Below are 71872 nucleotides of genomic sequence, written 5' to 3'. Positions count from 1 at the left end.
GAAAAGCTTTTGATGGTGAGAAACACAGAAGTTTTAGACGTAAAGACAGTGTATTTGGACAGAGGTGTTACAGTGACTCTTCTTCATATCCAGGCCCAAATTCATTCACCCTCTTCAATAGCGCTGCTTTCACGGCACTGATCTTCTCATCCAGCTCCGTCAGACTGCAGGCCTGAAGGACAAATTATAACAGCCTGATCAACATTTCAAATAATGGCCGACCTTTACATAAAGAGTGCAGGGAAAGGAAGCAAAACTACTGACCTGAGCAGGGGACGTCTTTGGTCGCTTGTGTAGGTGACTCTGAAAAAAGTAGACATTAAACTTTTTTTTAATTAGTACAAATTCTAGACTAGCTGAGCTTTTATGAGCATACAGAGGTCGTTATCCGTTTACTTTCTGTACAAAGGACTGTAAAAAGAAAATAAATCATAGGCTGAGAATTTCTCAAATATGCACTTGACAAAATACAAGAGGTGAACCTTTATAAGCAAAGAACAGCAGACACATTAGGCGCTTTCACACCGGAGTACTTTTCCCAGTATTGTTCTGATAATTCTTGACATTTTGCGTTCACACCAAAAAAATCCGGAACTAGAACCTAGTTTGTGAGAACCTTTTCACCCCCTTTTCAGTCCCTGCTAGAGAGCAGGTACTTTCCTGGGGAGAAAAAGGTTCCAATTTCTGATTGGCTGGGCAGATTGCAAACCACGGCCCGTAAAACTCGGAAAAGTTTGGTGAAGCCGCCATTGTATTTGCTGGCATTAGCATTATTAGCATTAGCCCCGCGCACGAACGGAGAGAGACTAACTTATGGCAACACAAAAGAAAACATGGGAGCGGTGGAGATGAGGAGGTGCCGGCGATTTACCCGGAAGGCTTCAGTAGAAGTTGCTGGGAGTCCCAGCAGCTTCTACTGAAGCCAGTCCCCAACTCCGGGGACTTCGGGTGGCAGTATACGCTGTGAAGTTGTTTGCGGCCTGCCAGTAAACCCAAAGCAGAAGAAGAAGAAGTGACGTCAGCGGCTTCATTTGACTAATCCTCCCTCAGGGACTTATTCCGGTGTGAACGCGATCTGCTCTTTAGTTCATCAGAAATAAAGAGTTCTGATTAACTAAGTACTGGGAACTAAGTACGGCAAAGTACTTGGTGTGAAAGCGCCTATTGTGTAAGGTCATCTTACATATACATTTTAGAATATCATGTAAGGTTGCTTTGTTTATCTAGAGACAGTTACCAAGGGAAGCAATGTGTCACGTATCTGTGAAATCCCCCATTTAACACCGCTCAGAAAATGTGTTTTGACTCCATATCTTTGGCTTGAACCTTGCGAGATTGCTCATCTTTAAGTTGCTGCATAATTTGTTAAGGATCCTCCTTTACTGTTCAGTGTTAAGATGTTGTTCCTGTGGGCCAACTGTGTGCAGCTCTTCAGCAAACACCAAACTACAGCATTTTTAGAAATTGCCACCAAAAAAAAGTGGCACTCCGAATATAAAAGACCCCATCAGTTTATTCAAAGACACTCAACATCCTTTGCTCGGCTCACACAAACATGCAGTGAGTCAAAGCAGACGGAGAGCAGCAGCATGCGGAGATCAGAGATACCATCTGAAGAGACGTGCAGCATCTAAAGCACACTCGCTCTATAACTGGAAATGAGAGTCTGTGACTTGAATATTGAACATGGTCCAATTAATTACTTTCGGACATATTGAGATGTGCGCTGTTCTCTGGGTTTACACTAGCCTTGTTTAGCAAGATTTAACCAAACCGGAAGCGTTTATCCCCTTGCTGTGGTTCCTTTGGGTGATAAGGTAAGTGCAGAGGTCAAACTGGGGGAGACGAAACAAAAACTCTGTGGTCAGCATCGAAAACTGGAGCACTTCATTTCAGATGTGAAACCCATTCAAACCAATTACAAGAAACGCACCACTTATGTATCATTTCCTTTGTTGAAGAAATGTTCTTCTGTACTGTTGGATTAGTAGCCTCCATGCACATCGGCTACCATTTAAATTGATGGTTTTAATGTTCATCACACCACAATTAGCTAGCTAGCACAACCCACAGTCCTTAGACTGAGAGGAGCCTCAGAAAACAGCAGCTCAATTTCAGTGAATCATGGAAACATGGTCAAATTAGCTAGCTAGCAAACGACTTAACCGCTATACAAGTAACATTTAACAACAAAATGCTTCATCCACACACTCTTGTCACAAAGTAGGAAAGTGTATGACCAATAATTGAACGGCATCCCCAACACATGACTTACCAAAATCATCACAGTTCAAATGTCTTTAGCAAAGGAAGGGTAAACCTATGACTTTAAGGGACTTAGGCTGCAGCCACACGGAGACAAAACGGGTCGTATCCGCTACAGTTCTCTATCTTATAGACGGTTCGGCCACACGAGGCCGACAGGGAAACGCAGATAACGATAGCGGGTCCCAAGGTGGGTAGATCTGCGGACGCAACGCTCTGGGGGGCAAACGGCTCCGTGTGTACGCCCTATACGATCATTTCCTGATAACGATGACGCCATAGCCCCGCCTCTCCCCACCTCTGCTGCTCACTGCTGTAGCATGGTCAGTAGCTACTGCTACTGACCATGCTACAGATGTTAGTGCAAAATCTACAGCTCCTCTACCACAACCATCAGCAACAAGTGGACATGGAGAATTACATGAACTACATGTTGCTAAATCCACCGCGGAGAATAAACAGAAGGGCAACCATGCTCGGGGGGTCTTCTTCGCTGCTTTTGGTGTATTTTGTGGCGGAAGTACAGCGCCACTTACAGGCCCGGCATATGTACTACAGCGTCTCCAGCGGGTCGAGCTGTCTCGTGTGGACGGAAGACTTTTTTGATATCGAATTCGGTTCGTTTTCGTTATCGTCTCCGTGTGGCTCCAGCCTTAAGCTGTTGGGAAAATACTGAATGTACTCTTCTAATATCAGAGTAGCACATGACAACAAAGGCCCTACGTAGCTGTGTACGTAACAGGATGTATGATTACCTAGAAGAGCGTCAGGACTGTTTTAGGAATATGATAGCTATGTGATTAACATGATGATTCAGCCTCTATGGAGATAGTCATGTGTATTGCTTACGCAGGCCCTAGCTAACCTGAACTAAGGCCAGTAACACTCTCTTGTATATCAGCATGTGAAGGACACTATTCGGGAACTATGTCCCACGCAGCTCTGTATGTGATGACTACTTCCATTCTTGAGAGGATAATAAATACATGTATCCTGATATTGAAGACCAAGCCGGTGACGAGTGATATTTTCTTAACATAAGCATACACAGTAAATGTGCAAATTGAATTAAAATCGCACATTATTACAATAAAAGACATGTGTATAAACACTGACTTAATATGAAGTGCCTTTGATGTATCTATTTTAAAAGCAAAGACTCACCGTGGACTGAAAGTACTCCGGGGAGAGTCCCTCCAGCTCCAGGATCCGATCCTCCAGCTTCTTCAGCCTCTGGTACACACTCAGAGGAACAGGGCCCGCTGAGGAAGGAAAACACTTGTTGTTTAACATGAACACCACAACAGACGTGGGTATGGATTGTGAGTAAGCCCTGTTCAAAAGAGAAGTCCAAATAAAATATGTCTTTGTTAATAATGTGAATATCAGTTTCGAATCAGCTTGCTTAGACTAGAGAATTCATCATTGTTTTTGGTTGTTTACAATTAGTCCTGATGCAATATTTTAAAAAGCACTTCAGGAATGCACTACTACTAATGTTATTGTTCTGTTCATTTATGTTTTAAGTGTGTTGCATAATGGATTAAGCTACAGCTGCATTTCGTTGTAAAATAACAATAAATTAACCTTGAATCCTTATTTTTCAGATTAATTCTACTTTGCATATAGACCATAACATTTACATGTCCTATACACTGTCATTTTAAATTGCTATGATTGAAGATCACCCACGAACACACTATTTTTGTGCAAAATTGTTTCTGTAATTACATGTAAGCCTTTCAGACATGTTAAACGTAACATACAGTGAGAGACTTTGTCACATGTCTGACCTGTGGGGAGTCTCAGGTGAGTCTCGATGTTCTGAAGTCGCTCTTCTATGGCTGCGTTTCCACAGTCTCTCAACATCGGGCCCCTCTGCGGATCCCCTGCCTCTCCCTGGCCCCCCCCACTGCGAGTCTGGGGCCCGTAAGTGTTCACCACCCGGGTAACTAGCCAGGCAAGAAGATCACACAAACAAAAGCCATGATATTAAAACCAGGGACGAGCAAACGGGTCTGAGGACAAAGCATGCAGATCTATAAAGGGGTCATACTAAACCCCTTGACATTTGTTTGTAGTTCAGACTAATTCACAGTAGTTTATTAGTTGGTTTTTCAAATGGTTCAGCACTTCTTATTTAATGCATTCATAATACTTTTTATGTATTCATTAAACCAAAACATATTTAAAAAAACACAATTTCTGTCAAGTCATCTGTCAAGACATTTTTCTTCATTAATTTTAACGATTATGGACCTATGACTTACTTAAAAAGATAAGTGCAATTGAAAAGAATTAAGCTGTTAAGAAATGTCACATTGACATTTGTAGGAAATGTTTATTTCCTTACCTTTCACGTGGCTTTTGAAACCTGGATAAGGAGTGAAAACTGCATCTGTCCTGGCACAGCTGTTTTCTACTGAGGAGACATTTTGATTTAAAAATATATAATTAGAACGTAATGTCAAAATGTAATTAAAGTTCTTAGAAACATTTTATATAGATGGCTTAAATGCCAATTATTGCCATTAGTGTGTCCTGATTTCTATTACTGGTATCTCACTCAGGCTTTGAATTTAAAAAGCCCTCGGCCTCGTGTTTTTCTCGGCTAAGCTGGTTGTGTTTCGAGGCCGAGTGTGTTAGCTACTTCAGCCCCACTCTTTGTGCAGTTCAGCCTGACCTCTCGCCTGTGGAAATCAGCTCTCTCCCAAACATTGGCAATCTGTGTGCAGGCTCCCTCTCCACCCTGCCCCCAACCTCTTCCCCATTCTCACCCTGATTGCAGTCGATCACGTTGCAAAACTCGCGTACATTGTTTTCATTGATCTCCATCTGCTTGCGTTCCATAAATGCAGATATTCTTCGCTCAATCTAGGGTTTCAATGGAGACAGAGAACAAAGCTAATGAGATACAGTGGATTGGTGAGCTATTGATAGGTGTCAAGAAAGCAATGAGTTGGGGGGCAAACAGTCATTTGCATTACATGGAACGAGAAAATGCAGTAGAAAATATTTTCAGGTAGCCAAAAAAGTTGAATTGCTTGCCATCATCCCATGATGGAATATGAATACTGTTTGCTTGGCTACCAAAATAAATGCACAACAGAATGGGGGGCTCTTGTCCTTCATCCACATGCAATCTCAGAGTAATGAGCATCCACTTCATAATCCATCAAGGACCTGGCCCTCTCTCAAAGCCCTCCAGCAATGTGGTCTGTTCTACCCAACCACCGCACTAAAGGACCCCTCATTCTCTGCTTCCCTGCGGCACGTCATGTTCACATCCTTGGGAGCAATTATTTATCATTATTCATTTGGTTAACATAGAGTAAAGCGGTCTCTAAAACTGTCACTTCCAGAACAGCTGACAGATCTGCTGACGGAGACCAACCTCTGACTTCTTGGCTCGGATCTGAACCATGACGTCATCCTCTGCCGTCTTGCTGTCTTCGTCGTCGGCGCTCTGAGGATAAAACTCAGACAGATCCGTCATCTGCTCTCTGAGTGACGACGAGGTGACGGCATCGTCTGTTGTGACGTCTTTTGTAGATGATGTATCGCCCTGAGCATCCACTAGCGTCTTTAAGCTTTCTGAAACAGCCTATTTAAAAATGGGAAAAAATAATATAGCATTCATAGCACAAATGGTAAATGGACTGTACTTATATAGCGCTTTATCCAGTCTTTAAGACCCCTCAAAGCGCTTTACATACTACTCATTCACCCATTCACACCCATTCATACAGAGCAGTGTACCTTACTCTAGGACCTGACATTCACACACCGTTGGCCATGCCATCGGGAGCAACTCAGGGTTAAGTATCTTGCCCAAGGATACATCGACATGTTGACTGCATGGGCTGGGATCGAACCCACAACCTTCTGGTTGAAAGACGACCACACTCTCTCGCAGCCACAGTCGCCACAAATTATTCATTTAAATAATAGTTTTTTAATGAAATAGGCCTTTACTAATAAGCATTAAAGGGTATAATGCAGTTTAAAAATAGCCTATACAAATAATAATGTATAGGCATCAATTTAAAAGCATTTCATCAAACCCTTTTAGTGTTAATGTGATGCCAATGTACCTGTAATTTAGTGATATGCTCCTGCAAACAGCTGTGCACGTGAGCATCTGGAGATGACGGGAGATCCACAGCATCGATGTTGACTTCTATTCTCAGAGCAGCATCACTCAATTTGAGCTTGATTTAAAAATATAGAAAGACACAAAAAGTGAGGCCACACTGCACAACACATTAAAGCAAATTGAGTGCTTCAAATACTTGAAGCCAGTGTGCATTAGTAAGTTTTTTCTGCCTTTCTCTGCTTTTATTTTTTTTATTGAGTATCTAGGTGAAGTACTGTTAGTCAGATAATGCAAGCCATTTTGAATATTATTTTGGACTCTGGGAATTATGATGGACATTTTCTGAGATTTGATAATGACCTATTTATCAAAGATATTCTTATTCTTGCTTTTCCAAGAGAATGGACGGGAATAGGAATCACGTAAGTGCTAAATAATTCAGACCACGTGATCCTGAATTACAGAGTTCACATGTTAAATACAGGTTTCAGGGAGAGCTAGAAACAGAGAGGTGAGCGGGGTTAATGACAACAGAGTGAAGTGACATTAGGAGAGATTTGCTTAAATTGGTGAGGTGGCTGGTATCTCACAAGTAAGATTGAATCCCAATAAACAATGTCATGTTTAATGCTTTATTTTCCTTTCATTCATTGTTTTCTTAACTGTATGTCTTATTTTCATTTGTATATGGATTGCCTCCAATGTTTTTTTTACTATGTTCATATATTCATACATATGTACTGCTTTAAGTTTGCTTTTATTACATTTAAATGCATATCATTTACTTTGAATCAGGCCAATTTTTGAAAGGAGCTACATCCATACATTTGCCTTAAAACTGTAAAAAATAAAATGCAGGGTGTTGCAGGTTGCTTAAATTGGTGAGGCAGAAAAGCTGGTATAACCACGTCTGAAAGTAACAAGCTAGTAAATTGAAATGAAATAAATACCAACAAAAACAAGGGAAGGTTACGTTATTGCTACTTTCTTTAGCACTGCTTGAATGTTGAGTAAAATGAATGAAGTGTGTCCTGCAAACCCGGGATGCTAAAAACATTAGCATGGAGCTAACATACAACTCGGACGGAGAAGAAACGTATCTCGGGGCTAAATGTGGCTAAAACAATGTGAACCAACCTCTCTCCCGAAGTCTGAAAAGAGCTTCAGTATCGCACACATGCAGTCCCTGTAGCTGCTGGACATGTTGCTGGATTCACGAGGAGGAGGGTGATTTCCACTAAGCTTCATTGTGTCCGCCATTGCAGTTAAACAGCTGCAGAATACTGCCCGCTGATTGGCTTGTAATCAGACCACGTGATCAGCCTGCTCTCTTCAGAACCACTGCTGTGTTTGTGCAGAATAAAATAGTTGAATATACAGACAGTACTATATCTATATATATAAGTAAATGCATTATATTTAAATGGACCTCATTTGGCTATATTCGATGTGGGTAGTACGCTTTTAAAAATCTTATATTTATATATGCCAGCTTCATACCGTTTTTTATTTATAAAATGTACATAAAATGTAACTAAATATGCTTGAATTATATGTTTCCTCCAATTCAATTTATGCAATTTAAGTCCCCTCAGCATAAGAATACAAATGTAAAAGAGAGGTTGTGGTTGCAGATCATATGTTTGTTTGTAAAGTCTTGTGAATCAACCAACTAGCACCACAATTTGGAACAAAAAACCGAATCAAGAGTGCCTTATCTCTGACCAGCTTTACAAGTAAGCTTACCCATTATTATTATTATTATTTGTTTATCACTCTTTAAAAATAGTTTTTTCCTTTGTTTTGATGTATTTTCATATTTAAATCTGCATTGCCTCGAAATTTGTTAGTATATTATATAATATATAATATATTCTTTCCGATATATTCCTTGTTCTTTGTTTGCTTTTACTGCATTTAAATACATATAAAACCCTTTGAAACTGTCCCGTGTTTATAATGACTTGCTTTGCCTTTTACTAGAAGATAAATGCAGGGGGTTGCAGGTTATGCCGATATTATAAAGAGAGAATGAAATGAGTTAGAAAGGCTTATGGCCCATACCACAGATAACATTAACCTTTCAGTAATTGTTTAAGTATTAGATTTTTGCTCAAATAGGAAAAAATCTTCTGGGTGCATTTACTCAAAGGAGCATACGTGTATTTACACTAAATGCACATCAAGCCTATAGGATACAACTTAAATAACTAAAGTGCATTAAATGGTACAGGATTTTACTCAAATGGGAAACAATCAGACATGGTTACCTGCAGACTGCACTGATTTGCAGCCACATTTAACCCTGTTCCTCATCATCATCACTTACTTTTCAAACAGGAGGAAGAATGGTCACTCAATTATAAGAACATTGTCCCTGAATCGCAGCGGACTGTGCAGCAGGGCATTGGGATGGGAACCCGGCCACAATGGCGTATTTTTCTGAGTTGAGTGACTGTGGGAAAATCTCCCTCCTCTATTCAGACATTTTTCCCTTCTTTTCATATAATGGGGAGAGAGACTGATGAAGGCAACATAGAAAAAGAACAATTACAGGCAATGAGAAAGCACAACCACTCAGAACTCAATAATGCAGTCTAGAAGGGTTAATCATTTTAGGAAGGGGTCTAAAGACAAGCCTTTTTGGTGAATTCATCTGTGGGGTGATATTTTGTTCCCCCCTGAAACAGGAAGGGAACTGTAACACTTGACATGGTTTGACATGCTGAGCCATTGCTGAATGTTCCCACACAGCAAGGAGCTCTCGATAAGGAAAAACTGCTCACTTAATTTGCAGACCCTGCAGAGCTGTGATGACTTTCCCTTTCTTTAAATTGGCAGGGATTGTGATTTGAGGTGCTAAGAGATATTTCAAATAGGCAAAATTGAACTTAAAGGTTGACATTTGCAGACAATCCTACTCTTTCAATGTCAATTGTTTTGTGGTTCTATTTTCAAATGAACTTCATGTTGCTGAAAATGAAAAAGACGGATGGTGAAATGTATCTATACCGAAGTAAAATTAAAACATTACACACATATTAATCCATAGGTAAAAATAAACATTGTCAAATACAGGTACAAAAGTAAACTGTTGAAGTATCTTAAAGTAACCACAGTCTCAGAAAGCCTTTATAAACACACTATACCGACAGGCCCAATGTATAATAAGTATTTCAGACAAATAAGAAAGCAACATGTAAATACAGTAAACACTTAAAAAGGTCCTTAAATAGCAGTCAACTGTATTTCCAATGCTAAACCATTGTGTATGTGTTTGCATGCTGCTTATAATCCTTTCAAATCCTTTTAAAATATTTTGTTTGTATAGAAAACTTTCAAAAACAAAATCAAAAGGCAAAACACTCAAGTCATGAAATACTAATTTAATCTGTTTGGATGTAAATAAGTGATATATATGTTATTAAGTTGACAAGAGTTTATTTTGAAACATTTAACCCCAAGAAATTCTTTAAAAAAGCACTAAATAAGAGTTAAGGGGCATTCAAAGACCACAAATGTCTGCAAAACTGTGTCACAGTTACACATAAAACTGTAATTGTTAATACACTGCTGACACATTTTAAATAGGAGTGAGAGATGCCTTTGTGGTTTCTTATAGTTTGAAAGTATTTTGGCTCAGGAGAATGCAGTAGCGTGGAGCTGTAGAGGAAACGAGGTGCTGGAGGAGGAGGGATTGGTGCTGCCTCTTGGTCACATTAGCCACCTGCAGGAAAGTAAAAAGGTCGTCCTTTGAGCCTGTCTGCTCCACGGCAGCAGATGATGTTGACAGAGCATGAGACAGAGTAAAGGCCAGACGGGAGGGTCAGGGGAGAGAGGGAGCACAATGCAGAGAGGCAAGTGGATTTCAGTGGGAAGGTTTTTGTCTCTTTTAACTGAGAGAGGAATAATTAAATGTATTCTCTCCTGTGGCCTTGAGACTGGGCTCAAAACAGCCACCGAACATCTAGAAATACTGCTTTTAATAATTATCAACCAATGAATTTAACTTACATATTTTATTATGAGAAACGAATCAAGAGTTTACCTTGAAACAGGAAAACATCACATTGGATCAAATGTGATGAAATGCCTGGTTAATACATTATTCAAACTCAAGTATGCTAGCAGCTCTTTAAGTCTGGACTTTGGCACTGCAATGCTTTAAGCCTAACGCTTATATCGACTTGCTAATATGCTTACAATTAAAATGCAAACATGCACATTTAAAATGAACTTATATTATAAATAACATTAGCAAAAAACACAGTACAACTGAGGGCTATGGGAATGTTATGACCAGCAGCCTATTGTTCGGTAGGTATTTGGTCAGAAGTTTAACTATTTGAGAAAAGTTAAAGTGGACCTATCATGCTATATTTGAATAATTGAGTGTAGGACCATACCTATATAAGGCATATTTATACTTTTTTTTTTTTCAAAATACCAAACAGATCATGCATTTTAGCCATGCCTCATTTTGCTCAATTTGACATTTTTTAGCTCTGTTTTTGCAAGGGCAGATTCAGTGAGAACAGCACCACCTACAGGCCTGGCATATGTACTACAGCGTCTCCAGCGCTTTCGAACGGCAATGGCCGTGGCTGTCTCCTCCTGATTGGTGGAGTTGGCCCAATAGCCGTAGCGCCACCGTCCTGACGTCAGGACAGTGTTCAAATCTGGATCAGTTTTTATCAGATCCGTTGCAGCCCCTTTTTTAGAGATTTGGGTATGGAGGAAAATAGAGAGGGTTGTGTTTTCTGACACTTGGTGAGTTCCCTGGAACACCGGGGACACATATTCATGTATAAAAGATGTACAAAAGTGCATTTTGCATGATAGGTCCCCTTTAAATGATTGCCTATAAAAACAACATTAAGCATTAAATAATCAGTTGCATTCATTTCTTATGGCTCTATCTACAGATTTTCCTCAGTCATTTCTTATGATTACATTCATCCACAGGCCAACAACAGCTTCAAAAAAACAATTTCCCTCAAAGAAAAAAACAAACATGCCCTGTTGTCGCAAGAAAGAAAGTGCAGAAGGAAACATCCATTGAAACTCAGTGTGCTGCTCTGTGATGCTAGTTCAAGCCAGATACTTGGCATCTCATCTTGGGTGCAAGTTCATCAATGTTTGGGGTCAGGCTCTGAGCGGAGGAGATCCTCAGGATTGAGTGAAGGTGTGCGTGCAATATACCGGCGGGCCAGATCTAATAGTAATTAAAAATTATCCTGTGGGCCGAAATTAAATCCACCAAGGGCCTGATTTGGCCCCCGGGCCTTGAGTTTGACACATGTGGCTTAACACAACGCATGCTCCAGTGCAGGCTAGCATGAATGTAAATAGATTGGTTACTAAACTAAAGTAGCCTATTGCAGTAAGGTAAACTCCCCCCTTGATGGTTAAGGGAAATGGTTATTTATTAGAACATTTATCAGAATCTTAACAAAAAATGTCAACCAGCTACATGAAAAACTAGGGAATCACCAAAGTGAGTGGGATTCATCTTCTTGTGACAGTGAATTTCCATGATTATATATTTGATTGTTGTGATTTCTTGAGGCAGAACAACTCGCCAACATTGCCAAAAACGTGTTGCAAGACAGGACTGACTAAATGAAGACAGAAAAAGGCTTTTACTGCTTACACAGGCAAAGCTTCACGTAACTCTCAGTGAGTGAACGTTATGTGGAAAAACACCACACTCCTATTTAACGCAGTCAAAGTTAGCCACAGGGGTAGGCAGGCAGCTTATTGCTTTAAGCCACTTCTGACTGTGAAGAGCATTAATGATATGGACAAAGCGCTAAGGATCCTCATAAAGTTATTAACTGGCTTTTACTGCAGCACACTGCTGTTCGTGACACATTTCCAATCAGCAAGAGGAAGATGCAAAGCCACTATTACTTCATTACTATGTACTTAATCAGCTTAAAACAGGTTCCCTTGCATGTATGGAGAGATTCAAGAGGCGAATTGTTTTCCATTAACTTTAACTCTGTCATGTGACCTTATACTGTTGCTTCACATCACACAAATGGCAAAAACAACATGACACATATGTTAAATTAGTGAGCTAACACAGCATCAGTGATAGTGGTGAAAATATCATAAAAAGGCTAATTGACTAGCTTTTATAAAGTTGACATATTACTTTTCTTTCCAAGCACTTTAAGGCCATCTCATATGTTTCGCTCAACTCAAAGTCCTGCATTTAAAACCTTGCTAAAAAGTACAAATGCAATGTATCAATGAATATGACTAGAGATGCATACACTGTACACACCACATACATATGCATACTCATTATATAGTTGGATTAGTGATAATTGTGCAGTATATTAATGTGGCTTGTAGAGGTGGAGCTAAGTTTGTATGCAGTTTGCTAGTTGCCTCGGATTTTGACCCTCTTGAACCACAATTTGTTTTTTGAGTTTCACATTTGTCATTGAAATGTTCAGTTATGTCCCAAAAAAGTACATGTTATACTTAGTTACTCACTCCTCAGGTCGAAAGACTGTCCCGAGCTTGGACAGGAACCAGCAGAGTCTAAATGGCCGGAGTGAAGTGCGGTGATTCAGAGTGCTTCAGTCACTCAGCCGTCTTTCCCTGAGAGGCTGTATGTTGATAGTTCTCTTGTTATTACATCCTCAGTGAGAGCTGTGGAGACGCGTCTGAAACATGGCCGTCTGCCAGAGCCAGACATACCGATGAAAACATGAGATAACTGAAAGAAAACAAATCAGAAATTGATGTTATGCAGAAGCATGTAATGTACAAATGGCTGTAAATGCACATTTTGCAAAGTAGACACTTTACTTAGCAGGACATTTTAAGTACAAACGTTTTAGCAGGTACTTAAAGCAACAAAAGTAGAATAGTCTTTATGCAGCAGAAAAGGCCCTGTCAGAATATTATATTCAACTTTTTGAGTATCTCTACTTAATAGTATAGGCAGCATTTTAATATTTACATGTTTGAGGTGAAGCTGCTTTTTTTTTAATACGTTTTTGCTACAGTCCGTATAAATACATTACATATTATCCGATCATATGCTTTGGGCTCAAAGTGTATAAGTGATTGTATGTGTACTTTAACGTCTCTACATTGCATTATATCAACATGAAGTAATTTTTTGTAACAACGATTTCATTCCATATTTAATAAGAACAAATATCTGCCAATAAATACATTATTGGAATGCATTATAAAATGTTTTAAATACTTAAAAACCAAATAACTTTTAACATATATGTTTCAAGTATTATATTGTTGTTGGTAAATTAGTAGTACATTTCAGTTTAAACATCAAAATAGTATTTAATACATAAGCAAATGAGCCTATATTCCACCTCTATATTTGGTGTATGTGTTGCTAAATCCTTATGAATATTAACTTGATCGTTTTAATACATATAGCACTTTCAATCAGACAACCTGTCTCACCTCAGTCTGTAAATCTGTCCCCCGGTTGCCCTACAAATATAAAATCTCCCTGTATCACCCCACCCCACCTCCTCCCTCCTTATTTCGTGACAGCGTTCCCCCCACCACCCCCCCTCCAGCCGGCTGCACCTGTCACCTGGGGGCCTCTTCCTACATTCAGGATCAATTTACATAACCTCATTTAGCAGTTCACAAATCAGAGCCATTAAGAGCTACTAACAGGAACCAAGGGTTCTAATTTAGCTTGCCTTTCACAGTGGGAAAATTGTTCCGTTCAGGCCTACAAATAAAGATTCAGGTCTTGGCTTTGATTGTTGATTGTGATGGTAAATGTACAGATGATTAGAACAGCTTTTCCCTCCCTGTATTGATTTCCTGCCAAAACCCAGCAGGCACTGGTCCTGCACGGGGAAACCACTGAGCGCAAATGAGGTTAGCAGATTTTTGATTTGTACATATGTTAAGGTATTTAAAAAAATCATAAAACTGCAGTGGAAAGCTGCCGCAAAATATAAAATAAAGATCTAAGACAATCTATTCATCATTCGTCACTTATAAGTTGTAACATTAATACAATCCAGATAACCAATATAATATTTCATTATTCATTCATTATATAAATCAATTTACAATACTTAACACTGTGTGATCTTTGATCTCTCTATGCACATTAGACAGCATCCTTAACTGACAACCAAGCAATCATTTAAAATATGTTATCAAGTCTTAAATGCCTTTATTTACATTTGTGTGGCAATGTGAGAGTAGAAAAACCAATTCAGAGAGCCGTGAATAGCTGGAGTCAAGAGCTGGAAAATTATTTTCAATCTGCATTCAATTTGGTAACAGATGAGGCTCATAGAATAAAGAGGCTGATTCAAATTTCCACTTGTTCACCACTAAACTTGGTGGTACGGCATTGTGAACGTGTGCTTTTAGGGAGCATTTTTGGGCGAGCAATGTTTAATTAATCCACAAATCAGTGCTCTTCTCGCTGCCGTTGCAGACGCATATGTTTGCACTTCAGGCTGTAGGATAAGGAGGACGCTCTGCATGAGATGCATCCAGCCGCCTACAGATTTTGTCTGTTTCAAAATGATTGCATAACATCAGTGATAAGCAGGTGGATAAGAGCTGCAATAACAGTAGGCCACTAGAGAGGGCAGGCTTTGAGGGTATGCACTGAAAGACCCAGACACATGCATAAAAGCTTTGGGGGTCACACAAAAATAAAAATGTTTTCGAGCTGTGATTCAGTAGAGTGGCCCTGTCCGGATCTGGTCCAGCTCGTTTTTAGTCGTTTCACTTGAGGATAATTTATTACAAGTGTGCAGAGCAGGTCTATGTGGGGGTTGGGATTTAGCAGAATGGTGCTTGAAAATGCTATAGCAACCAACAAGAGGTTGTGGGCCTTTGGTAAAAGCAACTCTGATTGTGTAAAAAGGAGATAAGATAGCATACTGATCATGATGGAGAAACATGACATTTTAACACAACACTCAGTCAAACAACAGAGTGCTGGTTTTTAAAAGCAAGTGGGCAGTCTAAAACAAATGAGCGTGAATATAAGTGTTACATAAATTGTTTTAGAATGATAACCATGGACAACATGGAGTTTTTTTAAGCCGTATTAAATGGACCAAAACATGGCCATTTTGAGATAAATACAAATGCCTTAAACTCATTTAACACTGAGTTAGATTAAACAATTTAAAAAGGGACTTGGATCCCAGCCAGTGTCTTGTCCATCATTCCCTAAAAAAAGGCCAAGGGAGGAGACAACTGTTGTTGCTGTGTAGCCTAGACGAATTACTTTTAATGAACATGTAATTAATGGAAATAGACTCAACGGTTTCAAAGCAAACAACGATTCTAATTGATTTGCATTTCTCTTTTTTTTTGGGCTGCTCCGATTCTCTTTGTCCAGCCTCTCTATTGATTACCTTCTATGTGTATCGCTCCGCATGTGTTTTCCTTCATTAACAGATAACGGGCTCCTGACTACTCCCATCCCCGGGTTTAATGTTGCTTAATGTCTACTTTGTTCCCGTGTCATGTCGGAGGGCAGCGAGAATAATGAGAGAGTGGGTGGGCCGTGATTGGCCTGCAGTAAGGCAATGGTGTTTAGGACGCCGGCTGCAAGGGGATCAGTGGAGAGGTTAGAAAAGCAGAACCTTTTGGGCTGGCTGAGACGCAGCATGTGGTCTCCGAGTCCGATTCACTCCCACTTACTGCTGCTGTTTTCTGTTAAACTGTCATTTTACTATCAACACCTGACACCCCTTTATTGAGCTGCCTGTCAGCCTGCCTGAGATGCCTGTTATGGGCTTTTTAACGCTAAGTGTTTAACATAATGCAGCACATATATAGCATGCTCTTTATTTATGGGGGATTAGGATATAAACCCCGATTCTGCAGTTCGTTTAGCCTGTAAATTGACCAAGTAAGAAATCACATAGGCTATATTCTACTGAGCTATTCAGCAACCGGAATAACATACAGTGACAATTGGCCCTAAAAAGAGAACTACGGAGTTGTGAACAGAATTGCATGTTAGCTAATTGTTAATTTAAGCGGCTCGCAGTGGCTAATTATGTCGGCACAGCCAAGCCATTTGCATGATGGACTAGCCACCTGCCTGAAGGCGCTGCCAGGGCAAACTATGTAATTACTGAACAGCAGTGGGGCAATTTTTGACTGTCGCCCTTTTGTGTCACATGAATTCCTCGTAATGACATATTTCATTACGGGGCAAATATCACCCCTCCTCCCGGTTGCTGAACAAAACATGGAAGTCTCAACAGGTCCTAATATACAGGACCAATTTACACCCACCTCCACCCTGTGTTTTTATGAACCTGTAGTTATGTGCGCCTTTACTGAGTTAAATGTGCATGTTCTCAGCTCAGCTCATAGGCTATGTGATGCTCGGGTTAAAATGGGCCTGGCCAAGTGATTGCTGCCTGAACTCATTAAGCTGTCAAATGTCTAGCCTTTGGGATCTTGATTGCTTATTGTGAAGCAACATTCAAGGAATTCTTTTTTAGTCAGCAGAGACATACCCCTCTATTCACTCACACTGAAGAATGGACTGACTGGGGAACCATGTGGTTTGTCCAAGTTTCCCCACTTTACTAGGAGCGTTTCTAAAGTCTTTATAATTTACTAAAATAATTATTACTAATTGTTTTTAGGTCATTTTAAAATGGTAGCCTTTTATGCTAATGGTACGAAGCAAATAAAGAACAATATATATAACTACATATTTATATTAATGTTGGCTTTTCAGGATTTACTTTCACCAAACAATATATATAGTATTTGTTTATATAAAATTCTCTAAATTATCAATTATCCTATATTTGATAAGCTTTTACAAAGTGGTGACAATATTCTCCCTAAGGGTTCACAAACACACACACAATAATCTAATAAAAAAAACGATCCTTACCCTTATTACAAAAACAAAAACATTATCAATAAAAAAGATAAAATCAACTAAAAATAAAAGATCAGAATGAGACATAACTATGCATATAAACATTTGCCAATGGAAGCTTAAAAACCACAAATGGTCCCAAATGTATAGCAAAAACATAAATACAAGTATATCAAAAATGTTCCAAAAGCAATGATAAGGAAAATACAAGTGAGATGGTGTTATTGTTTTAGAGAAATGTAGCCATGATCTGCATTTTATCAACACATAGTAAATATACGTAAAAATAGGAAAATAAGGGAGGACCCAAGTAACTCCCTTGTGGGACACCATATAATGTTATTATACACAGTGTCTAAGCAAAAGCTAAATGGGGAAATACCAGACCCTTTAAGTTTGGCAATGAGAATAGTGTGGTCAGTAAGATTAAGCCAAGAGCACAGCCCAGGTTTCCTGACCCCCGTATACTCAATTAATAGTAAGATCACCAAGAAGTAATGCCAATGTGTGCTATATGTTGGGTTTTACGTTTTTTTTAATATATCTGTTTCTGTCGCCTGCGCAACTTGTATAGGCAGGAAATCTCAGTATGAAGCCATCAAAGAGAAGTCACTGGTGAACAGCAGGGGGATTAAGGAAGCCTATATGCTTGCTTCTGTGTTTTTGTATCTATATGTAAATAGAGTCAAATGCATAGGCTAATAAATGGAAAATCACACCTTTTTTTTTTTTACCAATTTGGAAAAGACTGCATATTCTATTCATCATGCAGAATGATCCACTCGGATAGTTTCTATTAATGTATTCATGTTTAAGAGGTGGTGTTATATTTGGCTCATTGGGTAAACTTTAACCACTATTTTGAGTAGTTCAATCAGTGGGAATAGATATATGTAGCATGTGGTCATTTTACGTCTTAAGTGTATAGTTTCTTCTAACTACAACTGGAATACGACTGTGGCTCAGTGGATAGAGTGCTGGACTTCAAATCTGGGGGTAGCAAGTTCGAGTCCCACTGCAGTCAGCATGTCGTTGTGTCCCTGGGCAAGACACTTCACCCCAAATTGTTCCTGTGGGGATTGTCCACAGTACTGAATGTATGTAAGTCGCTTTGGATAAAAGCGTCTAACAAATGACATGTAATGTAATGAATACTCTTCGTGATGTAAACATTAACATTTGTATTATTCCTCTGAAATAAGGGATGTAAAAGTATAAACTTTGAACACAGAGGCACTATGTAAATGCCCTTCCCACCATCTCTCTTTATGTTGCCTATAACTTTTAAAGTTAAACTTTTCTGGATGTTATGTTAAAGGTATTATATAATGTGTATATCTTAAGTGCCCTCATGTTGATGTCATGCAGATTCATTTAAATTCACTTAAGGTCTTGCCATTTGAAAGGGATAGCCTTGGACTATTCAGACCTTCAGAGTTATTGCTGCAGGCCTCTAGAGAGCAGCGGGTCGGTGTGGAGGGTTTGGTGTTAACGGGGTTAGTGATGGCTCGTTGGTTTCTAAAGGACTCCTGCTGCTACTGTACACAGACATGACAACTCAGTTTCAGTCTGGTCCCCTTTAATTGCCATGTTTAACGGGAGCACACACACACACACATTTAGCCACACAGCAGCACACACACACATTTAGCCGGATACCAGCACACAAACACACATGCATTTCTTACATTTCTATCCTTGTGAGGACCTTCTATAGTTCCTAATTGAGTTTAAAACAGCAACACTTTTGTATGTAACCTGTAGTTATTCCACGTTGCAGGCCATGCATGCTCATGTCTGACGGTAAATGGGGTTATAACATGTTTTAAAATAATGTAAACAAATGGAGGAGGTTTTTTTTGTGCAGGGCATATAACAGTTTGCCCCCATTTAGACCAGTTTGAGGTGGTAGCTCTGCAGTTTTTATAGGTTGCACAAAAGTGATTGATCATGGCCGATAATATTTTTTGGGCAAAATCTGTTGTTGACTGAGTTTGTGAGGACATTTTTGGTAAAACAATGTTTCAAGAATTTGAAAGAACATTTGGTATTTAAACTAATCCAAAATAGCCCACCTTTTTTACATGTGAAATATTCTTTACTTTACATAAATGTCCTTATGTATATCACATTTTTTTTTAAATATAGCGGATTACTAAGTTATCCGGAGCACTTTGCTGAGGAAAGTTCTTTCCTCCATTCATGCAATGTTAAGGTCACTTAATGTGTCATTCATCTTCAGGAAACAACTCACCGAAAGGGTTTGAGTATCACTGCCCTGTTTGGCCTAATAGAGCGGATATTACTTTATTTCTGTACGTAAACGATCATGAGGTTTCCATCGAGATGAGAATTACAAACTTAACCAGCTCGCTCAGCCTCTATGATTAATTCTGCACTAACAGGTCTTTCTGCCTGCTAAATCCTTTTGACCAATGGGTGTCATTGTCAAGAGTGAAAGTTAGGAAGGTGAGAAGTGTGTGTTGTTGGAGGGAAGAGTAATTTGGCATTATGTATCATAGTATCCTTTACTATTTTTAACCAAAAAAGGATCTTAGGACTATTTATGTTGAATGTAGCCCTAATTTAATTTACATTCGGTATTTTAACGACTAAAGACCTTCTATAACAGGTTGGGATAAAGATGGAACAAACAGATCAAAGGCGGAAAGATATGACCGCCATTGTATTTTCATTTTTTATTATGCCTAAAAACGAGTTTACAGCTCAAAAAGCTGGTGTTTGTGACGAGAACAGTTACTGATTCTGTAACAAAACTAAATCTGAATGTTCATCAGGAAACAGTCTCTCTCACTATGATCCACTTCATCAAACATGAGGCCCCACAGGGATCAGTTAATGGACCACTTGTTTTTTTGTTTTAGATATCCCACCAGGCTGTGGGTCCACATTTACTGCTTTAATTCTCAATTTTAGGCCATGAAAATATGCTTTGAAGACTTTTACGAAGTGTAATTTGTAAGTACCAAATCTTTAAGACTTTAAAGAAAGAAGAAAGTTACAGTTGTCGATAATGTTACCCTGTGTGGAGACATCATTTATGTTTTGATGCATTCTAAAAAAAAAGTTTTCTAAAACGTAGGAAATATTTTGGTTGTGGTCCCATCTTAGTGTAAGCTAGTGGCTAGCTAGCTCTCTACTGCAGCCTCACACACTTTGTATCCCAATGTTGATTTGATTTATCTCCTGACTCACCCTGCATGTTTAGAGTCACTCAGAGTATCTAAAGCTTCAGTCATGTGATGTATTTTATTTCTAACTTCTGCTTGGCTCCTCAAAAGAAGGAGGGAGGCGTTTTTCTTCTTTCAAGTGTATGGGTTTACTATAAAAGCATCAGGAGGAGAATACCAGAGTTATGAACACTTCAATTATATAACATTTGCTAGATTATTGTGCAAATAAAACTAGGTATAAAGAATAAGATTAACCACGACCAAGAAAGAGTTTATAGCTGATTGTTCCTTATATAATATCACAGAATGCATTTATATTAGATTTCAGTTGAATTTTATATTGTCATTAAATTATTCTGTTTCTTTGTTGTTGCTCCACATGAAGAGGATCAGTTATATTCAACATTTCAAAACAAATTCTTCACATATTTGCTTTTATATATATATTTGTTTTAGATCTTTATGAGTTTAAATAATGTGTAAAATACTGTTTCCATCCATCTCTTAGATTTTGGGCTACTCTGTTTGTTGTTAAATAATCATTGCAGGTCTGAAGACTATACAATATAAAATGTTAGTTTTTTGGGAGATTCTTCTATATTTTAAAATCTTTTTGAATTTCAAACCAAAATCCTTAGTTAAAGGCCTGTCATGTCAAAACTATAAAGAAACCTTGTTGCATGTTTTCAGCTTTTTTTGGGATGCTAAGTCCATTGTTAAGTCTTGAATTGAGAAATCTTGTGATTTGTGCCGTTTGTTTCGCCCGAGCAGTATTATTGAAATGAAGTTAAATTGCAGCCAGTCCCAGAGACATTGCCTTCAAAAGAAAAAATCCTAAAAAAAAAAATCAAATACACCGAAGATGTATAAAATGCGCTTTGTTCATCAGAGGGAGGAGAGAGAAAGGACTCCACTCAGCGAGCTCTGAATGCTGCATTTCATGCCTGCAACAATTATGCTGAAAGGTCAAGTATTACAGCATCGTGTGCTCCGCTTTGCATGCAAAGTATTTCAGCTCACAAATGACCCTCGTTTGCGCTTTTTTAACAATGGCTTGAAGAACCAGATAAACGTAGGACAATTAAAGATTTTTGCAGCTAGCTGACAATAACATTTACCAAAGGGGGTGATTGCAGTTGAGTAATTGTCCTATTTGTGTTGCACATCAACGCCTTGGCCTGCTGCTATGAAATGTTTAGGAACTTAAGAAAGAGGAACGAGAGTGGTGTGGTTTAAAAAAAAAAAGGTGTTCTGTTTTGAAGAAAAAGCTCTGAAGAATTATAAACATTTGTTAGATTTTCTTAAGGTAAAAACCAGTCAAATTATTATTCAACCGACATAATAAAGATACACATTCTGGTTAACATTTGTGCTGGTTTTTTATTTACATATATTTCAGCACCGTGGACAGCACCCAAGTCCAGCTCTTGGATCTTTAAAATAATGAAAAGCTAAGACACTCTGAAAGTCAATACTTTCAGTAGATTTCTCTATTTATTTAATGTTTAAGGACCTAATCACAATGCACTGTTAACGCCACACACGTCTGCGTGATGTTTTCATTACATATTCATCAATAGGAATGTCAGGAAATCCCACTTAAACCTTGAATTCCAATTAATCAACGAAATGAACGAAGAGATTTTTTGTATCAGTGTATTTTTTGTAATTCCCCCTACATAGGCCTATATGTAATATTACCATATATTAAAGTTGGAGATAATTGACGTATTGGATGTGCAAACGCGTAATATTGCAAACATATTCATCTTCAGGCAGTTTTATGAATAAAAAGGTGTAGTATTTTGTGCATTTTGGGTATAAGCATTGATTCCCCAAAATGTACTGAGAATTTAACAGCAGTAAAACGTACTGTAGAAAAACAGCAATTTTTTATATTCGTTAATAAAAACACAATTTTTTAAATGAACAAAACGACTTAATCGTGGTTAGTGGTTATGAATATCTTATTTCTTTCTTAAAAACGACAATTTGTTTTGCTTTTAGACGCCACTGAAAAATCTTGTGGAAATGACTGAAGCATGAATCAATACGCACAAATGTTTGATGTCCCTACAATTATTTCTCAACATGCCACTGATACACGAACCAGGATTTTTGGATGCCACACATCACCCAGAAGTAATATTGAAGCTAAATCGGCGAATAAAATTCAACAGCTAGTCACTAACTCAAATATGATTACCTTGAGATTAGGGACTAATTGCTCGGGGTTCACGGAGACCAGCCACCATAAAGCCAGGAGGACTTTGGGAGTTTCTCAGTTGGTTTCTACAAAAGAGAGCGATGAGAGCACACACGCTTCCAACAAGTCATTCTCAACAGCTACAAGCTGCACACAAAGACCACACACCGCGCCAAAGACATGGTAATGTAATCCCAAACTTCTCACTTTTCTCCCGAACAAAACCAGCTCTGCCAAATACCTAATAGAAGATAGTTTCTGATGCTGGGGAGATTTCACTTTAAAGTCCCCAAAAGGGCTTTTTGGGTGGCTGCCTGGTGGCCTGAAGATCTGCTGCTGCCTTAAAGTGGTACACGCACATTAGAGAAGTTTCCTATTAAAATGGAAAATCACATTTATCTTGATAATATTTGTGCAATAAATAGTTTTGGTTTTAAAGTTACAAGTCCAGAATTATTCACTGAAATAAAAATCACTTCATGCTTATAATATCATCCTACATTTGCTGGCAAAAGCAAACCTGTGATGATTTTTTAAGATTCCTTTAAAAAATAAACACGAGAATTTACACCAGGTTGTATTAATGCAAAAACTAAAGGGTTACCAGATAGAGCAGTAGGTCATATAGCCTATCATTAAATATAATGGATTAAAATTGCAGCAAACAGACAGGAATCAGGTATTACAAGGGGAGTCAGGTGCAAACAGGCCTGGGGGCAGCTGCATCTGAGCGATGATCCACGGTAGGCACTTTTCGACATCATTGGGTTCTCCTTATACCTTTTTGGGTAAACTAGCCTACGTATTTTTTAGGTTGAGCGATGGTCAGCCGATTAAGCGGTGTTTCTGTTTTTATTTTTAGCCTTAACTAAGACCTCAAAACAAGTCGTTTTGATTAAATCTGAAATAAGTAAGATGATGGGTCAGAAAGGCCACATTGCCTCTGAAAAGCTCACGCGTTGAAACAAATAGTCCGTGTACATAAATCATGATTCTCAAAACAGCCGATACAAGTCCAGGAATAGGCCTATTTGTTACAAATCTTCGTTAAGGCCTACTTTTTTTTTTTTTTTTATAAATACGAGACATTTAGGACTGAAAATAAAATATAAATACATAGATTCATTTTGGACAGATTGCTTATTTTCAGACCAAAAATAATATGTGACATTATAGCTCTAGGACCTGCAACAACACGGGATTAAAAACACTTATTTTCAGCCGTAAACGTAAATCACCTGTCGTTATCTCCGTATCTTAGCAACGCCAGTGTTTACAGTTAATACCTATTGAGCTATTAGTTGGCGGGAGAATAGCCCCTGATGATTATTATAGCTTTTATAAACAGAGCCTACAATTTAGCAGAAATAAATTACTGGTTGTGTGAGGCCGTTTAAAAAGAAAGAAAGAAGAAACATTGGCAGTATTAAAACGGCCTAAAACAGGTTAAAGTCTAATCTTTAAGATAAATGTTTGTGCTGGTTTGTTATTGACACCGCGGCCACAAACAGCCTTTCTCCGTTTCCTTTCAATTCCCATGATTGATTATTGATAAACCAGCTGATAGCCCCGAAGAATACCGCGCTGTTTGGTCAGGGCTTTCCTCGATAAGCTTTTTCTTTGAGCAGCGTTTGTGTTTGATGTTGGGAGCCGAAAGACCTCACCTTTCTGACTCACAGTCCAACAGAAAGAGAAAAGAAACAGCTCATATAGGCTCCGTTTGCTCTGCCTGTGTGAGCTGCAGTCTGCAACGATAAGCGGTGTGTGATTTGTCAGAAAATAAAACAGAATAATAGCCCCATAGTTTAATTGGCATGTCAGAATAAGAGCCTGTGTGTTGATTTAGTCATTCATGCCAAACCTGAAACTATTTGGCGACATGGGTATCTTTAAAATGTTCTCACTAAAAGAATCAATAAAGATTCGCTAAAAACCAAAGAAAATCACCCCTAATAAAAACCGAGCAAATAATAATCCTAATATTAGTAGCCTGGTAATAATAATATCGCATGGTTTCACTTTTGCTCTTCTGTGTTTCCTCCCAAAGGAACATTTCGGCCATGTTTTACACCGCATTTGTTGACATATTTCACAAAAAAAACCTTAACTGCCTTGTTTCCATAATTTATTAATAGGACTGTTTTGTAGTAAGTCAAATATCTATATAAGTTACAAAGAAATAAAACGTACAAATACCAATGAAACGACAACAATTGCGTCAAAAACTTTGTACAACAAATAGCTAAAACCTTTTACAGAAATATACAAGCTAAATCTACGGCTTACATTAAATTCTATTATAAATCAGAGTCTTGTGTTTGTGGGGGGGGGGGGGGTTTAACAGCATTGTCACTGTTCAGGTTCACTTCCCCCCCCCAAATACTGCGGCCTATATCACTTCTTTTGTCTCAATATAATTTACATAAATAAATCCCAAGACTTCCGCAGTTTCTGGTCAAAAATGTTTTTCCCCTTCTTCCTTCCGTTATAAGTCACATTCTTCCAGAAAGGTGAAAATGCAAGACTTTGTTCTTGTTCAGGTTCGCACATTTACAGTGAAACTTGCCGAGTCTTGAAAGAAAAGAAATGTAGGCCTACTTTTTCTTTAAATAGAAGGTTTTAAATGACAGCCGGTGCCTGTCACCACGTCCTGCCGTAAAGCAGGGCCGAGCACTGCAGGGCCGAGCCGTACTCTGCGCCGGGGGGGTTGAGGTGGGAGAGGCCGGACACCTGGCTCTGCAGGGAGGGGGGGCTGGAGGAGTGCGGCGCGAGGTCCGGAGAGTGGCCCGTGCTGCCCACCTGCTGGCTCTGGTGCTGCCCGAGGCCGGACGAGTTGTTGGACATGATCATGACATTGTTGCCCCCTTGCTGGTGCAGGGTCCCCGCGGAGGATGTGGGCGTGTGGCCGCTTCCTTGGCACGGCTTCCCATCCTTCACCAGCACCGGCACGGCCACCCTCCGCGGGGACTGCTGCTGCTGCTGGCACGAGCCGCCGTCCTGCTGCATCTGCTGCTGGGACACTTTGTCCTTAGCCTGCCTCTTCATCTTGTACCGGTGGTTCTGAAACCAGATCTTCACCTGGGTCGGGGTGAGGTGGATCATACTTGCCAGGTGTTCCCTCTCCGGCGCAGACAGGTACTTCTGCTGCTTGAAGCGCCGCTCCAACTCGTAGACCTGCGCCTGGGAGAACAGGACCCGTCTCTTTCTCCTCGGGGTGCTGGACAGGGAGCCCATGCCTTTACCATCTGCCAGCGAGCCGAGGCTGCCCATGCTGCCCATGTTCATGCCCGACGACGAGCCCATGAAGCGAGAAACTGAGGGGGAAAAAACGAAAAAATAAATACAATGAAATTACTGATTTTACGCGCAACAAGTGTGCACAAATAATTCTGTCTTTATGTGGAAAACTTCATGTAAATTCATTTTTGAAATCCAGATTCGATTGTTTTTTTATGGATGTTATAATGTGGCATTCATGAGATAACAACCCTGAAGATTATTTCAATGGAGTAAAAATTAGTTTTGAAATTATTCCTGTAGTGGCAGGTGCCCTTATCCATTAAACAAACTAATGCGTGTCAAAGTCCGTTTAATTTATTATCTTAACTATACCATTCAAGCCAGAGGGCACACATTGCAGCAATAGCTCACGATTGACAGCCAGTAATTATTTGATTAATGTGATAAATATAATACATTAAATACAATATCTTAAATAAGATATTGGTATATTTTCGGCATGATTTATCCCTATATTAATATTTGTTCCAGATCTTGCAAGCCAAAGATGAAATGCCTGATTTTGCTTCGCCCTTGTAATTTAATTAAAACATATTGGGTGAAATATAAACTACAGTATTACTTAGAGTGCCCACTTTAGAGCACAGGTGACAGAAACACAACGAAGCATGCACATACATCTGCTTCCCAGCATTATCCACCCTCAACACAAGTCAAAAGCAGGTGCAGGATACTCACTGGAGGAGAAGCGAGGGTCTGGGTTGCCTCCATACCAGCCGGTGGCCGTGGTGCTGCCCCTCATGCCGTCCTGGTACGACGGCAGGTCGCCCATGTTGCCGTTACAGTAGCCCCCCATGGCCGAGTGTGACAGCTGGGAAACACCTGCCGCAGTCATGTGGTAAGCCGCAGACATAGTCCCATTATGGCCCATGTGGTGCTGCTGCATCGCCGCCTGAGAGACCTGCGGCTGCCGGTAAGAAGTGAGAGGTGCCCCCAAGTTGTTATTCTCCATACTTACTTTCTTATAGCTCTCCTCAAGGGGACTCAAGATATCGGAAACAGAAAAAGGAGTCGTATGCTTAGGGCTCATCGACATTGTTCTGGGGCTGGAGAGGGAGAAATTAGAAGGCAAGGCAATCTCTCCTTCTCTCTTTTTTTTTTTTTGTTGGCCAAAGCCCCTCTGGTTCCTGTTGTCTCAACGTCGATCCTGGTAGATGAACACGTAGGAGAGAGCCTCAAGTCCGCCTTAATTGGATTGAGTGGGAGCTCGGTGCTGGCTTTGGTTTGTTTTAGCTGGGTGCCAGGTTTAAGGCTACCATCAGAGGCGGGGCATCGGCAACAATACAAAACAGCTCTTGCCTCCTTTCGCCGAGCGTAATTTCACTTACAAGACATGTGCTCTCCTCCCACTGACAATAACATATGCGCTGTACATGATCAGTAATGCTGGCTGTCAGGGATTGCTGCAGCTGCTGCGTTTGGGGTCTCTGAGCTGCTGCTGAGGCTGATAAACACAGCGCTGCACCTTGGGACTGCACTGACCACAATACACTTTATTAACTGTAGTGATGTTTACGAGGACCTCTTGATGAAAGGAGGCCTATATGGACTTGAGAGTTGGAGAACCACTCCTCAGTTGAACTACTGACTTTTAATGGCCATGAGAGGCCTCCAGTGATTGCAGGATTGTTTGTGTTATGCCTTATCGTACTCAGACATGCAAAAGTGCACTTGCGGGGAGGGAAATTGACTGATACTGATAAGTAAATAAATACACATCCGCGTGTTAAGTGGGTGAGTAAATGATTAACCCCCCTCGTTTTTTCTCCTTTTGATATCATTGGACGCAAGCAGCGTGTTACCTTAAATTCAGATGCACACACTCGTATAAAAGATGTGCTAAAAAAAACACAACAACAAAATAAAAAAATAGAGTGGAGAAGGAGAGAGTGGAGACTCTCATGTGAAGTTAACGGCGTTCAAGTACTCTCCTGTAGCACGACGCAGGTAGCCTCATAGCATCTTGCCTTAATGCTCAAGGAGCATAACAGTTTAACTCAATCAAAACTCAGTTATAATTGTTACACAGGAACTATACAAGATTTTGGCTCCTTGTGAACAGCTTTGAGGTCAATAAATGGTAGAGTATTCTGTGCGTTTTAGAGCCAAAAAACACTTTTACGCAAAGGGACATTTTCTGACATTTCTCACCTCAAACAAGGAATAAAAACCTTTCTTAAACCATCAATGGGGTAATAACACTATTAGTATAGTATTTTCCGTTAAGTTAGTTTGAATATTAATATCATATGTGCAATTTTCACAAGTTTTTCTACTTTAAAAAAATTAATATATTCCTTCCATATGTTCCTTGTTTTAATGAGAAGCAACACATAATTTTTAAACATTTTTGTCCGTGCTTAAATGTAAACCAAGGGCCTTAACAGGTTATTATTTGGGTACCAGGTTATAATTTCTGCTGCTTTTCAGGTTCAAAACATACGATATTAGATATTGCAGAATAAAAATGTAGAATAACTTGAAACTTACACAATCAGTGGACGCCAGGATCAAACCGGAGCTGAAACTCTACTGTAAGAAAAAGAGAAAGAAAAAAAAGCACTTATTTTAACAATTATAATTAGATTTCGGTTTTGTAAAGGTCTTGCCGGCAGGTCTCACGTCAGTGTAGCAGCAGCAGATGCCTCCAGCAGCTCAGAGGTCTGCGCCTCTCCTTATGGAGGAATTAAAGAAACACAGCGTCTTCTGGTGGCAGAGCAGAAATTAATCAAGTGTAATATTGTGATCCAGTTTGGTTCCACTGTAACTCTAAACCTCTGCTTGTTTCATGATTTTAACTATAACTGGATCAAAAAACACCAAATGTAATGGTTTATTTTTCCTTTTACTCAGATGTATGCTGATGCACCTTCAGCAACAAGCTATTATGGGTCTGTGCACAGCAGACAGAGCAGCAGTGACCTGCAGATCCTGACAGTTTGTCACGCGGATCACCCGCAGCAGATGTGTATTCTGCAGGCTTCACGGCTTCTGGCTGCATATGTCACGGCTGCCGGCAGAATAATCTGTGCAGCCTTGCAGAAAGGTGCACTGGTCCAATTTAAAGAGCGGTGCACAACATCACAACAATCCATATAGTCCCATTGCCTTAATTATCTTTAATTAAGCAATATTATCCTATAGTCCAGGGCTAAATATTACAGTTAAAATAAATTGTTTGGATGATAGCCGAGGTGCAGGCGCATAATTCGCAGGCCATATAATCACAGGCAATTAAAATTACAGCATGTTTCTGCATCCAAGGTAAATCTTGCTTATGCCTGGCTTAATTACGGCATTTCGCAAGACATTCTTAATCATCTAAATCAGTACCTTTCCCCTGTTCTGGCACACGGCTATTATGAACAATTAGTGGTAATTAGTCCAAATGTTCGGGCTAATTCCTCCGAATAATGAGGACACTTTGAAGTGGCGGGTATGAGGCTACCGAGCTTTGTTATCGAGGCTTCACGTTGTTGTTCATGAACTGATTGGCGCATGATGTAATCCAGAGAAGAGCTTCACACGGGGAAACATAAGTTTGTGCAATTAAAAATAAAAAGGAGAAAGTTACTGTTATTATTTAGCATTTAAACAAATACAAATAAATGTTCTGTAAATGTTAACAAAAAAACATCACAGGGAAAGCTTCACACTGTATTTACAACCATGCACCTCGATGGAAAAAAAATAGATTAATCAAATGCAAAAAGGTCACATTATATCTGCTAATGAGCCACCAATTTAACTAAACATGTGCATGAAAAATATCCACACAGGTTTCTCCATTGCACATATCTTAAAGGGCGTTTAAAATAGATCAAATTATGCAACATTATAGTTGTTTTACATTCAAGCCATGAAGACGAACATTTGAGGTCCACTTTAATATAATGGAAAATTCCATCATTGGTCAATAACTAAAGCCTGCATACTATCCTGCATCCTAAAACAGTCCCTATTAAATCTCATTTTCACAGCTCAAAGGTTTGGCCACATTTTGTCTCGACAGAAATGAAGGATTTTCCCCCTCAAAACTTTTTCTGAGTTTTTCCTCTATTGTGACATCTTATACAACTCTTGTTCTGCAGGACATTAGCTACAGGAGAAAAACAGACTCTGAGAAGAAGGTGAGAAAACTAAGAAGTAAAGCTTCAACATCACACTTATGGGTGTTATGGCAGGGTGGACTACATCTTATTCATTTCTAAAAACAGACCAATCAGCTAACATTTGGAAAGTGTTATGATGTAAAAAGTTATGCTGCATACAAAAATAATAATTCATCGCTTTCTTTTACCCTCCATCCAAAGGGACTGTAAATCATAAAGGGACAAATAACTTGACTCATTAGAGGGCAAATACTAGAGAGCAAATAGTAGTACGGAGGCCATTTTTCTGTAGCCAATCAGCAGCAGCAGCAGAGTAGTGGGGATTCAAAGAGAGTAACGCATGGTGGTGTTTTCTCTTTTTAGTGAAGCACGGCCCCTAGTGGATCAACAGCTGCCTCCATCCAAAGAGCTACATCACCCCGTTAGATATCATTTACTGCAGGAAGGGAGAAGTGATACAGGGTGTTAGTGCGCCCTCTAGTGGAGAGCTGGATCATAACAATCACTTTCAAGTATCAGGTGAAGATGGGAAAGATGTCTTAATGTCACTACAGTTAACACTATCGATGTACTTCATATACTGTATTTACAGACAAGATAGGTATCATCACTTAATCACATGATGTATTAGTGTGGTGTTTACATACACTGTACAAAATGTGCTGCACATACTCACAGCACTGTCCCTTTTGCCCTGTAATGTTATCTCTATTTGCCATTGCCTTGTTTCCATCTTTACTATTATTCTTATTTTATGTTTATGTAGCTGTTGTTTTGATATTGTTAAAAATATATATAAAACGTACTAAACATTTTTTTTGTATTAGTCACAACAGGTGCCATTTTCATGACCAGCATCAGTTTTGTATATTCAAAGGTGTGTTTCTCAAGCCCCCATGCAGCTAAATGTGATGTTACAAAACCTTTGTTGAGACTGATTATAGGGCTGACTGTGGCTGTGAGGTAGAACGGTAAGTAGTGAGTTTTTGGGTTCGATACCGGCCCCTGAAGTCAACAAGTTAGATGTATGGCTGGCTTCTCTGCTGTAACAACGTACATTTCCCCTCTGTGGGTTAATAAAGGCATTCTTCTGATTCTGTATCCTTGGGCAAGATACTTATATAAGAGTGTGTGTGTGTGTGTGTGTGTGTGTGTGTGTGTGTGTGTGTGTGTGTGTGTGTGTGTGTGTGTGTGTGTGTGTGTGAGCTTCCTTTAGCAGGTGGCACCCTGCCTCTGTTTTTTAATGAATGGGTGAACGCTGTATGTAAAAGCTCTTTGACTTAAGACTGGATAAACGCTATACATGCAATCAATTTAGTATATTATTATATTCATTAACTTTATTAGTAAACACATTTGTGTATTAAAATGTGACTTTAGGGAGTTTCCACGTTCAGTCTCAGATGTTTCTAACAGTATGTTGATTGAATAGCTGAGGCTAAACAAAATGGTCAGTTTTCTTACTAGAGCTGATTAAGTTTTGTTTCTTTCTGATACTGCTTATTGTAGGTTCATATGTTGATATTTTCTTGTCATGTCATTTCTCCTGTTACACACAAGATACTTTTACCTTCTATCTTAAATACTGTATGTCACAGGGTGGGAAAATCCTCACTGTATGAACACATTCATCTGCTAATAGACTGTTTTACTGCCACTGACTTTATTTAAGTCAATAATTTTCCATTTATCTCAATGAACAGTTAAATGGAAACGCTGACAACACTTTAGTCAAGTAAGAGGGCTATATATTTGCTCATCTTCATACAGGGGCGCCGCCAGGGATTTTGGGCCCCATGAAAAGATATCACATTGGTTACTTACATTTTTTTTTCTTAATGTTCTACAATTGTTTGGGCCCCTGTCAGTCACGGGCCCTTAGAATCGTCCTAACTTTTCACCCCCTTACGGCGCCCCTGTCTTCATACTAAATCTGTCACATCTCAATCAATTTAGCACCAGTTTCAACATTTCATAGTGGTCTATCATCAACTGAATCCTCCACACGTTCACATTTCGCCACCTGAGCTGCTGTATTCTGACTCTGAGTCTACAAAGTAAACCGTGTCCTCCCCTGACCCGCTGCTGTTCACCTGCAGAACACCACTCGGAGCTCAGAGGCTGTAGATCACTTCATAAATACTGCAGCTCATAGGCTGACACCAGTTAATGAAATGCTAATTTAGTAGTTGTGTTGTACGTCAAACAACCAACGACCTAAAAAGCTGCGTTAGGTCTACTAAACACCAAATAATGTAACCACAAAAATGACATTGAAGTAAAAGGAGATTTTAACTACATCCAATCTTCTGTTTTCTTAAAGAGCCTTTAAACAAGCAGCATGAAGAACACATATTTTCAGTATGACAACTAGCCAATGTTTTGGTATAAAACCATTATATCTTGTTTACGTCATAGCTTATAATTGCAACGTTTGAAAATATCCTACAGTTCGCAAATGGATAAAGACAAACTGTAACACCAAGGCCAACATTTGGACAAACGTAAGTGTTTGAAATGCATATTCAAGGTAAATGCCTGTGGTACAATTTGAAAATTGAATTTGTCTTTGTAACTGAGGGCGATAAGGACCTAATATGCATTAAATGTTATTTTCAACATCTTAACAAACCTCCTCCTGTGGCCTGGTTTATGTGGACCTTATAACTTTCCTAAAGGGGCCCCGGGTATAAGGCCAGTGAGTAAAACTAAAGGATGGGCAGGCTAATACAAACCCATCCTTTTCAGACAATTCCTCTGACCAACTTAAAAAACCAATGGCAACCTCTAAAAGCCTGTCTTTGTCACCCTTAAACCCCAAGATGCTCTAAAACACCATTGTGCAGTTAAACCTCATAAATTTGTCGCAGGGACTGATTAAACATCACGGGAATTGAAACACTAAAGATTTTGTCTCGGTGCCTTTTGGGCGAGGGACAATGGTCCATTCAGGGGGAGACACGCAGACAAAAAGAGTGTTTAAGGGGAGATGCAGCGAGCTGAGGGGTTCGGCCAGTCCCCTCCATATGTGATACAAGGTGGCCCCAGCGAGGGGGACAAAGGGCCAGGTGACAGGGACGATGGGCTGCAGGGTCACAGGACGAGCAAACAACATTATAGGGGGCGTGAAAGCAGAAGACCCCCCTCGTCACTGATGAAATACTGACATGATTTTAAACACTGAAGCATATTTTTCATGGTGAAGCGTTGAAATGAGAGCGAGGGAGGATTTTTCACTTTGAGAAGATGATATCAAACACGAGCTCTTCTCTAAATCTAACTGTTCACTGGAGTTGGTTTCACAGTTGGGGATAAATATCTTGTTAACATACACTGTACTCTGCTAAATGTGCTGCTTATAGTCACACAACTGTCACTTTTGCCTTATAATTTAGTTTTTAAATTGCTCTTGCATAGTTTCTACTTTTACTTAGTTTTATTTGTACTTATTTCTGTCCTTGCTGCTGCGAAACAAATGTAACTGCACAAATGAATGGCAATGAAACACTACACTTGATCGACACTAACATCTGCTGTGTCTGTGTCTCCAAAAAAAGGTTTTTTTCTTGCATGTTTCTTGCTTTTAGTGCATTTTGCATCTCCTCAAATGCACTTGTTCAGTCATCTAGTAAAATATCAAGGATTAAAGCTTGTAAAAAGTCAATATCTTCTTTGAATTCAGGCCACTTTAAATACCATATCCTTATCAAACTCACAGCACAAACTAAGATCTCCACATTGAGTGTATAGCAGCCGTATCTATCCTACTTGCCTCACAATAACAAAGTGAATTGTATAAAAGTGAAAAGCAGCCCAGACGACAACAGGGTGCTGTGGTGAAAGAGGCTGTAATGTGTACTGGGTATTCTTATGCTTAACCAAAGCCAGTCCTTTTTAGGAGTGATGTTTGCTCAGCTTTCGGTGCATAATTAGTTTTTTAACATTATAAAAGGCCTCCGGGCCCCTGTCATGACCGGCTACATATTTTACATTCTGCAAATTAAATATGTTTTAGACTTCAACCTATAATTTAAAAAGCACTGAATAGACTTAGAGCTTTAATTGAATATAGGAAAAGTTATACTTTTTTTTTTTTAAAACATGAAAGTCCTTAACTTAAAAAAAACATTTTTACTTCAAATAGAAATCCAACAGTTGCAAAAATATGTGTTTGTGCAACTGTTTGATTTCAGAAATTGATGCAGATTATACACTTCTGGGGGATAATTGAAAAATAAAGCACATTACACAGTAAATTGTTATCTTACAAAATATGAGAAACTTTTTATTAATAATTTCGTTCACAAAAAAGAAACGTATTACACTTAAAACCTTTAAGGAAAGTCTCCTTAAAGACAACAAATAACATAATCTTTCCTTCAAACATTCAGGCTAATAGTGGCCTAAAGCCTACTGTCCCTTATTTGTCTTCAACAACAATTATTTATACAAATATTATCAAGTTTCAACAGCTTCACATAAAAATAATTATACATTATCTCTCCGGATAATTACAAAATCTACAGGCTACACCAGTAAGCCCAAGTTTGAGAAAATATCAGCATTTAAAAAAATAGTAAAATATGAAAATAAAATGTGCAAAATATCTTTCGTTCTATATTGAAAATCTAAATGTTTAAGTTGCTCGAAAATATGCAAAACATTCAGAAAACATTTGATGCAATTCTAAATGAGTTTTTGCATGGAGATGAGGCCTTCACTTGAAGGCATTAAAGTGGACCGAGTCGCTCCAAAAGTCTCTCCAGGCGAATCTGGAGGCCGCCGCGGCGGGAAAGTGCTGCTGGTACCGCGGAGGAAGAGCGACGTGGGACGGGTGCTGAAGACTGGGGTAGGCTAAGGGGAAGGGAACCGCTGAAGAATGAGGTAAACATCCAAGTTTCTCCGTGTCGAGTAAGCAGGTGTGAAAAGGTTTCCCATCCCGGACCAGGATGGGAACGACGACCCTTCGCAGCATCGGAGGCTGCTGGAGGTCCAGGTCCTGAAACAGCAGCCCCTCGGCCCGGCCTCGCTTCATCTTGTAGCGGTGGTTCTGGAACCAGATCTTCACCTGGGTCGGGGTCAGGCTGAGGATCCGGGCCAGCTGCTCCCTCTCCGGGCCGGACAGGTAGCGCTGCTGCCGGAAGCGCCTCTCCAGCTCCAGGGTCTGCGCCTTGGAGAACAGGACCCGGCGCTTCTTGCTCTTCTTGCTCCGGTCCGGCTCCGAGTCCAGGGACGAGTCATCCGGCTTGGTGGAGTCTGGGGAGGCCTCGAGACTGCCTTCATCAGAAGCTGGAGAATTAATTGTGCATGTTAGTACAAATTGATAAAGAAATAAAGGATATTTTCACATTTTTTCAAGCCTTTATTGATCTATGTATCTGAGTGTGTCTATCTATCTATATCCATCTTTATCTATGCATCGATATCTATTGATAGGTATATAATATATCTATGGATCCTTCTATAATATATCTATAGGATTATAATATATCTATGGACATCTTTAATATGTATATGGAACTATATGCATCAATGAATCAATGCATATGTATATATCCATCCATCCTTAATCATTTGAAAAATAAAGCATACGAAAACATCAGTGAATATATCTATCTATTTAAACAAATGAATAAAGAATGTCCTTACTGTTTCAAAAATAAAGCTAGAATATGTTAAACATATATTTACATTATGGTGGAATCATGGATGATATTACAATAAATGGCATTTAACAAATTCAGCATCAATAATATGGTTTGAAGACATCTACTTACACATGCAGGGGCTCCGGTCGCAGTCCATCCAGGAGCTGTAGGGCGAGCTGGAGGAGGAGTACAGCGGGGAGGACCGCGGCGCTGCCTCCGCGTCCTGCTCCGGAAGGTCCAGGATGCTCCTCACGGAAAAACTGAACTTGATCGGTGCAGCCATGGCGTGTAAATCGTAGGTGCAATCCGGGGTTTGTTTTGCGCAAACAAGTAAGCAAGTTTATCCAAGGATGAGAAAAAAAACGCAGCGGATCCTCTTCACTTTACGCACTGTCCAAACACCGGCTCGGAAACCAATGTGTGCACTGGGCTCAGTGTTTACACAAACAGCACTCCATAAGCTGCAAACACAAGACTGCTCGCTTATAAAGCCTCCTCCCACAGCTGAGTACCTGAATGGCTGGAGTGCTGTCACCCAATGACGGTAGGTGCGGAATAAGAAGAGGAAGAAAAAAGCTTCAACAATGAGCGAAGGAAACACTCGTCATCATTACAGATTCGTCCCGTATCGTCAAACTGGGAAACAGATAATGGTAATTGTTGGAGCTGAATCACGTCTTGGGTGGCAAGTGACAACAGAGCCCGTCCCATCATCACACTCCCCCCACCCCCTCCTCCCCCCTGTCCTCAACCCAACAACGTGTCCAATATTTGCATACAAAGTGAGCAATTAGCGTGATGCCCGCAAGTTGGTTTAACTAATACGTCCATTAGAGGCGTATTAATTACAGCGTGAGAAGTTTTGACGTTTATGGATGGTGGAGGAAACTTCCTTTGACATGTTTAGGTGAAGCTCAACAGGAAATTCTTTCCTTTGAGTTTTCTAGATGATTTATGATGATATATATTATAACTATACACATTTTCAAAATGGTAAAACATTTTCCAAGTAGTTTTTGAACATACTTTAATGTTGTTAAAAGCAAAGGTAAGTATTCATTCGTCTATTGTCAACAGTTTTAAACCCTCCTGTGCATGGGAACCCATAAGTGTGGGGTTATATATTATCTTATATAAGATAATATAGTAAGACAATACAAAATGTTTCTGAATAGAAGGAGTTATAATGGCACTTCTGTAATAAAAGTGTGTCATGAAGATGAATGTAACATGCATGTTCATGTAGAATAAGGGCTTTAAAGTAAAGTGTTACAATACAATTATAATTGTATTGCAGAGGCCCATTTATTATACAATAGAGAATGTATTGCTTTTACTTGAACACCCAAACAGCACCTGACTCAGATGAGAAATTGGATCAGTGACCGATGACTGCTGACAAAGATTGTATTAATTGGTAATCAATAGAAACCATTAACAATTCATCATGCTTAACACGCAACACGATGGCTTCTATATGTAATATATTTTCTAGATTTGTATCTCTTTCATTTAATTTTAAAATGTTCAAAATCCTGATGCTATCATTCTCCTCGCACTCTGACGCCTAGGCTGATATTGTGTCTCTTTTTTGTGGCTCCACAAATATAAAACGCATTAAATGCAAAGCCCCCCTGTATTTGATATTGATATCCACCCTCATCCACTTCAGCGAGGTGCATGAGGCCGCGGAGCAGAGTGCTGGTGGTGGACATCCCTCCCCAGGCGTCCTGGGTGGTCGGACGAGAGTGAACACAAATACATGCCAACCAGAGGAGGGGAACAAAAGGGGAAAATGTAGCCCCGCGTCCGAGACCCGTTGGAAGCATTTGTTCCAGTCAAGATTTTGCATTTGTTCAGTCCCGCAATAATGCCTGATTGACGCCCCGGCACAATGTCCTTTAACTTTGCAGGATAAATCCGAGCTTGTTCCGTGTTGTCATGGTTCTGAATGGAGCTGAATGGGATCTGGGACACTATCTACTGCTCTGCGTCTACTGCCGCCAAGTCTATAGTCCGGAGCAATATTACATGTGTAATTCAAGACGTATTAAATTCCCTTTAGATAATCAGAGTTCAACCAAGTCGGTGACCTGTATTAGCAGGCAAAAAATGCTCTGAAATCAACATTATCTCCGGTTTTTACGCACATTACGCACACGTGTTTCCCTGCAAAACAAACTGTATTAAGCTTAAACAGATTTTATAAAGAAATGTGCTTTTAACAAACACATAGAGGACTCACTCCCCTTCTAGCATCCTGCCTGTGTACACAACAGCTTCACAGCGGTTGACAAACACCAGAGGATTACAGTACCACAAGTTTGCTGGAGTGGATAGTTTACAGAGTGCACTCGATTGGAGAGCAAAAACACGCAAAGGCAAAGAGAAGTCATGTCCAAAGAGCGGGAATTTCTCTGTCCACAATGACACTTAATCTATTTAACACCCGCAGGCTTCACTAGGAGAGGGTCCTCTGCATCTCCCAAGAGCTCTCCACTGCCAAATATTTACTCTGTTGTTCAGCTCTCTTTCCCAATCCCTTTCTCAGCCAAATGGAGATTTGTTTCTCACATGGTTCTGGATTAAGCAGCTGAAGTGACAGTTCTAACATTTCAGACCTCAATGAATATTTTCAACCCTGTAATTCAACACTAAACCACATGTGATTAAGTCCCTTGTTGAAATTATATATACATTTAGACTTCCATCACTCCAAAAATGTATTTTGCTTATTATTTCAGATGGACGTTCGGCTTTCAGTCTGCAGGAAAATGAATGTTTTCAATCTTGAAAGATGTTTTTTTACATTAATCTGCCAAATAAGTAACATTTTCTCTGTGCTTATATAGTAAAACATTTGTATGTATGACATTATGACTAATTAGAAAGACAATCCTTGCACAAAGTGATAAAGAGATGTGAAAGACAAGTGTGACTTTAAGAAATTGAAGAGTGTAAAATAACTTGGGTAAACAACTATTTGTTTTTTATTTGCTAAATATTTTACTGGGGGTGATTAATGTTGTTTTGTTGGTGACATCACTTAGGGAACTTCAGACTTAACACAGCTCACTCAGGAGCATCTATACTTAATACAATTATTCCTCACGTATACACTAATTTAAACACCTTAAAACCGACTTTGAGGTTGGAAAAACTGTGTAAACAATTGAACAGGCCAGCCATGATGATATAAAAGTGTGAATTTAATTTTGAAACATTTAACTAAATCTTGATTACCTTAACGTGTAAATACATCTTTACATCGTTCATATACTTAAAACGGATCCAGATTTTATTATGAAGCACTGTCGTGACTATAAGTGCTGTGTAAATAAATCTTAACATAACTTAAAACCAATATCACTGCTTATTTAGTTATTTTAGTCACTCAATTAATCAAACCTGCACAACATCCCCACAACTGTCCTATTTTACTCCGTTTGTTTTGTCCAGTGATAAACACTGTATTGTGTCTCAAATTGTGAGCATGCAGTTTACAAGTGAGCCCGACACAAAGCTACAGCGAGGATGTTTATCTGATCTCAGACTGACTGATTACCCATCACCTAACGGCCACAATGCCCCCTCTGTTCCCCCTCAGAGCAGCACGATGCTCCAGCAGCTGCACCTGCCGCTGGTGTCCTCTCCCCTCTCCCTCCTGTAAATACCATTAGCATTCTGCAGAGGGGCTGCAGGGGGATAATGACCTGGCAGCCACAGCACCCTCTCTGCAGGAAACGGGGGTCTTGTGAGGCTGCTTGATCATCTAGCAGCTGTGTGTGTGCTGCTGACGAGTGAGAGTGTGTCAAAAAAAGTCAGGTTTGTTTGTACGGTGCTTTAAGGAACAAATCTTAGTGTGTACCGATCGGATTTCCACAGACAAGGGGGAAAGTGGGACATGAATAGGAACGTTTTGAAATCAAGAGCACTTAAAACATGTCAAATACTAAGATAAAAGTATGTTTTACTATTAATTGTTATGATATTGTTATTATGTGTATAAGTGTAAACTTCTTCCCTTCTCTTTTCAGATGTTTAATTAAGTAGATTATTTGTTTATACATCATTTAGAATCAGTAATATTTTTGTATATCAATTTGACATTTTGTATTGTATAATAATTCTCATGTTAAATTGTTGTATTATTGTTTTACACATTTGAAATAAATCAAATCAAATCTGTTGTATCGACACTGAATCAGCATTAGATCAATTAAGTGCATGGAAAACGGATATAAAAGAGGATATTGATGAGGAAGATTGGAATACTGCTTGCCTAAAAGCACAAAGTCAGACAATAAATACTAGGTTCAAATTACTTCAGTATAAATGGTTAATGAGAATGTACATAACTCCTGTCAAACTTCATCATATGTCTGCCAATATTCCAGATGTCTGCTCTAAGTGTTTGGATGAGAAAGGAACTTTATTTCATTGTCTTTGGGAATGTCCACAAATTCAAATCTTCTGGAAGGATGTTATTAGGTGTCTGTCAGAGATGTTTAACATTAATGTCCCTTTGAACGTCAAACTGTGTGTACTTGGAATATATCCAAAGGACTTCAAACAGACTTCAAAACAAACCAAGCTTCTGGATTGTGGCCTTCTTCAAGCCAGGAAGGCTATCGCTTTATGTTGGGAATGTACGGATGCCCCATCACTGAGGATTTGGTTGAAGGAACTTTCTGGAAGTGTTGGTCTAGAAAGACTGACTTACATCGCTAAGGGCAAGCGGAAGGACTTTGTTCAGCTCTGGGAGCCATATATGCACATTATGAGGGACGGGAATGTGGACTGCCTCTGAAAAGAAACTGTGAAATTATTTCTGTTTTATTTATTTGATTTGTAGGCCTATGCTTTTAATACTGGTGCAATGTGAGGGTGTGTGTATGCGTGTATGTGTGTATGTTCAATAAGAAAATACCAATAAACATATTGTGAAAAAAAAACATGTTGTATCGATTAGTTGGCCATCACTTTTGAATATTTATTGTATTTCTTTTTTATTTAAATCTTGTGTTAAATTCCAACATTATTTAGGTAGAATATTAAAATAGGCCCAGAGGTTTTTCTGCACTGTATATTATGTTTCATCTGTTGTGTTTGTATGTTTTTTTAATTGTGCAAAACAAAAAACATTTTTTATTTTTATAATAGTTCTGGGTGAGTTAGTATTTGTAATTGAAGAAAGACAGGTTGAGAAGAATACACTGAATTGAAAGCCACAATGTCCCATTTATGTGTGTGCTTGCAACGCTATAGACTTATCAATATTTATCTTGATTACCTAATAATAATAATAACCAAGTCAGCAGTGACCGGTCATTGCTGATCAATGGGATGAAAAACAAATGAAAACGTTTTTCCAAAGTAATGAAATAATTCTTACTTTTGAGCAGAGTTGTTTTCACAGCTGCCATCTTCCCAGCCCGTCAGATATGAGTCCCAATAAGTTGATGATATGAGTTGGATATCATTTTGGAGGAAATGCATGTTAACATAAGTATACAGAACATGCTTCTTGAGATATTCTTTCTCTATTAATTAAGACCAAGGAAATGAGTTCCAGACTGCATTATAGAAGTCTCACTGTATTCACTTCTATCAACCATCTTCAAGGTTCAAGGCTTTTATTTGTCATACGTACGTAGCTACAGTGTAGTTATGACGATGAAAATCTTAGGTCACAGGCTCCTCCAACAGTGCAACACAATAAAACAGAAAAACAGAACAGAATAGTGCAAGTAAATACAAAAAGAAAAATAGTAAAAAAGTGAAATAGTGAAATAGTGCAATAAGAGTACATACAAGTTATTGGAATATGATATATTAGATACATAATTTCTAAGTAGCAGCCAGATTAATGTTATGGATGTTGTTTCAAAGTTCAGGTGTGAGTTTACTTACATCAAGGCAGTGGATCAGTGGATGTGATCGTGGCCCTGGTAACCTCTGCACCATGCTGAAACAAAAAAAAAGAAGGTATTTGTCTCTCATTCCTCCAACACCAGCTTCAGACTCTGGACTGACTGCTCCAGCTGACCTGTGGGATATCTGTGATACTTGGTTGCCCTCTACAGGACACACATTAAAACTGACTGACGCCTGTTGGCCTCCTTCTAGCTTATCTAACCAAACACACACTGTGGGTGGAGTTCACTTCCTCTGTGTTGGAGAACAAGTTCCTCAGAAGTATATGTTTGGTAATCACTGCAATTAAAATGTAAGTGTGTTGTTGCTCCCCATGCTCTGCATCAATGAGAGAAGAGCTTAGAGGGGAAATCTGAAAGAATGAATCAGGGTCATTTATTTATCTCCTGCTGCAGTTATTAGTTCAGTGCTTTATTGAAGGGCAACTTACATGTTTAGAGGAAGCTGTTACTGTCTATCCAGACCGTCAGATACAAAAGCACTTAGGATGCTAATGTTAGATCAATCAAAAACTAATTTGATAAGCCTTCACTTGGTATGATGCACTTCAAAGTATCACACCTTTTTTACTTCACTATGTTCAGACAGCAAAAGTATCTATGTAATTTACAGAATAGGATTGTATAAATAAAACATTCAATTTGTAAATTATGACTGACATTAAAATACCAAATACACAAGTACTTCCACTAAGGAGCTAAAAACTTTAATTTGTTTCAGTAATGACTTGATCATTTCACTCCTAAGTGTCCACCAGATGGCGCCACTGTATTTTAAAATAAACATGATGTCTGTGTTGACACTAATCGGCAGCATCAGTGACCCTCTGCAGACAGTCTGACCAAAAAGAAAGACCTTTGATTACGCGTGCACCTTATTGACTGTAGGACACAACAGGAAGTGTCTGATTTCAGGAGCTTTTGTTGCTTAATGTGCACTGCGCTCTCCCTTATTATTATCATTCTGCACTCACCCTCACTGTACCTGAGCCTCCTGTCAACATATGCAGCTTCAGGTTCCAAAACATGTTATTAAATAAAGCAATAAAAAGCATGAGCCTGCCTCACCTTTTATCCATGTTGGGAGTGGCACTGCACGCCGCTTTGAGGAGGCCGCATTCAATCCTGTGAACCTCACTCTTCTTCTTTCACAGACGCACACAAATGAAATTGAAAAAATGGATTACAAGTTATTCTCATTGCTGTCAACTCCAACTTGTACTCGTTTGTTTTTCTGTCTGGCTGAATGTCAGCTAATTAAATAACACAAATAAATCAGAGGAGTTGTATTTTAACACAATTCTCACTGACATTATACATCTGACTGTGTGTTTGTTTATGAGGATATTGAATACTCACTCAGTAATCTAATAACACTATGTACAAATCTGACGCTCGGTGTGCCCACAACTGACGAATTGCAGGAGTGTTTCTGCGCCTACGCGGGGATCTTAATGTACGAGGTCATTTAATATAAATGCAATCCAGGTATGACTCAACCATTCCCCGAGTTTAGCGCATAACGCCGCGGTGTGGTCTGCATCAACACCCCATTTGCACTTTTCTGTACAAAGGAAATGCCGCGTAAAAGCGCACTAAAGGTGCAGCTCTCCGTTTTTTCCCAGTGTCCTTGGCTCCGGACAAAGAGCGCTCCAAATTAGGGCGGAATGAAATATCTAATACTAATGGATGCCAGGTGCCAGACGAACAGATGTCAAAGTGATGTATGCTTAAAAGTGTCGTAAATATTGTTTCTTTTTTGTGCCACTCCGCTGAAACCCGGGCCTGGCCTCTGAAACACGAATACAACCGTCGTTAACCTGCGATCGTCCTCATTAAGGCCGCACTAAAGTTCTAACCTGCAGAAAGACTTTAATGGTGTCAGTGCAGTTTGGGCTGCAAAGGTTAGAGTCATCAGTGCGGGGTATTTTAAAGGCGAGCGAAGGCTCCATATATAGACCTGCGGGCGGCCTTATCGCGCATTAAAGCTTCATATAGTCTTATTTGTATCAATCCGCATAGACGACACCACAGCTCTCTGCGCCTTAATACCCGGATTAGGGGTGCTTTAGGCGACAGGGCCTTGAAAGCAGCACACACACACACTCTCTCTCTCGCTCTCTCTCTCTCTCTCTAACTCTCCGCACGTGTGTATCTTAATGCAGATGTCAGTCAGTTTGGGGACAGTTAGTATAAAATGACAGACCTCCAACCCCTCAAACAAGAAATCACTGCGCGTCCCCATAATAACCTATTAGTGGTGACTTGGATTTCCCGCAGGATCATACTGGGAACATTAAACCGGGACCTTTTTTTTCTTTCAGCATATTTCTCTGGAGAATCCGAGCAGCACCACGGATCTGCACACGCGTGTACTACAGATAAATCTGTCTGGCACTGTATTTTTTAAAACGTATTTATTTTCACAGCACAAAGTCTTACAGTCAAAGCGTCTCAATCCATTTACTTGTCTCTGGTGTTTTGAAAGTTCAGGCCCACTGACAGAGTCACGCATGATGTCAGGTTGCAAGGCGGATGGATCTGATTATGAACAAAAAAACAAATAACTGCATGCTAAATAGAGCCTGCACAGCTGTGGTCTTAATGAGATTACTGATAATGTTAGAAATTGCAATTGATAATTGAGGGACGTGACTCATAGGTAATAAATAAAAACAGATTATCAAAGTGTCAACAACTGAAATTACCGATATTGTTTTCTATTTTCCAGTCGAGTAGTTATAGTTGTTTTCTTTAACCGAATAAAGTATTTTCTGTAAAGTTATATCTGAGAAACACTTTTTTTGAACGTCGAAATCATGACTGAATAGCCATTTTTGAGCGGGCTTTTTTACTTTAAAATTATATTATTTCGTTTGCCAATATTTTAACTTCTGAAATTGTGTTTTTTTTAAATAAATAACTATGGCTTATTTTGCTCTTAATGGGCAGTACAAGATAATAGGAGTTAAATGGAATTATTGGTGATGTAAATTGATTTGTTGTCGATTGTGTCCATGTATTTCCTCATGTCTTTGGTTTCTATTTAACTTCCGGCAGACCTATTATCTAACAGATTGAAGAACGAAGAGAGATTTTTTGTAAAACTAATTAATACAATATATAAAAGGCTTAATAAATACAAATGTGTGACCTGCTTTATTTGGATTGCAGGTGTATTAAACCGTTTAGTAAAACATTAAGATGGAGGAAGAGGAATCCACTCATCATCATTATTCTTCTTCACAGCGATAACTGGATTTGACATGTGGTGAATATAAATGCACATTATACAATGTCATCCCTAAATTATCTTTACAGTTTAAAGCTTTGATTCTGACTAGATTCTTTAAAGCGTGAACTCTATTTTAAGATGAGAAAGAGGTTATTTATCGTCGTGAGTTCGTTACAGTTTTCGACCGAGTTTATTTAAGTGGTCTGAGTCTCACTGTCATAAAGCAAATAGGTGGATTATAAAATGCCATTCGAGATTGGTTTTAAGAATTTCAATTATAGCCTACAAATAGACACCCTTGAGAAATAAAAACACATTTTCGTAAGATCCACACCATTTTCGGTTGATTTAAGATTTTTCTAAAAAACTTTAGTACTTTCCACATGAGTGTATCCCATCACCACCGACCCAAAATAGATATGCACATCCTCTTAACACTACGGTTCTTTTATAGTTTTTGATCAAAATACATCGAGATCTGGCAATTTATGCGCACGTTTCCAATCTGACTCTGATTTCTAGAAACCTGGACAGGTATTTTTTTCACAACTCGAGCTGTATTTGATCTGTCTCGTTGTGGTGACAACAAAAGTTCCCTCAGGTCCTCACTTGCTGGAAAATGTGGAATTTAAAAACAAAATGTGGTTTGCTCTCACACGAAGAAGATAGCTGAGGTGGGAGTATGTGTCTCATCACATTTGATATCTGTACAGTGTGTAGATGTAAACAAAGTCACTTACGTTTTTGTTGGCTCAGCACTTTTCTTTCCTCTGGTCACATCTCTCAGACTGCAGCTGTTATATAATTTATAATTGAGTATATTTGGAGTGATTTATATTCCTGGATATTTGGAAATGTGGCATACAGTACAGTTTTCTGTGAAACGCACGAACAGTTTTTGTTTTTTTCTGACACTTTTAACCCTTGAGAGTGGATGCATAATTTAAGAAATTATGGGAGTTACGGTGACAAATCAGAATAAATACTAGTAATTTTACTGGTATGTCGTTTTTGTAAATGTTAATGATACATATCTTTCATATTTACCTGATAAATAATGAAATATTGATGCATTTTGTTTCCTCTGCACTTCATCCATGCTGGTGGGCATCTCCTCCAATTCTGTATCATCTGGGACAAACTGCACCTTATTTATAGAACTAAAACAATTACTGAAATAAGCAGCACAAATATATTTTCGCCTTCACACTTCTTTCTTCATCTTGAGTCAATAAGGACCTTCTCTGCCCGTGAAATCAATTATGAGCAAAGCAAACAAGCAAAGCAAACCCTGCAGATAATTTATCATAATAAGTATTATACTAGTTCAAATCTTAAGCTATAGCTGGATCCATCATATACAGTATTTACCCTTTTCCTTCTGTATATACACCTTACAACCTTATAAGTACATTACTGCTTTGTGTACTTTCGCAGCAAGGCTGTTGTTTGGATGCTTAACTCAAGTATATTACCATTATGACATAATTGTACTTTACTTGAGTACTTTCACGTTGTGCTACTTTATACTTCGACTCCACATAGCCAAATGTTGTACTTTTACTCCACAACATTTATTTAACACATCCTGGTGACATAAAACACGTTATATGCTTAAATGATATGATGCAGTAGCCTACTTTACTTCTAATATATAAATACAACACAGTATTTGAAAAGTATATACAATTGGCTCCATGCGTTAGTTATAATATCAGGATAATATATTTTGTAAGAATGCAATACTTTGAAAGTGCTGTTTTGCTACTTTTACTTTGACTCCATGTAGCTGATAATACTTCTGTAATTCCACCTAAGTAATATTTTAAATTGAGGACTTTTACTTAATGGAGTACTTCAATAATATTTGTTTCTCTGTTACATAAGTATATGCAACCTCAGCGACATGATTGGGATGATCTAATTTCGTTGTTTTAGCTCTCCGTTCATGCTTATCTAAAATATCTTGCATCTCCAAGAGCTGAATTCCATCTCATTGGATTACATGCTCCTGTACTTCAAGTGTAACATAATTCATTGGAAGCCATTTTTAAAATGTAATGCAACTTTTTTAAGGAAAACAAATACTTTTATAAAGAAAAACCTGATGTTAAAACGTAGCTGCTTGTCACTCTGCATCAAACATACTCAACGAATGTGTCAGGATAGTATTAACAAAAGGCCTTCAAGCAATACATGAGATATAATGAAGGCACAGTGATTACTTGAGGTAGAATCTGTAGTGCACATTTTTGCAAATAAACCCTTAAAGCACCGGACATCCAACCAATGTTGAAACAAGAAATCCAGAAAATATTCTGGACTCGCAAAAACGCATTTTTAAAACACAAGTTGTTTTAATTGTATGTAGCCATGGAGAATATAAAGTGGATTCATTTAGGCTGCAAATCTGATTATTATCATGTGAGAGGCCCACAGCAGAATATTTGAGGGAGGATAAATCTGGTGCCAAATCCACAGAAACGAAGATGCTGGAATAAATATATGTCTCCTGCAGAGACGAAGCTCTGAGTCCATCGTTACACAATTTGTCTGACAAGTGATGCGTTGCCTTCAACAACTCAATTCGACATGGACGAGTTTTGTCTTGTGAGCTGCAGCGGCATGTGACAGCCATGTCGAGTCTGGATATCATTATTAACAATCTGCGCTTCAATTCCAACGCATAATAATAATAATAATAAACTAATAATAGCTTCGCAATGACTCTTCGGTGCAATTATCACATACTTTGACTAACTTTTGTACAATTATTTCAATAACCATACAGTTAACATTTTCCAGTTGTGTGATAACAGGGTTTTGTGGCTGCAGCGTAATGCATGCTCAGGTGGGCTATCATCTATTATAGCCTATCACAGGGGGAAGAAGGAGGAAGTTCAGGTGTCCGTTTAGCCAAAGATGGAGCAGTTTGCGCAGACCTTTGATCCCTCACCACTGACCTTTTGTTATTTCAGCCACCAGAGGAACCTCAATGGAAACAAGTTGAGCACGTTTCCCCACGGTAAACATTATCCTTGACGCATTAGTGGCCTGTGAGCGGAGCAGGGTGGGCAGGTGGGGGCAAACGCGATGTTAAAAAAATAAATAAACAAACATAAAAATAGTAAAACATAAAAACTTCAGACACTAGGCCATCTTAAAGCAAACAACGCTTTATGTAAACAAAGGTATTTTGCGAAAAACGGTCAAATACGTTTCCCTATGAAGCCCGTCTATACTGACTTGAATTAGTGTTAGGCCCACGCTGCTATATGTGCAATTTCAGAGATTTATGCCATCCTGAGAAGGTGGGAAACTAAACCGAAAAATGTAGGTGTAGTACCTCCAATATCCAGCCCACTGAGCTCAAACAAATACTGAGAAATACTTAGTGTGTATTTTTGGCCCCTCACAGGCTTTTCTGTGTTTAATGTCAGCGGAGGTTTTCAACAATATTCCTAATTGCACGGCTGTACAGGAGCCCCGTTTGATGTTTACATGCACGTTGATCCCTCTCGGTAGATGAAGGTCAGTCATGCGCCATGGCCTTTTTAAAATATGTCACGAGAAAACCCAAAGCATGTGTCACGATGGGGAGAGAGTGAAGGCGCAAAGTTATGGCGTGTGTTTGTTTCTCGTGTCGGGAAGCAACAAATCTTTCTTATGGCCTGCAAGTGGTTTCTGTACGGAGAGAGCAGGAAGCGGAGGAAGCAAAGCTAGAAATAATCCCTTAAGCAGATACTGGTCTAAGGACGTTTAGCCTGAAAGATAGTTATGGAGAGATTAACACATACGATTATTTCCTTAGAGCTCGTTTTAGCTTTACCTTTGCGGTTCATAATTGGCAAAAACGCAACACTTGGCCTGTCCGGTGCGAGGCCTTAATGCAGATGAAATTGCAAAGGAAAGGTAAATTATTGAGTTAAAATAGCACTTTAAAGTGATGTTCGTTTCACGCGTAAACAAAAAAAAAACACTTCATTTTTAGGCCAAATTTAAAATATTGATCCAAGAGATAAATATGGCGTCTGTGATTTATTTTCAAACAACATGACAAGACAAATTATTTACAAAGTGTTGGCCTTGGTTTACATATTATCCACGTGAAGGATTAGTTTATGGCGTGTGTTAAAAAGTGTAGGGCTGTTTGGTGCGTAAACGTGAGTAAAAAGCGGAGCGACAAATGATCACAAAAGTATGATGATCCTCGATTGCACTGAGATTCAATTAACCAACATCAAAAATAATCAATATTTTCTCCCAATTTCCTTAATGATGCCATTCTAAAGATTGATATGAAGGGTATTGAAGTGGCGCGTAAAAGCCCCCAAACTCAGGTTTTCTGCCTTTTGATTTTCAATTGAACTCGAACCTTTTTGTCTGTGTTAAAGGTTTCAGCTGTGGTGTAAAAACAAAACAAAAATAATCAATTCATTATAAGTTACAGGGTTTAAAATGTAGAAGCTTGTGGGTTTTCATTAAAAAAACATTTCTGGTGATGGTTCTTTGTGATGGTTTCCAAATGGAGCTTTTTACACATATTTTATGTAGTGCCACATCTAAAGATCTGATCCAAAATCTTGATATATCTTTATACTCACCATATCTGTGTCAATAACAAAAGCATTCATGGTGCTATATCCCAGCTTTGCTTTCTGGTGGGAGCGAGCAGGACGAGGAGGAGGACTGGGGGGATCTCTGTGGACTTGTCATGTCAAACTTTTGGACCAATAGCAGCAAAGCTTTGAGCGATCCCGAAAGTCTAATGGAGAGTTGAGCCAATCAGCGGCGGAGAAGCTCTGGAAGTCCAGCCTCCTAATTTCAACAGATTGAAATGTAAGCCTGTCTCCAGCGCCGTCAGGAAACAGATCGAGCATTTTGTCCCTCTTGTTCCTTATCGCGCAAGAAGATTTTCGTAGACGCGGTTTTGGACAGTGGACACGCTGGACGAGGAGCAGGATCCACGCAGGAGGCACAACCCGGACGCCGTGCTCTTCCTTTGCGGCTTTAACACGATGGGTGAGTTCATGTGGGATCGTTTTTTTCTTGTCAGGGATGCAGCGAAAGGTCCGACGGCAAGGTGGGAGAGATATGAAGAGATACCGTGTATGTGATGTTCTTGATGGGTCAGATAAGTCTGGACTCCAGAGGAAGACACCAGCATACTGAATTATGACATTTGTCAGAAACATGCGAGTTCTACCATCCGCGTAAAGTTTAGCGACAACTTTCTGCCAGTTATGGGTTGGTACATTTTATTAAAAAAAAACAAAAAGGTCAAAATGAACTATTTTGTATTTTACAGTAAAAACTTTTTTCGTGAATGCACTAGCAATGTGCTATACTATACTATAATGGGCTATTACTACATGTTAAGCGCTTGGATAACACTCTGATTGTGCACAATTAAGTGTTTGTTAATACATTTCAGGCATTTTAAATGTGCAGTTTAACCCGGGTTAAAGAGTCTTTGGTGGGCCTCAGTTACCTAATAGCTTTCTCATTGTTGTGCTCGTTTGTGTGTTTGTTTTTGACACCAGAGCCTGCCTTCGGTGAGGTGAACCAGCTCGGCGGTGTTTTCGTGAACGGCAGGCCGCTCCCCAACGCGATCCGGCTCCGGATAGTGGAGCTGGCCCAGCTCGGGATCCGACCCTGTGACATCAGCCGGCAGCTGCGGGTGTCCCACGGCTGCGTCAGCAAGATCCTGGCCCGATACAACGAGACCGGCTCCATCCTCCCAGGGGCCATCGGAGGCAGCAAGCCGCGGGTCACCACGCCCACCGTGGTCAAGCACATACGGACATACAAGCAGAGGGACCCCGGGATTTTTGCCTGGGAGATCCGGGACAGGCTACTCGCCGACGGGGTTTGCGACAAGTTCAATCTGCCGTCAGTGAGCTCCATCAGCCGGATCCTCCGCAACAAGATCGGGAATCTGTCCCAGCAGAACCAGTACGAGTCAGGCAAGCAGCCTCACCCCCCGCCACAGCCAACGATACCCTACAACCACTTATACTCATACCCGACATCCAAAGTGCCCACTCCCCCAGGCATGCACACCCTTCCCGGACACATGGCCATGCACAGGATATGGCCTTCCTCGCACTCTGTCACAGATATTCTGGGGATACGGTCTATTACAGAGCAACAAAGTAAGCATGGCTGCACGGAGGGCGGTTGCATTTGATTATTGCACTACATTTAAACAGCTTTTTGAAAGGGGGTTTTGCTCGCAAGGATGTGAATGTTTGAAAGAGAATTTTATTTTTTTACTTTGAGTTATTGTAATTGTTTTTATAGTCCTCCAAAAGTAACCACTTGGTCTTTATGACCTCCATAGAGGGATAGAGCTTAAATGCCATTTGACCTGCCGGCTGATATTGATTTGAAAGGGAGGCAGGTTAGTCCAGAAACAGATGGTTTGGCTTGCAGTAATAATTAAGAGGCGGATGTGGAATATTAGAGGGACAGCGGAGGGAAAGGCAGTGGGATGAAGTGCATCAAAATGAGGTGTGCTGAATGTTTGCCATGACTCGGAGCCAGACATTTTGTGTAGGGCTGCGTGTCCTGCAGGTTTGACGGTGATTCGGGTCCTAAGTACTAGCTTGACATTAATAGGCGTTTTCTGCTGTATGTTTGTCGTGTATGTGTGCGACATGCAGGTAGGCCCGGATAGCTTTGGCTTGCACTCAACAAGACCACAACTGTTTTGGAAACAGTGAAACAGGATCCGGCATAAATCAGTGTTAATGGCCGGCTCGGTGTTGTGAAAGGGATTTTCGGAGAGCTTGTTTTCCAGTGGCAGGAAGCGAAGTGCTGTCAGTCCTTAGCGAGCCGTCGTGCTGTCAGGATTCATGGCTACAAGGCACACAAACACGCCCTGCTCCTCTCCACTTTTACCGCCTTGCGAAAAGCTAACTTGGGCAATCTAAACAAGACAAATGTGAGGCAGATATCCACGAGAAATCACAAGTGGGAGGAATGTGTTTTTGAAAGGCTGCCTTTTTCAAACAATTTGTGCATTTTTAAGTTATGAGCAGATGTTTGTGGCAAGTTTTAAATGCAACGTTTTAATGGAGATTGGTGGGATAAGAGCTCGTTTTTGATTGAGTGATTTCACAAGTCAGATAACTACATAATATTAATATATTTGGAATGTATGAAAAATGGGAAATAGACCTAGTAATTAAACAATCCAAACACAGTGTGCAGGAGTAAGTAGGCCTATCATAAGCTATTCTTTATTTAACTTGAGTTTTTTTTATTTTACGCGCATACAGACACACGATTAAAACGCACAAACTGCATTCAGTAAATTGCTGATATGTTGGGATTCAGTTACAAACATCAAAAATAATATTTACTCGTGTTCAATATTTTTAAAAGGCTCTTAATCGAGTTATAGCCTACCTTTGGTGGGCTTGCAATTCTCAGTGTAAACGTTGGGAGCTATATAATATCCATTACGCTCAAAGGAGGGAGACGGTGAAAGTAAATCTAATTTGTCCCCCGACAGGAAGACGCTTTGGTGGGCTGAAATGTCCCTGACCCTCCAGAGAGGCGTCTCTCCGCCCTGCCCATCTTCAGCTGGGCCTCAATCTGATTTTAAGGGGGAACTAAAACATTTAGTTCCACTCTGTCAATTTACTTTAAGGCCTGTTAAAAATACGCAAATTATAATTCTACCATTTTTCAATGTTCTTAGTCATAATGGCGAACAGAGAAAGTCGAGGCTAACCATTTTAAACTCCTATATTTTAAACGTCTTTATTACAAATATATCAATTTGCCGAGAGTTAGAAAGTGTCAATATCAGATTATGCAAATGTTGTGTTGTGGACACTGGAACTGATACTTTTGTTTACCTGAAAGGTTTTGTAAAACAAAGTACACGCACACGCATACGAAAGCCCATAGGATGTGTGATACATTTGGGCTTAAAATAACAAATAATCGCCTTTTAGTGCAAAATGTCACAGGGTTTATGTTCTTATGCAGCCTGGCTAACCTGGCCTGATGGATGCGGCCTGTGCGGATCTTTTTCCTCTCTTCTCCTTTTCTCAGTTAGTGACAGTCCATCCTTTTCCTGCGCCAAACTAGAAGAATAGAGCACTTTTAACAGGACTAATTTCCCACCAGCAAGCTCTCCACTAGTCAATGGCTTGGATAAACCGCATTTAGAACATCAAGCACAATACACACAGGTAAAACAAATATATAAATATCAAATAAATGTTGTAACCTAATTTGCAACAATAGAGTATATCCAAACTTCTGGCAAGTGCGTTAAACTCTTGAGTTTTCTCTAATATTTTAATTATTATTTATACAATTATGTGGCTAGGACTTTCCACAGCTTTAATGCTCTCCTTCTGTTGGCTAGCTGGTAATGGTGCCTTTTATAATATCTTGTTATTTTTTACTTCCATAGGGCCTGCTGCATGTTCAGTGCTTTTATGAATCATCCGAGTGTAACTCATTTAATATTTAGTCGGTTAAAGAGATTTGGATAGCCTTGTGATTCCTCTTGATTCTTGTTTTCCAGCTCGACATGTTAAGGTTTTTAAAATTAATTGTAGCGTGCTTAACACTCAGAAACTAGATGGACTCGTAAAAAAAAGACTCAGCATGTAATATATAGCCTTTTTTGGTTTCCTGGTAAATTATTAAAACATAGGCCCACAGGATTTTAATGGGTTGGTTTCAGTGTTAGGATCCATGTAGGATTTGGGCCAAGACTGCATGGAAGGAACACTGACCACAACAGCATGTGTCTTTTTCCTATTGCAAAAAACAAAATATGCAAGCTAATATTTTCGAAAAACAACTGCATATTAATAAATATTATGCACAAAGTTCTTAAAGTCAATACATAAACGTGCAACAGCCTAATCAAAGATACATCTGGGTTGGGGTTAATGCAGCGATTTTTTTCCACGAAACACATATTCACATTTAATAATTAAAAATAATGAAATAAAGTTTTCAAATGTTAAAGATCATACGCATAAGTAGGCTTATAAATGAATGTATGATATGGCTCCTTAGTCTCAAATTGTATGTCAAAAAATACATTTTAGTAGCTTGCTTTGCACTAAAGTGATTTCACATCATTTGGAAAAACAAATATATTTTTTGGTAGCTCGAGTACAAATATTTTAATGGGATTTTATTTTATTTTTTAAAAGTATAGGTACTATCTCCTTTTGACAGGGGCGTGCAATTCTCAAAAACGACAATTTCATGGCGCATAATTGACTTTTGCACTTTTATGACAAGGGTGGTATAGTTTTAATGCTCGTTACGCAGAAACAGCCCCGATGCAGTGAGATTAGCAGCAGAAGCAGCAGCTCGAAGTGACTGTCTGAGCGGTTAGAAAACTAACTGTACAAAAACAGAAGTGAGCCATTAAATGCAGAAAATAACAACTCTATAAATTACAGTTTATTGCATGAAAAACAGTGTATGGTGAAGCAAAGTAGTGTTCCACCATTAGACTGGAGGAGTTACCGTGCGTTTGTGCATCTGCTCACATCTGATGTTAAAGGGATCTGTGTTTGTGAGGGGAACAGTAACACAAAAAGATGTGTCATGCAAGGAGCGATCTGTAGTTTTATATTTTTCTGTTACTTTCCAAAAAAAAAGGCTCACGTTTTTCCACATTTTACTTTCCACTACAGGCCTAATTTTTTAACTCCCTAAGGTTGACAGTTATTGCTATAAGTTAATTCAAATGGGACCCTGAACGCATCTTGGGTCGGCCTAAATCACGCACTCCGACTCCGGTATGAGGCCAGAGGGCTGTGTAACATGTGGCCTAAAGGCGCTGTTTGCAGGGCAGATGCACCCATGGGACGCTCGGGGTTTTCTCTGGAAGAAGATGATCATTAAAATAGATTTAAGGTTAAGTCTCGAGCTCAGGGCGCGCGGCGGCTCGGACGTGATTCCGTTCATGTTTCGATTGAAACATTCAGTAAAAGTTGTTTTTTTACCACAAACACGTGTACGTAATATCATATTATTTTTCTTCGAGCAGGATAAACATGCCTTTTATTAGTTTTGATGATTTATTTTAATATAAACTATGGAAGCTGAGCGTGACAAAGTTAATCCGTTTGAGAGGTAATTATTTGAATGAATGTCGTCAATGCTTATTCAAACCTTATTCTGGTTTTACTTGTTCTTATTAATACTCATTCAAAAAGGCATGAAAACAGCTACACGTGTATTATTATAAATACAATATTCTGATTAACATAAGAACAGATTAACCTAACCTACTTTTTAAACGCAGCACACGTTGTTTCGTTAGGCAGCATAATGCATATTTTATAGATGTATAAATACTAAATAAACACAGTCCAAAAATATGTGTATACACAGTATAGTGTGAACGACATAAGTATATTAAATTACAACAGGTACACCTAAACAAACAATGCAATATAATACAAGAGTCATAAACACACCCTTTGTAAACTTTTTAATTTTGTTGACTTTGTGTCAGCATGTGTTGATTAAACTCTGTGGTCATTTCTGAGGAGAAGTGTTCTTGTAGTGATGCATTATACTGGAAGGTGTTTCCTGTTATATTGTTAGGAGTATACGTATTGTATGCCTACTGTATTGTGTGTGTGATTTATAATGCTTTTAGTTGGGGGAAGATGTCTTAATTTTTAGTGTTATTTAACATTTTTCCAACTAACTTAAAAAAGAAAGAATTCAACGCAGCTCAAAGTCTGTGTGGCTATTTCTGAAATAAGATTCAGTTTTGGTGAGCCAAGTGAAGACACACAAACACAAACAGAGCCCCACACGTACCCAACACAGACACCCACAGGCGCGCAAACACACAACTAGCTTTCTCTCTATGGTTTAGCTTGATAAATCACCACAAATGTCAGCTTGGAGCTAATTATTCATATATCTTTTGAGCAAAAAGCCGGCAATTCTGGCAGTCAATAAAAATAGGTCAACAAACACAGAAATGATCAGAATTTTAGAAATAGTTCTCAGTAGTCGCAGACCACCCAGGAACAGCAATTCGGCCTCCCTGTTGAAATGCTTTGGTGAATTCCTCAAGTTAGGTCCTGTCGCTGTGCCAGAAAAGCAAAGCCCATTCATTCTCCGAATCCTATGCTTGCCTGGTTCTCTATCATATTTCCCTTCTTCCTGGCCTTTCACTCTCAATCTCTCATGACATCTGTTTTGTGGCGCCCCCAACCACCCTGTCTCCCATCGTCTGACGTGCTATATCAACGCCGGCGGAGTAAACGTCCCCTTCTGGGCAGAAAACAAGTCCCTTAGACAGAGGGGTAATCATGCATGTATGGTTTTTATCCATGTTTAATATGTTCCAGGATCAGGAGAGAGCATAATTGATCATTCATACTTTCATCAAAATTGGGAAAATTGGTTTTTTTATGTGGTGGCTGTGAAGTTTGAATTTAAGGTTTCTGCCGTTTATAATTCAATCACTATTCCTTTCACTTTTCTCTACAGCTTTCCTCAGCTTTTTTCAATTATAACTCAACTGCTTGTGTGTGTCTTCTTGAATTGGGGGTCACTAAATAATGTAGCTAAAAATGGTCTTCTGTCAAATATTGTCCTTTTTTGACAAGCAAAACTACAAAATGGAAAACACAAAACATGATATTTCCACCAAGTCACCAGTGACCTTTGAGACATTTAACACAGATTTCTCTCTCTCTCTTGTCTCCAGACGCTGAATGGTTTGCCCACAGTGAACAGCTATGTCACAGCACCCAGCATCCCTCCCTACCACCCTCCCACCACCCAAGTGTCACCCTACATGGGGTACAGCGCCACCACGTCGGCCTTTGTGACCGGTCCCACATGGCAGCCGGGCAGTGGCAGTGCGCTATCTCCCCACAACTGTGACATCGCCGCCTTCTCGGCCTTCAAGGGCACGACGGCCCACCGTGACGCCATCCACCCAGTCACCGCCTCGGCACTGTGAAGTGGCGGGAGAGGAAGGGGGAGGGAGTGAGACCTGGCGAGGACAGAAGACACCGAGTCTGTCCCATGCGGCTTCATGCGATCCCTATGCCTCCTTTCTATGAAGGACTCGGCCCCAGGAACCATTTTTGTGCCCCCTTCTTGTCCCTGCGACACACAGTCACACCAAAGACACACAAGGAATAAACTAAATTCATTTTTTTAACAAACTTGTTTTCTGAGAGAAGAGACAGGTGTACTGAAGGACTGATGTAAGACTGCTACTCCATCCATCAACACAATTCCTCTCAGATTCTTTACTGCACACTTCTGCAAATGTCTTTGGGCAAAATGGGGTAATGTATAACTTCATGAGTAAGCAATCAAAGAAGAGGGGGAAACTTTGCATTAGTGTTTCAGGGTGTTTAATAATTGCTATCGTTTTTTTTTTTAAATATGTTTGTATGCTTTTTTGTGTTTTTTGATAAAAGCCTTATGGAGCATTGTTTTCCAACTTCTCTAAAAATGTAGCCTATGCGAGAGCTCCAGAGAGAAGTCTTATTTATTAGATTAAGGTACGTTGAATGAAGTGCAATTCGCCTTACAGACAACATGGGGATCTCCACGCATGTTTAGACAAAATTGGCATTGGTCTTATGTTGGAGTTTAGAGCATTAACAATTGACAAATGTTGCACAAGGAAATTGAATGTATCTTATTAAATTGTTTGGCTGTTATTGGTCTCCATGGAGTTTGCCTCAACAGTTTTTATTCTAAGAGAAGACATGAAATATAATTATCCTCCCAGTGTCAGTGTAGCTTACTCTAGGTCAATTCCGAATATTGTCGCGTGCCGGCCTGTTTTACATGAGCAGGAAACTGCTTTTCATAAATAATATATGTGCACGCTCAAACAAAGCCTGTGATTCTATTACCTAGCGCCACGGCTCACTAGGAGAGTTCATCAGAAATGCTTTGGGCACACACAGGCTTTGTCACCACATAAAGACATAGCTTTAGTCATTAAAATAAACTCACCTCATAACTTAATATGGCCCTTTCTATTTTCATAAACATTTATGCCTGGATATTTGCTCAATGCCGCAGAAGTACATGGTTTAAAGACATTATATTAAGTACTTCTACATCTATATATACACCGTGTAAATATATACCAATTATATTGTTTAAAATGTCTCCAATAAATGTAGTGTTTGAAGCAGATATATTTGGGTTGAAAATGGAGGTATAAAAATATAAAATACATTAGTATTACAGAAATATGGAGAGATCATATCATATTATCTAATCTCGCTCTTTGATTTTTTTTTTTGTAGAAATCAGGAAGTTTGGGAAGCCTTTGTTAATTAAAGCCAAGGTCTATTGTCAAACATTACAATTTAAAGTTATATTTAATTAAAGCCAAGGTCTCTTGTCAAACATTATAATTTAAAGTTATATTTGAGAGGGATTCAGGCGCACATAAAAAACAATAAATTAGAACATCGCTGATGCTTTCAACTTTGAGATCTGTGAATCGAAGACTCGGCGCTGAACTCAGAGCACGAATGCGGTCTCTTCGGTCATAAGACATGAGACCCAAACACGAACCTACAGCCGCCACAAAAAGGGCCCAAACAGGGCTCCCCCAGGGCCGACCCAACATGTTAATTACAAAAGGAAAAGCACACAGCCTGGTTTACAAATGACATGTCTGCAAAATGATGCAAAAATACTTTTAAGGGGGGCCAGTGTAATAAATCACAAGTGTGTCTAGCAAGCCCTGTCTCGCAGTGAAAACCAAACTGGGCTTGAAGTTGTATATTAATAACTTGATGATGTTGCTCACCTGCTCTTTTACATAACTCTACCTGCTGCAGAGGGGGGGTGCAGCAGCGTAAACAGGCCCTGCATGTGACAGTGTCAACAGTCCTCCCTTAGCAGGAGCTGATTTGACTTGGAAAGCACTCTTCCCCGCAGCCAGTGGTCACGGACCGTTGCTCAGGGATCATAGTGTTTCTTTGACCGTATGTGAACCACATCACAGGGACGTGATGATCATACACTCGCTGTAGCAGCCACCCATTCACCATGCACCATCCATCATAAACAGTAAATGATGGTTAACTCTCGGAGTGGCATGAAAAAGTTGTTACATGCTCTTTTTTACCTCAGCCTACACACAACAAGGCCAAACAACTTTTCCTTTCAACTAAGCTACAAGAATTGAGCACAGTCTTGTTAGCCTCCTCTGAGTCATGCAACGAAATTAAAATGTGGTCGTTTTAATTGACACCAGTGTTTAAAAAATAGGAACAGTGTGTTTTCTAGACGGGAGGAAAAGCTTCTTGAAGGTCTAATAATCCTTGCTCTTGTAGTCTAATGTTGGTCAGCTTTAATGGAGGCTAGGGTCTAAAAGGCGTGGTTTTAAAAATAGATGCAGACACGTGTTTATAATTAATGAGGTTGAGTCTGACTTCAGTGTCATATGGTTATCTTTACTTCTCCACATGCAATCAGAAACAAGACAGCCATTTGCAGAGTAACACAGAGCAGAGAGCAGGGTGAGAGCGTGTTTCTGCTCCATGGACATTTCTAAAAGAAGCTGACAACAGCCAGAATGTTTTCTTAATGCCTTAAAACAGCAACGCTGAGCACACAGGTGAGTAAACCCTCTTAAAAAGAAAAGACTGGGCTGGGAAAATCACAACATGTCTGGAGCAGTGTCTTTGGTATGCACACACTAAGTCCCATGTCCAATCACTCTGACATGAATCACTGCTTTTCACATGTTATCCTGGACATTTGAATGTATATTAATCATTAACCACAGCGGGAAAGACAGGTACGGCCATGTTTAAATTGCAGGCTCGTCAAAGTGGAGCCACTCAATTGAAATGTAACGGGCGGAGACGAGGAACACGCATGGAAAGGGTGTAAAGAAAATGAGGAGATGGGGGACTTTGCTGCTGGAGATTTATGATCGGCATGGTGTGTGCAGGGAATTCAGGTGAGGGGTGGCTCTGTTGCTAAGCTACCTAGCAATACACGCGGCACATGTTGCAAGCTGTCAGGTCAGAACCAAACATAGACATCCAGCCCTCCTTTACCCGAAAGGACACGTTAAGCGCTTACAATTCAATCAGTCTGCAAGCCGCAGTTGTTAGTCTATCACCACGGGCCCCTGGGCAGAGAACCGGGAGCCGCTCCATATTGGCAGTGAGAGACTCCCACATTAATGATGACTGTCAAATGCCAACGTGGCTCAGTGTAAGCCGCTACCAGATGAGGTTAAGATGAGCCACCAGCCTACCCTGAAGGCTGTGCAGCAGGTGTGTGTGTGTGTGTGTGTGTTTTTGTTCGTGCATATTTGTGTAAGAGATAGACTGGCAAAGTGAGAGAATGTGTGCGGTAACCCCCGCCCCCCCCCATTCCTGCAGTTACATTTGCATTTCTTGAGCTTGTTGTTTTAGCTTGCACTAAAGCTACGCTCAGGCAGCGACTCCCCGGCTGACACCCGGTCGGTTAATACAACTTCAGCAGCTGACAGCTTCTCAAACAACTGAGTGCTGAGATGGAGGGGAGAAGAGGAGGAGGAGGGTGGTAAAGTGAGGTAAAGTGATACGCTTATATCAATGCCAAGCTGGAACGCTCCCAGTGAGAGACAAACACGGAACAACATAAAACTAACAGGATGAAAAAGTACTAAACACACAGACAGAAACACAACACACAGACAGAGAGGAAGTTTAATTTTATTTTCTTTATTTTTAACCAAATCATTCAAGTCACTTTTTCACAAATGCTAACATTCCACATCAGGAAAAAAACTTAACACAATTTCTTACCAATAATAGTTTTCATACTAATCTAATTTAAGAAATGAAAATAAAAGATCAGTCATGCAACAATAAATTAATTAAAAAGGTTCTGCAATAGGCCTCTATAATAGAAATGTATAAGAAAGTATTCCTACATGAATTATCAGGCACTATTGCGGCTGTTTGAGATATACAGTAAGGCTCAGTAATATAGGCGCGAACACAGTATATATTTGGAATCACGTATACATTGTTGTATATGGAGATGTTAATACAAAAAGTGTGTATTGTATAGGAACACCTTGGAAGTGAGACTCATGTGAACTCGGTATGTCTTTGCTTCTTCATATAATTCATAAAACATGTACTGTGCATCTATAAAATGAAGATCTATACTATATTTCGTAAATCCTTTGTAAATTGCCTTCACTTAATTCCTCATGTTGTATTTCATTTGAAACTTAAAATTAGGCCCACTGAAAGCCAGTTTTCTATAATAAGCAATGTAACTTTAACTACTTCACCAAAACAAACATTCACACAACTCAAAAGCTCATGAGGTGTAGCTCTGAATTGACAGACATAAAGCACAACATACATGTGAAATATCAATAACTGTTCTAAATCTGTATTGCATTTGAACTAGGGCTGCACGATTTGGGGAAATAATCTAATTGCGATTTTTCTGACAGATATTGCGATTTGATTTGCGATATTTGTTTTTAAGCGACCCAACGGAAGTTTATTGTAAAATGCGGCCATATCTCCGGCTAGGAAGGTCGTATCAACGTGCTCCCGTCTCTAGCACCCCCGCAGCCCGAGCTACGAGTGAAATAACTAAACTTACATGAAACTTTCGTTGGGTTGCTTTAAAGTCAAGCTTCAGTTTAAGATTCACCCTGTAATAGATGTGATGGAGCTAACCTGACTCAGATGCTTTGTTTCACCAAACCATCTAGGAAAGCTCCATTGGAAGCCATTTGGAAAAGTATTTAAAAAATACTTGGCAGGTGATTGGATCAATCTGTCTATCACCTACTATCATGGGCCACTTCTGATTGGTTAACAATGGCTGCTACATGTGGAGCACAGCACTTCTGATTGGTGTGGATGACTGACACACAAGAAGAACAAAAATAATAATAATAATCGCAGGCTTTAAAATCGATTAATCGTTCAGCCCTAATTTTAAGTATTGTAGGACCCCATGACTTATAGTAGAAAATTGATTGAGAAAATATGTGATCAGGTCCTTTAAAACTCACTGTTAAATCCTGTTCTGCATTAGAAATGTCAATATTGGTATTGTAGCTGTTTTTAATTCCTGAGAAGGTAACTTAGATGATGATTACGTTTTTCCTCAGAAAGCTTCATTTGAAAATATATTGTAATGCTGAGTTGGTATTATTCTGCAAAATTGTGTATTCAATGTAGAAAAAACAAACTAACAAAAAAACGAATTTGGTCTGACGTTAGAGTCATTTAAGAATATTGGCAATGAGGTCTAATCCATAAGGCACTCTCTTTGGTTTATTTTTGTGTTTTTAGGTTTGTTACCAGTTTTTCTGTAGCCATCCAGACACATATTCATAGACCAGCAGCATCACTGCTCCACCTGTAACCCGACAGAAGAGAAACCACAGTGAATCAACACCTATTTCCCTGCTAGTGAATAAACAGCGAGAGCTAGACAACCAATAGAAACCGAGTTTTAGTGTCACGTGTGGACTTTCTGGGAAGCACAAAGGAATATTACAGATACAAAATAAAAAAATGGGTACATTTTAAAACACAAGTTGGGTAGGCAGTGGTTTTAACTCGCAATGTTGCCTTTCAATTGTATAAATATAAAAAAACACCTACGCAAAACATCGATTTTACATTTTTGTGATTTGAGTACACAGTTAAAAATAGATAGAACAAAGACATCAGAGAGGGAAATAGTGCACTCAGTCATTCAAAGTGTATTTTAACAGTAACATGACTTGGGGGTTCTGTCTATATTAATAAACTGAGATTTTGAAAAACCTCCATAAATGTCAGTCTACCCATGTAAAAATTATTCAAACTAAAACTTGAAGGTCTAGTTGAACTCTTTTCGTCTGCTGTAAAAGACAACTTGTGATTATAAAGAAATGTTTATGTTAGTATATAAAGCTTTTTATTGTTACCTGGTCCAAGCCTCATTATCTTGGGCACCAACCCCTTGTAAAGCGCCAGGTACCTGTAGGAAAAAGAGGATTTTAATAATGTGCAAACACAAAATGCCACAGTTAAATCCAAACATGTAAATTCCGTCAAGAGAACACTTCTCTATCCATATATAATTTCCGTGTGTGTACTCGCCTGTGTGTGTAGGCTGAGAGTGGGGGTGAGCTCTTTCCTGTCTGTCTGCCTGTCTGTCTCTCACCCCGTCAGGTACATATTTGGGGTCTAACGGCCAGCAGTGGCGAGTACCTGCCCCTTAATGCATTCAAGGTGATCAGTGGCTGGCTGCCTCCGCCTCGTGCTCCCTGTCCCGCTCCCTGCCCCCGCCACTGATGGCGTTAATAAGGCTCGACCCACTTCCTCCCTGGCCTTCTGTCTGATTAGATTGACCCGTGGAGCGCCGCGCGGCTCGTTAGGGTCTGCTTAACGACGTCTCCCATAGGGACCACTAATTAGCTGGGACTGTGTTGTGTTAGAGCAGGGGACTGGATGTGGCGGAGGGGGCACCCTCGACGCACCCCTGCGACGACAGCGTTTCAGTGCCGTTCCTGCAGCAGCCCCCGAGGCTCCTGCGTCCACTAACTACAAACATCTCGCTGGCCCTTGTCTAGTGGAGCTGCATGGGGGAAAGTGGAGAGCCTGGGGCAATTGCTAACATAACATACATCTTTTTCTTGAAGCTTCCATTTAGAGCTGCCATTCTCTGAGGCTCGAAAATATGTTAACGTTTACTGTACTTCTGACAGACTGCAGAGATGTATGATCACACACGTGGGGAATACAGCCCGCAATGTAACGTCACCCTTTGGTTTCCTCGGATCACAGCTTTGCATCAAGCCGTTCATGCACTTCCACTGTAGCTGGCGCAGGAAACTCACACTGCAGCAAGCGTGCTAACTTGTAGCTGCAGCTGCTACATTTGTCTTTTTTGACAGCCACTTTGGCAGATAACCAACTATTCATTGCTAACAAGGCAAACAGAGTGCCTCATTAATTCTTGGATGCATCTGTGACCATTTTCTTTCCATTTTTAATATACTGATGATAAATTATTTATCCCTGCTTTCACTTACCCCTCCTCCCGGTACACCATAGCCATGGTCTGGAAGCAGGTGCGGTACTTGATCTCTCCGAGCACGGGCTGGGGGCCTTGGATGCGACTCTTGGCTACGTCGAAGGGAATGTTCACGCAGGAAGAGATGGTCCCAGACACCAGGCCGATAGCAAACTTCCTCATGAACTCCAGAGTAGGGTCCTGGCGAAGAAGAGATACATGATTAAAATAAAGTATTAAGGTTCAACAAGCACATTTTAGAGAGGGCACCAGGTGTCAGGAATCATTGCACAAGGCATTCATAGTAAATAAAACAGAGCAAAAAAGAAAAGTAGTAACACACAGTTGACAAAGTGAATCGTGAGACATTATGTATATGTGAGCAAAAGTGGGGCAGAGAATGAGGGGGCTTGCGCATATGATTGCAAAGCTGGCATGAAAGCCCTGATCATTTTATGGTAGCGGGGGGCAGATTAGTGCTTCCTGGCTGTGGTGCAGTGTTCTGATTGGCTGAACAGAAGCACATGTTCTTTGGGGGAGCCAAGACCGAGGATTTATAAACAGGGTGCAAGCAGGCAGACTGGGGAGGCATATGGGGACAATTTGGGTAATTGGGCTGTGACTCGGCACAGGGGTATTACTGTACCAAAGAAGCCCAGACTCAGAGAGCTCTGACAGCTAATTGGCCGGGATATTTTTACAAATGACAGCAGCCTCTCTGGTCCAGGCCTTTCTCAAGCGGCTGGACACCCTGAGAGCCGAGGTAAATCAACAGCTAATCCCACTTCTTCAGTTTTTTTCAAGTGGGATGTGGGGAAGGGGGGTAACATACCCTCGGCCTAAGTACACCCATCAACCCACTTCCTAACAGCCTAAAGCAAACATCTCCTCACACATTCACTTGTGAATGATGGCAGTGTGCTATCTGCCATCTCTGTACTGTTAAAATAGAGGTGGAGAGATGCCTGAGCTCGGCCAGTTTAATTTGAATATGGACATGTTTGAGTTGCAAGCCCATCGCTCATTTTGCAGACAAAGGGGGTTTGGAGAAATGCCACAATCAGCTCAGCCTGTAAACTGACGGAGGCCGCAGTATTTATCCTTTTCGGCCTCAACAATAGATGCTGTTAGCCTCTCACAAACAAGATCACTCCATCACCGTACATACTGATGGATCATTCCCAAAAGAGTCTCAGAAGAGAGCTATTTGGGTCATCCAGCCACATAATTATCATTCAGACGATGACCACTTGCTTTTCTGTATAACATGCGTCACTGGAAAAATGTTGAATATAGCAGCGCTTGGGCACCCACTGTAACTTTCTCTTGAAAGTAGTACCGTTGTCTGCTTCCAATTAGTTCATTGGAGTTAATCTAATGCTCCGGTTTGTACATGTGGAACTGGCGTATGGTAACGTTTCCATTAAACAAAATTAACTTTTGTTTGGGACATCAGGCGCTGCCGGATGTGTAATCGGAGACTTTGAGGATGTTATGACGAGCAAACAGACGAGGTATTAGCGAGGCTGATCTTACAAGCTCTTCTCTGATTTCTGTTTCCTCTTCTCCATGGCAGTCAGGCTAACTAATCATTCTGTCAAACACTTGCATTCCCCCACAGGCGAGGTGGCTGGGACACGTGCATATCATATAGCCTGAAGTTAGGAAAAATTAAGTGTAGTCAAGGCTACAAACACACAATTTGGTTTGTCTGAAACTTAGGTTGCAATTGTTTCCCAAAAAAAACAAAAACACAGCACTTGAGGCCGGGATGTGATCACAGATTTTGGTTGGAATATTACCGGGCTGGTAGGAATAGCATCCTTGACATTGAAGTAGAAGCCAAAGTAGATCATGTTGAAAACCCCATGGCGTCCCAGCGTCGATGTGAGTCCTTTATTCAGGCCCCTCAGTCCGAATCCGTCCGCATTAATTATGCGTCTTGCTTGAGCGAAGGAAGACGGTTGCTGAATTGGAGAGAGTGAATTAAAAAGAAGGATATTATTCACATGCTGACGAAAAACCCCATCTGTAGAAACACATCACAGACTTTTATTTGTATCAACCTCTTTGAAGGCGTCTCTGTTGGCCTGGAGACTGACTTTCACCACTTCAAATGGATTGACGACAACTGCTTCAGTCAAGCCTGCGCCGAGCCCTGCTACAGAGAGCGCCTGGAGGGAAGACGGACATGATTTAGTATGAGCAGATAATATTTGGGTTGAGACAGAGAAGAATTGAAAAATGGATGTAGACAAAGAGGAGTATTTTCAAAGTGTCCGAGCTACAAGAGCTGAATCAGAGTTTCGCTTTCAGGAACTTGTTCCCCGAGTCTTTTGTCTCGTTTGAAATGGACATTTGTTTCTGTCACGCTTTCTCATTGTTGCCGTTTGACAAATGAAGACACACAAGACACCTGTGTGCTTTATAAGTTGACAGAATGTGAGATGACAGACAGGAGGTATAGGAAGGTGAATGAAAAGGGAGAAAAAAGGAATTTGTGAAAACAGGCTGTTGGAAAAAATTCAATTCAAGTTCGGTCAAAAAAACATCTTATAATCACTTGTTTTCCTGTAATCACAGCACTCTAATGTGCCACCCAAAGAGGTAACAAGAATACTGACTATTTATAAATGTATAACCCTGACTTGTAATTATATAATCATGGATGTTGCAACACGGCATGTTTTTGCATGGGGCAGTATGAGTGTGTGGGTGCGTGCTCACGGAGAAGCGTAATGGGAACATGTCAAGAACGTGTCTTTAGCGCATTACTCTTTCTGCCTCTTTATCCTGCTGTCAGGGCCCCGGGACCCATCCTCTCAGACATGCCTCGCAATGTTTACACAGCCAGCCAGCCACTTTTTAATTCCTTATTTGTATTATTACTGTGCGTGTCCTCATTAATCAGAGTGAGGGCATTCAGCTGTGCCCCGCTGAATAGACGAGAGAGAGGGAGCCAGTCAGGAGCAATGTGTAATTCCCTCGCACTAATGATCTGATGTGATTACAGCACTTGATACGCAGGGGCCTCTAGGGGAAATGGAGGCACTTGAGGCAGAGGACGACGAGGAGATAGAAGGAGGAGGTGGAGAGCGTGATGGATGGGACAGGTAAATATTTCTCCACCAATGGCTTTAAAAACAAGACGAGTTCCAGGTAAGCGATCCATCACACTGACACTTGGCTGCCACTTGAATAGGCTGTGTGTGGTGACCGCACCCCGGTAACGTGGATCCCTCTACCGCTGAACTCTAACAGAACTCCATTGGTGGAGATGGTTGAAACCGCTTGTAGATTCATGGCCTGAGTTGTAACCATTCTCTAGAATTAACCATCTCCAAGCAAACATAGACTTGAGTCTGTTTAATTGGAGTTTTTTGTTTGCAATTGCTTTGGCTTCACTCCACCACACTGGATTTCAAATCAAACAATGACTCGACAAACACACTTCAGATGTAAAAACGGTTTGGTTGCTCACATCTTTATTTTTTTAAATATAAATCCCTTTCAAATAAAAATTAAACCGAGATTTGTTAAAACACAAATTACTTGGATTGATTCTTACACCATAATCCTGCTCAACATAAGATAGCGTATATGGTTTTCTCCATATGGATAGTTAGTGAAGTTGGTTCATGGACTGTTGTTTTTTGTTTTTGTTATACCTTAATTAAGTTATAAGTTCATTAAATGTGTTAGTTGCATCAACACTGCTTTCATTTGGGCTTAACAAAAAGTGTTTTTCCAGTCGTCTTCACTTAATCCCCACTCGAGATGTTTACATTCTGTCCTGTCTAATGTGAGATGACCTTCTGTTTGGTCAGTAAAGCTGCCATAATTCAAATTGTATATAGTTAGACCCTCCAGAAAAACGCGATTATGCGATCGCATAATTTACCGCATAATCAGCAAAATGGCGCATATTTTTAAAAGGGCGCATATTTATTAAAAGGTCGCATAATCCCCGCATTTTTCCACACAAAATTGAGGGAAAAAAAAGTTAACGTGAAGTAGTGATGTCATCAGCTCGCGCAGGTAAACAACACCGTAGAGTGAATGTGTGGAACTCACACGAGAGAGAAAACAACAAGATCAGCGCCATATAGATTATTATATACTATTATACTATTATTATTATATACTATTATACTATTATACGGCTCTGACCAAGATGAAATAATCGAATCCATCTCATTTGCCTACGAACATTTCTGCTAAAGACCGGGCAAAGCAGTACCCCGATGTCTTGCACGAAAGTGGGGGGAAACTATTCTGCACCCCGTGCAACTGTGTGTTGGAGCATAAGAGAAAATCGACGGTGACGACCCACTTTGATTCATTCAAACATTCTAAAATGCTTTCTGCTGCTGCGGACAAGAAAGCCAAACAACTCGCGTTCACCGAGGTATCAACCTCCAAAATCCTTTCGAGGGCTACAAGAAACGAGGTGAGTAGCCTACAAGATTGAAGCTGGTCAGATAACGAACGAGTAAATGAAAACAGAATGAGGCGGAGAAGAGTGTGTGTGTGTGTGTGTGAGAGAGTGATTAAAATAGCCCATATATAAATACATAAATAACACTTTGTGATGTAGCTTGCTTCTAGTATGCTTGTTTATCATAGGAACTCTTTAAAAGGGCTCACTTTCATTCAGTAGTAGCCTAGTAACAGGGTGTGGGAGAAGAATCACCTTTTTTCCGCCTCCCGCATATTTTCGCATATTTAGCATATTTCCGCATATTTCGCAACTTCACCGCATAAAATCACATAAAAACCCCGCATGTTTAATCGCATAATCAAGGATTTTAGCCCGCATAATCAAGGATTTTAGCCCGCGTTTTTCTGGAGGGTCTATATAGTAGAAACAATATGCAGGGTTAAGGGTCAACAGGTGAATAGCCTCATAAAAGAAAGAAAGAAAAGCAAGTGCAGTAAATTCTCTAGGTTTACATGAATCTGTAATGACGGGAACATTTACAATAACTGGGTGGTTGGTGATATTATTCTTGGCATTAGTCTTTGTTTAACCAGCTTTTGGCAGATGAGCTGATATGTTGATTTCCGACACAGGGTGTAACGCACTTCCTGGTCTTGTGCGTGTTTATTTTTCAGGTGAGAGTGTGTTCAGGTGTTTCTGTGTGTAAAGACTCACCACACCAGCAGACAAAGGGGTCAAACTCAGCGCCTTCTTGTATTGCTCAAAAGTGAAAAACTGCAGAGGGAATATCAGAACAAATTACTTGTCAGAAAGTCACGGAGCATGTTTTAAATGTACACCTCTACACAAACACACAACCACATATGCACACTATCAGAAGCAGCTACCTTAAAAAGACACTCCGGAACAAAGGGCAATTTAGGTGAGCCTTGGATTAACCAAACTAGCACATTAAAATGATACAGTAGTGTAAACCTTAGATTACATTCTCAGTGGGAAGAAACACTTCTGAGAAGGACACACATAACGCTCATTTGTTTATCTGATCAAAGGGCAAAGCGCCAGAAGAGGCGTTTTAATCGGAGCTTTAATTTGCTGCGCTTTGTTCGCTGTGTGAGCGATTACCCAATTTTCTCAGTGTGTGTGCTTATTTTTAAAGTTCACACATACCCGTGTCCAGTATCTCATTACAGAGCAGCTCCATGCCAGGCTTCAGGCTCCCTTTTATCCCCCCTACCTCACCCCAATTACATGTTGTAAGTCTTCCTACAAACACATATCAATAGATGGAGGCTCAAGAGGAAGGCTTGCTCTAACTGCTTGTAAGTCAATATTTAATAGGAATAGTACAAATAGGAGTGGCTGAGGAGGCAGACATGTCATTTTGTTTAATCGGCGTGTGTGTACCATGTTAAAGCAACTGTGGTCAGACTGTTTTTATTCGGTAGTTCACACTAATAAAGGAGCTCGAGCGTTGCACCACACACCTGAAGTTGTGTGGTTTTCTATGAATCAACATGCGCGTCTTTCATCTCACCTTGACTGCTCTCTTCGGTGTCTCCGCAACAATCGGAGGAAGGATCCCTTTGTAGAAACCGGAGATTCTGTAGCAAGAGTAGACAAATTGTTCAGTGTTATTATCATCATTCAATTATTATTATTATCGGATGCCGTTTCAATTTCCACCTTGCATTTTAATCAAAGAAGATGCTGAACGAATAATTGATTCATATTTTAAGTATTTCTAAGAAATATGCCATAAAACCAATTTCTAATTTGTGAAGATGTATGCGTTCCTTATTATATGTAATAATAAACTGAGTATCTCTTCTTATTGTACTGTTGGTCGCAAGCAGAACTCAATATTTTGTGTTTGTGTGTGAAGTAGCAGGACAGAGGCCTTACAGAACCATACCCGTTGTTTTACATTTTGTATCCCATTAACTACAAATGTATATTATCCTTTACACTACAGCTGAACATTTTGGAAAAAAACCATGCTAGTGTTAGTTATGTTTCAGAACTTTTCTGAGCTGATAGCTTTCAGGTAATGTGCAGATTTTTCAAGTGAATCTACACAAACCTAATTAAAATGCAATGATAACATTGGTTACAGCAGTGCATTAAAGGGCGAGTTCACCCTAATGAATATAATTATCTATGCGGAGAGTTGTCTGTTTATTGGGCATCCTGTGTGCATAAATCCTACCTTCTTATTATTTATATTTAGGTTATCACGTTCAAAACTATGTCCATTCTGAATATGGACTGCGGGACATATACCGAGCTCAGAAAATGGAAACGGAAAGTATATTGCTGCTGCTTGGCAACATAAGTACCAACATATATTTAAAACCACAAACCCTGGCATACAAGTTCCCCTGGAATCCGCAGTTTATTTCAGACCTTGATATACTCAATGTTTCAGAAGAGAGTAGCCGTATAATTTTAGTCAATTTGATAGTTTGCCTATCCTCAATCATATGTCCTGCCATGATTTAAAGCGTACTTGGCGGCAGGAAAAATAATAAAATGATACACTGAGTCATGCATATATAGATATATGCCTACAGTTTACACTGTATTTTGAAAGCAATCCATTTTGTGGAGTATATTTACAGAGCAAATGTCCAGTCTGGTTAGGTTGTTGGTTTGATTTATTTTTCAATTCCATAGTTTAAAACACAGAAATGTGATTGAATCTAAACCGAATATTTAAACCTACTTGTTCTATATCAAAGAGTATTTTATTTTGCTGTGTTAATCATTGGAAGAGTTATGGTTTCCCGTTCTCAAAAATGATGTATTTGATGAAAACATGAAAGAAGATAGTGTGTTTTCTGTTTTGCAAAGAAGGCACAAAGCATGTTTCGTATACATTCAGAAGTGCATACATGTACGTTTTCCCTGCTCTTCAATTTAGTGAAAACATGGGTTCAATAGTTCACTTTTTATAGCTTGTGAAGTTACAGGGCGAGGCAGATGATGTCAGACTAGCTGTCAATCAAATGATATTATAAAGACAAATTATACAATGGATTCTTTTCAAATATCAGTAAACCTTTTTGCTAAAAGCTTTTCCTAAACCCCACCTACAGTATCTATGACACAAGTGGGCAACAATAAAAACTGTTGTGGATAATTAGTCATTAGATGTTGTGATGATCAACACAGACAACAGACTACTTCTCTCATTCCTAAATGTAGGATTGCCTCAAAGGGAAACAGGTCAAACTGGTCTAAATCTTTTAACAGGGGTAAACAAAATATGTTCTTCTTACATCTTGAAACCTATAAAAGTCTTTTCGATAAAATAATTAACTTTGAGCACTTCTATACATGACTAACCAACCAACCAGTAGGAATATGTCATGAATATATTACACAATATAGGGTATACCTGACAAAATGAACATGAAACATTATAAAAACATAATGTCACTGCCAGTGCTATTTTGAAGCATGTTTAACAGTGAGTTTTTGTCCATTTTTTTTTCCTACAGT

At 39.7% G+C, this 71872-nt stretch overlaps 5 protein-coding genes across 7 annotated transcripts in view; 1 reads left to right on the top strand and 4 right to left on the bottom strand.

Moving 5' to 3' along the window:
• mbip (MAP3K12 binding inhibitory protein 1) overlaps positions 1–7679 on the bottom strand; it is a 7884-nt gene extending 205 nt beyond the window's left edge. Inside the window, exons 1-9 of one of the 2 annotated variants that reach the window (XM_034144516.1) lie at positions 7499–7679; positions 6360–6476; positions 5660–5869; positions 5043–5139; positions 4619–4687; positions 4059–4217; positions 3430–3527; positions 265–303; positions 1–172 (exon numbers count right to left, since the gene is read on the bottom strand). The exon at positions 1–172 is cut by the window's left edge and continues 205 nt beyond it. In XM_034144516.1, the coding sequence (XP_034000407.1) occupies positions 68–172; positions 265–303; positions 3430–3527; positions 4059–4217; positions 4619–4687; positions 5043–5139; positions 5660–5869; positions 6360–6476; positions 7499–7621 (1017 nt within the window). In that variant the 5' untranslated portion in view covers positions 7622–7679 and the 3' untranslated portion in view covers positions 1–67. The remainder of the gene's footprint in view (positions 173–264; positions 304–3429; positions 3528–4058; positions 4218–4618; positions 4688–5042; positions 5140–5659; positions 5870–6359; positions 6477–7498) is intronic. The other variant, XM_034144517.1, reaches the window with a different exon arrangement.
• Positions 7680–24760: 17081 nt separating this feature from the next.
• Positions 24761–28637, bottom strand: nkx2.1 (NK2 homeobox 1). 2 transcript variants are annotated; one of them, XM_034144490.1, is made up of 4 exons: positions 28575–28637; positions 28443–28484; positions 26631–26859; positions 24761–25966 (listed from the first exon to the last, which is right to left on the bottom strand). In XM_034144490.1, the coding sequence occupies exons 3-4, from the start codon at positions 26836–26838 to the stop codon at positions 25293–25295; spliced, it is 882 nt and encodes a 293-aa protein (XP_034000381.1). In that variant the 5' UTR covers positions 26839–26859; positions 28443–28484; positions 28575–28637; the 3' UTR covers positions 24761–25292. The 2 variants fall into 2 exon arrangements, with proteins under 2 accessions (XP_034000381.1, XP_034000380.1); XM_034144489.1 differs by lacking the exons at positions 28443–28484; positions 28575–28637 and having other exon boundaries at positions 26631–27152.
• Positions 28638–34781: 6144 nt separating this feature from the next.
• On the bottom strand, positions 34782–35995 carry nkx2.9 (NK2 transcription factor related, locus 9 (Drosophila)). The gene is made up of 2 exons (XM_034144526.1): positions 35842–35995; positions 34782–35353 (listed from the first exon to the last, which is right to left on the bottom strand). Exons 1-2 carry the CDS (start codon positions 35993–35995, stop codon positions 34782–34784), a joined length of 726 nt encoding a protein of 241 aa, XP_034000417.1.
• A 13735-nt stretch (positions 35996–49730) lies between these two features.
• On the top strand, positions 49731–57595 carry pax9 (paired box 9). Its single transcript, XM_034144510.1, is given in 4 exon segments — positions 49731–49905; positions 50427–51038; positions 52951–53090; positions 56609–57595. Coding segments are annotated over 4 exon segments (1014 nt in total). The 5' UTR covers positions 49731–49901; the 3' UTR covers positions 56867–57595.
• A 2997-nt stretch (positions 57596–60592) lies between these two features.
• slc25a21 (solute carrier family 25 member 21) overlaps positions 60593–71872 on the bottom strand; it is an 89037-nt gene continuing 77757 nt past the window's right edge. Inside the window, exons 5-11 of the mRNA XM_034144511.1 lie at positions 69906–69972; positions 69083–69142; positions 65994–66101; positions 65730–65894; positions 63947–64128; positions 62837–62889; positions 60593–62280 (exon numbers count right to left, since the gene is read on the bottom strand). Coding sequence (XP_034000402.1) covers positions 62219–62280; positions 62837–62889; positions 63947–64128; positions 65730–65894; positions 65994–66101; positions 69083–69142; positions 69906–69972 — 697 coding nt within the window. The 3' untranslated portion in view covers positions 60593–62218. The remainder of the gene's footprint in view (positions 62281–62836; positions 62890–63946; positions 64129–65729; positions 65895–65993; positions 66102–69082; positions 69143–69905; positions 69973–71872) is intronic.

The sequence above is a fragment of the Trematomus bernacchii genome, unplaced genomic scaffold (genome assembly GCF_902827165.1).
Source record: "Trematomus bernacchii unplaced genomic scaffold, fTreBer1.1, whole genome shotgun sequence".
Taxonomy (NCBI): domain Eukaryota; kingdom Metazoa; phylum Chordata; class Actinopteri; order Perciformes; family Nototheniidae; genus Trematomus; species Trematomus bernacchii.
Note: the sequence above shows the minus strand (reverse complement) of the source record. Positions and strands in the feature narration are given on the sequence as shown.

What these genes read in the sequence shown, in the direction of transcription:
- nkx2.1 (XM_034144489.1), bottom strand. Translation starts at nt 26,988, where the DNA reads ATGTCGATGAGCCCTAAGCATACGACTCCTTTTTCTGTTTCCGATATC. An exon ending in AGACCCTCGCTTCTCCTCCA is followed by an intron (nt 25,967 to 26,630) that starts GTGAGTATCCTG and finishes TTTCCCCCTCAG; the next exon opens with TTTCTCGCTTCATGGGCTCG.
- nkx2.9 (XM_034144526.1), bottom strand. Translation starts at nt 35,995, where the DNA reads ATGGCTGCACCGATCAAGTTCAGTTTTTCCGTGAGGAGCATCCTGGAC. An exon ending in CGACCGGAGCCCCTGCATGT is followed by an intron (nt 35,354 to 35,841) that starts GTAAGTAGATGT and finishes TTAATTCTCCAG; the next exon opens with CTTCTGATGAAGGCAGTCTC.